Genomic DNA, 72089 nt, shown 5'->3' with positions numbered 1-72089 from the left:
CAGTTTAGACACGCTGACTCTGACGTGCCTGTAGGGCACACAGGTGGGGAGGTCCCAGGTGCAACCATGAAACTGGAGCCCAGGACAGACATCTGGATTGAAGATAGAGATTTGGGAGCTGTCAGCCTGCAGGTGATGGTTAAAGACCAGGAGGTGAAACTATCACCCGGGGAGAGAAGGAGGAGGGGAAACAACAACAACAAGGAGGATGGCAACCTGCAAGGGGTAAGCTGAGGAGGAGCCTGGAGAGAAAAGGAGGCATGAGAGAGAGAGGAAAAAGTGGCCAAGAGCATTAGACGAGCAAAGAGGGCCCAGCAGTGTGGAGAACTGTTGAGCCTGCCCAGGCCTTCCTTTAGTGGAGAAAACTGAGGCCCAGGGAAGCAGACAGAGGTGTTGGTGGCCGTGTGCTATTGGTGCCCATGGTCATGTAGACCAGTGGCTCTCAAATTATGATCCCTGGGCTTCTGGGTCTTCTGGGGCAGGGGAAGGGTTCCACAAGGTCAACACCATTTTCCTAGCAGTACTGAGTGTTTTACAGTAGTCAGTCTGTGGACACTTGCAGTGATGATATGAAAGCAACAGTGTTTGGTGAAACTTCTGGGGTCTTAACCCAAATCAACAAAGTAGCACCAAACTGCACCAGAGGTCATATTCTTTAGCCCCACATACTTGCAGTTTGACAAAAAGGCCAGCTTCATGTAAGAATGTCCATCATGGAGCAATAATTATTAATTTTATTAAAACATGTCCCTTGAGTTCATGTCTTGTTAATAGTCCAAGCATAAAGCACTTCTGCTGGATACCAGAGTACTGACAGCATTGACACGATTGTTTGCATTACAAGTTGAGCTACCTGCTTTTTTCACAGAACATCTTTTTTTTTTTTCTGAGACAGAATCTCTCTCTGTCACCTAGCTACAGTGCAGGGGTGTCATCATAGCTCACGGCAACCTCAAATTCCTGAGCTCAAGTGATCCTCCTGCCTCAGCCTCCTGAGTAGCTGGGACTACCTGCGTGGGCCACGATGCCTGGCTAATTTTTTCTATTTTTAGTAGAGATGGGGTCTTACTCTTGCTCAGGCTGGTCTCCAACTCCTGAGCTCACAAGGAATTCTCCCTCTTTGGACTCCCAGAGTGCTAGGATTACAGGCATGAGCCACCACGCCTGGCCAGAACATCATTTTTATTAGAAAGAATGACTGACAAATTATGATTATTCAGACTTGAATATTTGGCAGACATTTTCTCAAAAATGAATGAAGTGAACATTTCTCACTAAATCATTATTGTCAAAATGAATAATGAGTGATATTACAAAATCAGGCATGAATAAATCAGACCCATTCAAAATGTAAGCCAGACCAGTGGAAGTTAATATAGCAGAGTATGAGAAGTTCATTGACATGGGCACACACTCCATATTGCAACTAATTTTTCAAAAACTGCCATTTGTCCAATTTTGGTAAGATAGCAAAGAAAGCTATCAGTGATCTGAAAAATATATTAAAATACTAATATTTCCCACTAGAAATCTGTATGAGAACCTGGATTTCCTTCATCTACTTTAATCAAAACAACACACACAACAGACTGAACACAGACGCAGATGTGAGAATCAAGCTATCTTCTATTAAAGCCAGAAATTAAGGAGGTTTGCAAAACTACAAAACAGTACTACTCTCTCTCTAAATTGTTTTGTTTTAGAAAACACAGTTGTTTTTATTAAAAGTATGTTAACGTAATCAATTTGTTATTTTAAATCTTCAGTTTCCAATATTTACTATATTTCTAACATGACATATTTCTGAAATACTAAGTTCTAGGCCAGGTGCAGTGGCTCACACCTGTAATCCTAGCACTCTGGGAGGCCGAGGCGGGAGGATCGTTTGAGCTCAGAAGTTCAAGACCAGCCTGAGCAAGAGTGAGACCCCCATCTCTACTAAAAATAGAAAAATTAGCCGGGCATCGTGGTATGTGCCTGTAGTCCCAGCTACTCAGGAGGCTGAGGCAGGAGGATTGCTTCAGCCCAGGAGTTTGAGGTTGCAGTGAGCTATGATGACACCACTGCACTGTAGCCAAGTGACAGAGTGAGATTCTGTCCCAGAAAAAAGAAAGAAAGAAAGAAATGTAAAATTCACAAATACATGGAAATTAAACAACATGCTCCTGAACAGCCAATGGGCCAAAGAAGAAATTAAAAATAAGTTTAAAAATATCTTGACACAAACTAAAATGAACATACAACCTATCTGCTGGATGCAGCAGAAGCAGTTCTAAGAAGGAAGTTTAAAGCAATAAATGCCTACAACAAAAAAAGAGATCCCAAATAAACAATCTAACTTTACACCTCAAAGAACTAGAAAAAGAACAAGCTAAACACAAAGTTAGTAGAAGGGAGGAAATAATAAAGATCAGAATAGAAATAAAATGAAACAGAGACTGGAAAAACAATAGAAAAGAGCTGCTTTTTGAAAAGACAAATAAAATCAACAAACCTTTAACTAGACTAACCTAAGAAAAAGAGAGGATTCAAATAAGTAAAATCAGAAATGAAAGAGGAGACATTACAACTGATATCACAGAAATGCAAAGGCTCATAAGAGATTACTATGAACAATTACATGCCAGCAGATTGGATGACCTAGAAGAAATGGGTAAATTCCTAGGCAAAATGCAACCAACCAAGACTAAATTATGAAGAAATAGAAAATTAAAAGAGACCAGTAATGAGTAAGGACATTGAATTAGTAATAAAAAGTCTCCCATGAAAGAAAAGCTTAGGATTTGATGGCTTCACTGCTGAATTCTACCAAACATTAAAAGAATTAATACCAATTCTTCTCAAACTCCTCCAGAAAATTGAAGAGGGGAAACTTTCAAACTCATTCTATGAGCCCAGCATTACCCTGATACCAAAGCCAGACGCTACCATAAAAGAAAATTACAGACCAATAGGACTACATCAATATAGATGCAAAAATCTTCAATAAAATACTAGTAAATAAAAAATTCAACAACACATTAAAAGCATCATCCATTATGATCAGGTGGGATTTATCCCCAGTAGGCAAGGATTGTATCAAACTAAAAAACTTCTGCATAGCAAAGGAAACAAACAGAGTGAAGAGACAACCTATGTAGCCAGATATATTTGCAAACCATGCATCAGGTGAGGAGTTACTAACCAAAATATATAAGGAACTCAAACAACTCAATAGCAAGAAAACAAATAACCCAATTGAAAAATGATCAAAGGACCTGAATAGACATTTCGCAAAAGAAGACACACAAATGCACAACAGGTATCTGAAAAGTCACTCAGCTGTACTAATTGCCAGGGACATGCAATTCAAAACAACAATGAGACATCACTTCACACATGTTATAATGGTTATAATCAAAACGAAGAAAGATAACAAGTATTGGTCAGGTTGTGGAGAAAAGGGATTTCTTGCACACTATTGGTGGGATTACAAATTAGTACAGCAATTATGGAAATCAGTATGGAGGTTCCTCAAAAAATTAAAAATACAACTACCACGTGATCTAGCAATACCACTACAGGGTATATATCCAAAAGAAATGAAATCAGTATGTCAAAGAGCTATCTGCGTTGCCATGTTCATTGCAGCCAAGATATATAATCAGCCTAAGTGTCTATGAATGGATAAAGAAAATGTGGTATATACACACAATTGAATATTATTCATCCTTCAAAAAGAAGAGAATCTTGTCATTTGTGACAACATGGATGAACATGGAGGACATTATGTCAAGTAAAATAAGCCAGGTACAGAAAGACAAATAACACATGATCTCACTTCTATATAGAGTGTAAAAGAGTTGAACTCATAGAAATAATGAATAAAATTGTGGTTACCAGAGGCTGGGGATTGGGAGGATTGGGGAGATGTTGGTGTTGGTCAAAGGCCATAAAATTTATTAGGTGGAACAAGTTCAAGAGATCTATTGTACATCATAGTGACTACAGCTAATAACAACACATTGATAATATATTTGAAAATTGCTGACCGGGCGCGGTGGCTCACGCCTGTAATCCTAGCACTCTGGGAGGCTGAGGCGGGTGGATCGTTTGAGCTCAGGAGTTTGAGACCAGCCTGAGCAAGGGTGAGACCCTGTCTCTACTAAAAATAGAAAGAAATTGTATGGACAACTAAAAATATAGAGAGAAAAAATTAGCCAGGCATGGTGGTGCATGCCTGTAGTCCCGGCTACTTGGGAGGCTGAGGCAGGAAGACGGCTTGAGTCCAGGAGTTTGAGGTTGCTGTGAGCTAGGCTGACGCCACAGCACTCTAGCCTGGGCAACAGAGTGAGACTCTGTCTCAGAAAAACAAAAAAAAGAAAAGAAAATTGCTAAGAGAGTAGATTTTAAGTGTTCTCATCATTAAAAAATGATAACTAATGATGAGTGCGTTGTGCACAGTCTGGGGAATGATCACGCTTGAATGTTCTGACTCGGGCGGATGGGGGGGTGGGGGGAGGGGATGGGAGTATAACTACATGATGAGTGCGATGCGCACTGTCTGGGGAATGGACACGCTTGAAGCTCTGACTCGGGGGCGGGGGGGATGGGCAGTACATGGGCAATATATATAACCTGAACTTTTGTACCCCCATAATAAGCTGAAATAAAAAAAAAATGATAACTATTTTGAGGCAATGTATATGTTAAATAGCTTTATTTAACCATTGCACAATGTATACATATATCAAAACATCATCATCATATACCATAAATATATATAATTTTTATTTGTCAATTAAAATAATCTTTTAAAAATAGAAAAATAACAAATGTTGGCAAGGATGTGGAGAAACTAGACCCCTTGTGTAGTGTTAGTGGAAATGCAAAATGGTGCAGCTTCTGGAGAAAGCAATATGATGGTTCTTCAAATTATTAAAAATAGAATTACCATATGATCTGACTAATCCACTTCTGGTTATATACCCAATAGAATTGAAAGCAGAGCCTCAAAGAGGTATTTGTACAGCATCATCACAATAGCAAGCAAGGTACAAGCAACCCAGATGTCCGTCAAGCAATGAATGGATGGGCAAAATATGGTGTATACTTACAATGGAGTGTTGTTCAGTCAGGAGAAAGAAGGAAGTTCTGAAACATGCTACAACGTGAACATTGAAGACACTGTGCTGGGTGATGTAAACCACAAGGGGAGATGTGTTGTGTGACTCCACTTACATGGGTGCCTAATCAGATTCATGGAGACAGAGGGTACGGTGGTGGTGACCAGGGAACAAGGAAGGGGAGAATGGGGAGCTGTCATTTAATAGGTATAGAGTTTCAGTTTTCAAGATGAAAAGAGTTCTAGCGATGGATGGTGGTGATGGTTGCACAACACTGTAAATGCACTTAATACCACTAAACCATCTTAAAATGGTTAAGATGGCCAGGTGTGGTGACTCACTCCTATAATCCCAGCACTTTGTGAGGCTGAGGCAGGAAGATCACTTGAGGCCAGGAGTTCAAGACCAGCCTGCACAACATAGTGAGACCAGGTCTGTACAAGAAATAATTTTTAGAAATTAGCTGGGCATAGTGGTACACACCTGTAGTCCCAGCTACTCAGGAGGCCAAGGCGGGAAGATCACTTGAGCCCAGGAATTTGAGATTACAGAGAGCTATGATCGCGCCACTGCACTCCAGCCTGGGCAACAGAGGCTGCAATTTAAAATTTTTTTAATTAGATTACATAATGGAAACTTTATGCCACTGAAAAATGATTCACCATTTCCCTCTGCCCCCAGCCCCTGATGGCCACCATTCCATTCTTATATACATGGAATATGCCGCACACCACGCAGTGTATTTCCTGCTGTGACTGGCTTGTTTTCCTTGGCATGGTGTTCTCTAGGTTCATCCATGCAGATAGCAGGATTTCCTTCTTTTTAAAGGCCGTATAGTATTCCATTGTATGTGTACACCACATTTTCTTTATCCATTCTTCTGTATGCAAGATGTATAAATTCTAGAGATCTTCTGTACAACATAGTACCTATAGTTAACAACACAGTATGATGCACTTTAAAATACATTAATAGGATACATGTCATTTCAAGTGTTCTTACCAAGCACAGACACACACAAAAGAACAAAAGCAAATTTTTGGAGATAATGGATACGTTTAGTACCTTGGTTGTAGAGACAGTATCACAGGGATATGCATGTGTCCAAATTCATCAAGATGCATACATCAAATGTGTGCTATTTTTGGTATATCAATTATAACTCAATAGAGCTTAAAAAAGAAAAAAAGAAGGGAAAGGGTGTAAAAAGGTCCTGAGACCAAAACACTTTAGAAGTGCTGATGGGAAACATCCATCCTGTGTCCCAGTTTTTAGGCCCGGTTTCCAGCACACCTACCCCTTCCACTCGCTTCTCCACAGAATACAGAATTATAAAACCCTAAAAACAAAAGCAAAAACAAAATTTAGCTGAAGAAGAGATAAGACAGCAGCACAATGAGCTAAAGAAAAAAATAAGACCCTCTCTTTCCCTTCCAAATAATTTTCCCTTAAGGGCAGGGCCTGGTAAGTAGCCCTGCCAGGCCAGGCTGGGTTCGTCCCCAACCCTGCCCTGCTGCCACCTGAGGGAGAAGAAAGATGGGGGCGAGGTCCCGTGTAGGCGTTCAGGTGTCTTATCTTCTTCCCACTCAGTATCTGATGTGATACAAGGGCCAATGAGGTAAGGCAGGCGGGGCCATTTTTTATCAGTCATAATTTGCAGGGGAGGGAACAGGAGTCTGTGCCTTGCCTGATACCAGTAAATAAAAGACAGGGCCGGGAGCAGGACGACCTGACTCAGCCCAGGGCTCCTCCCTCCGGGCGCTCTGCGATGGACGGGTCTCCAAGTTGCCTCTCTTCCCTCCTCAAGCCTAGAGGTCTACCACTGCAAGATACAGTAGTGTAGTTGCTATTAAATAGTAGTCTTAGGTTTAGAAGCTATGTAGATTGCTTTTTTTAATCCTTTATTCTTTTGGATCGTTGGACTTTTTTTTTTTTTTTTTTTTTTGAGACAGTGTCTCACTGTGTTGCCCTGGCTAGAGTGCCACGGCGTCAGCCTAGCTCACAGCAACCTCAAACTCCTGGGCTCAAGTGATCCTACTGCCTCAGCTTCCCGAGTAGCTGGGACTACAGGCATGCGCCACCATGCCCGGCTAATTTTTTCTATATATCTTTAGTTGTCCAGCTAATTTCTTTCTATTTTTAGTAGAGACGGGGTCTCACTCTTGCTCAGGCTGGTCTCGAACTCCTGAGCTCAAACAATCCAGCCTCGGCCTCCCAGAGTGCTAGGATTACAGGCGTGAGCCACCGCGCCAGGCCATTGTTGGACTTCTTATAATAGTTTGTAAGAGGCCGGGCGTGGTGGCTCACGCCTGTAATCCTAGCACTCTGGGAGGCCGAGGCGGGTGGATCGCTCGAGGTCAGGAGTTCGAGACCAGCCTGAGCAAGAGCGAGACCCCGTCTCTACTAAAAATAGAAAGAAATTATATGGACAACTAAAAACATATATAGAAAAAATTAGCCAGGCATGGTGGCTCATGCCTGTAGTCCCAGCTACTCGGGAGACTGAGGCAGTAGGATCGCTTAAGCCCAGGAGTTTGAGGTTGCTGTGAGCTAGGCTGATGCCACGGCACTCACTCTAGCCCGGGCAACAGAGCGAGACTCTGACTCAAAAAAAAAAAAAAAAAAAATAGTTTGTAAGAGAAAGTGACCCTTTGTATTACCTTTCAATTGCAGAATGAGTTTTAAATAATTAAAAAGTAAAATTTAATGAAATCGAAGACAAACAATAGAGATGATAAAACAAAAGCTGGTTCTTAGAAAAAAAACAGATGACTAACAAAACTGATCATGAAAAAAGCCTGAAGCACTAAGTAGGTGATATTGGGATGGAAAAGGAAAGGTAAAATACAGTAGAGATTTGAAATACAGTAAGAATATGTAAATTTTTATGTTAATAATTTTTAAGCTTTTGGGGGGAAAATTAAAATTACCAAAATAGACTGAGGAGAAGGAGAAGTAATAGTTTTAGTAGTACTTACAGTAGCAGCAAAAGTAACATTCTTGGGTTTCCTCTTAAAATGCAAACCCATCACGGCAGTCAGTGCTAGTAAGTTGTTCCTCAGTTACAGTCTTCTGTGACAAAAGAGATGGGTCTTTGGAGCCTGGATCTGTCAGTCTGGTTTGGAAGGAAAGAGGATGTTCAGCGTGCAGCGCAGGGGCTGGTTGGTACTGGCCAGTGGAATCAGATTACCCCAGAGTTGGACCAGGCTGCCAAGATGTCTTCTACTTGCTCCCCCAAGAGGCAGAACCCTGTCAATCTGGCTTCAGCTCAGCCCACTGCCCCGCCCACAGGTCCCTCCTCATTAACCGCTTTCCTCCTTCCCTGCCCTTCTCTCTCCTTCTCCTCCTCAATCCTCTTCCTTTTCTTCCTTCTCTCTGCCTCCCCTTCCCTCCCCCATCTTCTGTGGAAAGATAAATCATAGCTCCAGGTGTAACTGGAGTCACTAGGTGCCATACCACCTCTCCCTGTATCCCGCCTTCTCCCCACTCCCACCTCCTGGTAATTCCAGCCGGAGGAGTCCTGAGGCCTAACCCTCCGCCTATCTTGGCCCATTCTGCAAACTCTTTCCTAAGTCTGATTTCAGGGACAGAGAAGGAGTCTGAGCCGGGAGGGGTGTGCAGTAAAGGGCGATAATTGTCTAGCTCTGAGTACAGGTGCTAGAGTTAATGAAAAAGATCTACCATTTGTACCTTGCACTCCCTGTGGCCCAAATTAATGTCCCACGTATATAAACACTACTATGTCTCAAATTTGTCAATGTAGTTGAATGAATAAAAAGTAAATATATTTAAATTTGTTATTCTTTCCATATCAGGTTGTAACACTTATATTACTTCAAGTAACAGACTCTATGAGTATCCCCACCACAGCATGCGTGTGTGCAGGTGTCGGGGGGGGGGGGGGGTCTGTCTTGAGTGGTGGAAATCCATTAAATTTTCTTTTTTTTTTTTTTTGAGACAGAGTCTCACTCTGTTGCCTGGGCTAGAGTGCCGTGGCATCAGCCTAGCTCACAGCAACCTCAAACTCCTGGGCTCAAGCAATCCTCCTGCCTCAGCCTCCCGAGTAGCTGGGACTACAGGCATGTGCCATCATGCCCGTCTAATTTTTTCTATATATTTTTAGTTGTCAAGCTAATTTCTTTCTTTCTTTTTTTTTTTGTAGAGACAGGGTCTCGCTCTTGCTCAGGCTGGTCTCAAACTCCTGAGCTCAAACAATCCACCCGCCTCGGCCTCCCAGAGTGCTAGGCCATTAAATATTTTAACGATAGGGTCATCTCCTTCAGGAAAAGGATGGAGTTGGGTACAGTGGCACAAGCCTGGATTCCCAGCTACTTGGGAGGCCGAGGTGGGAGAATCACTTGAAGCCAGGGATTTAAGGCCAGCCTGGGCAACACAGCAAGACCCCATCTTTAAAAAAAAACAAAACAAAAAAACAGAAAGAAAGAAAAGGATGAAGATGACCAGTATATTCAACATTGCTATAGTCAAGGATTTTTTGTTGTTTTTTTCAGACAGTCTCACTCTATTACCCAGGCTAGAGTGCAGTGGCATAATCATAGCTCACTGCAACCTCAAACTCCTGGGCTCAAGCAATCCTCCTGGCTCAGCCTCCCAAGTAGCTGGGACTACAAGTGCATGCCACCATACCTGGCTATTTTTTTTTTTTTTTTTTTTGGTAGAGATGTGGTTTCATTTTGTTGCTTAGGCTGGTCTCAAACTCTTGGCCTCAAGTGATCCTCCTGCCTCAGCCTCCCAAAGTGCTAGGATTACAGATATGAGCCACCATGTCAGGCCTTGTGGTCAAGTTTTGATGTCTCTTTATGCTCCTATCCTTGGGGTGGGAAGGAAGGAGCCCGCAACAGAAAGTTGGGCTTAGGTAGAAAGGGTTCCTTTGTGGACTGTGCCAATGGTTTACTCCTGGATTAACTCTAGCCCTTAGCACCCACTAAGACAGGTGATACTTCAGTGGACTCCCTACCAAAGCCTGGCAGGTGGGATAAGATTTGAGCAGCAGATACTCTCTGTGACCTCCAACTTCTGCTGACATGGAGTGGACACCTGTCCCAACTAGAAAAACTGATGTTGCAATGACTGTGACCACACCAGTGGCCAGGACACTTGACCAGGCATGTTCAAGTATATTAATGGATGTAATGGGTTGTCAGAATTAAAATCTGGACCATATCAGATGTTTGGTGGTCCTTACCAAAATAGATAGCCTCTGGGGAGAGTATGGATATGGGAATTCAGCATCAGAGAACTAAAGACCTACAAGGGTAAGAAAGAGGTACCACATCTTGGGCATTTCCCAGTTTTCTTCTAAGATATGGAACAAGACAAAGATGCTCACTTTCACCACTTTTATTCAACAAAGTACTGGAAGTCCTAGCCAGAGCAATTAGGCAGGAGAAAGAAACAAAGGGCATCTGAATTAGAAAGGAAGAAGTTAAATTATTTGTATTTGCAGATGACAGGATCCTATATTTAGAAAAACCTAAAGACTATACCAAAACACTACTAGAACTGATAAACCAATTCAGTAAAGTTGCAGGATACAAAATCAACATACAAAATTCAGTTGCATTTCTCTACACCAACAGTGAACAGTGTGAAAAAGAAATCAAAACAGTAATCCCACTTATAATAGCTACAAAAAATAAATAAATAAATAAAATACTTAGGAATAAATTTAACCAAAGACGTGAAAGACCTCTATAATGAAAACTGTAAAACACTGGTGAAAGAAATTGAAGAGGACACAAAAAATGGAAAGATATCACATGATCATGGATCGGAAGAATTAATATTGTTAAAATGTCCATACTACCCAAAGTGATCTACAGAGTCAATGCAATCCGTATTAAAATGCCAATGACATTCTTCACAGAAATTTTTTAAAAATGCTAAAACTTCTATGGCACCACAAAAGACCCCAAATAGCCAAAGGAATCCTGAGTAAAAAGAACAAAGCTGGAGGTATCACACTACTTGACTTTGAAATATATTGCAAAGCTATAGTCACCAAAACAGCATGGTATGAGCATAAAAATAGACACATAAACCAATGGAACAAAATAGGGAACCCAAAAATTGATCCACATATCTACAGCCCACTGATTTTTGACAAAAGTATCAAGAACGTACATTGGGGAAAGGACAGTCTCTTCAATAAATGATGCTGGGAAAACTAGATATCCACATGCAAAAAGACTGAAACCTTTATCTCTCACCATATACAAAAATCAAATCAAAATGGATTACAGACTTAAATGTAAGATGAAACTATTAAACTACTAGAGGAAAACATAGAGAAAATACCTTGGGACATTGGTCTCAGCAAAGATTTTTTTGGGTAAGACCTCAAAAGCACAGACAACAAAAGCAAAAATAGACATATGGGATTACATCAAGCTAAAAAGCTTCTGCACAGCAAAGGAAACAATCAACAACAGAGTGAAGAAGCAACCTACAGAATGGGAGAAAATATTTGCAAACTATCCATCTGACAAGGGATTAATAACCAGAATATATAAGGAAATCAAACAACTCAATAGCGAAAGACAAATAATCTAATTTTTAAAAGGGCAAATGATCTGAATAGATATTTCATGAAAGAAGACATACGATGACCAATAGGTATATAGGAAAAGGCTCAATATAACTAATCATCGGAGAAATGCAAATCAAAACCACAATAAGATATCATCTCACCCAAGATAAAGTGGTTATAAAAAAGACAAAAAAAAAATAAATGCCAGTAAGGATGCAGAGAAAGTGGAATGTTAGTATAATTTTGGTGGGAATGTAAACTAGTATAACCACTATGGAAAACAGTATGGAGGTACCTCAAAAAACTAAAAATATGATCCAGTAACCCCACTGTTGGGTATATATCCAAAAGAAAGGAATTCAGTATGTCAAATAGATACCCACACTCCCATTTATATTGCAGCACTAGTCACAACATCTGATATATGGACTCAACCTAAGTGTCCATCAACAGATGAATTGATAAAGAAAATGTAGTACGTATACACAATGCAATACTGACTCATAAAAAAAGAATGAAATTCTGTCATCTGTAGTAACATGGATAGAACTGGAGGACAGTATGTTAAGTGAAATAAACCAGACAAAGAAAGACAAATGTCACATGTTCTCACTCATATGTGGGAGCTAAAAAAGTTGATCTATCTCATGGAGGGAGAGAACAGAATGCTGGGAAGGGCTGGGGGAATGAAGAGAGGTTGATTAATGGGTACAAAAATACAGTTAGAAGGAATAAGTTCTAGTTCAATAGTATGTAAGGTGACTATTAGAAGAGAAGATTTGAAATGTTACTAACACAGAGAAATGTTAAGTGTTTGAGGTGATGGATATCCTAATTACCCTGATTTAATCATTACTCATCGCATGTATGTGTCAAAATATCACATGTACCCCATAAATATGTACAATTATAAATGAGAAAAATCCTACAAGGGTAAGAAAGAAGTGCCATATCATGGGCACTTCCCAGTCCAGAGTACTATGATTAAATATCTCTAAAGAGAAATCCAAATCAAAACCACAATGAGATATCACTTAACCCCAGTGAGAATGGCCAATAAAGTCCCAAAACAATAAATGCTGGCGTGGATTCGGAGAGACAGGAACACTCATACACTGCTGGTGGGACTGCAAACTAGTGCAACCCCTGTGGAAAGCAATATGGAGATACCTTAAACAGATACAAGTAGACCTACCATTTGATCCAACAATCCCATTATTGGACATCTACCCAAAAGAACAAAAGACATTCTATAATAAAGACATCTGCACTCGAATGTTTATAGCAGCACAATTCACAATTGCAAAGATGTGGACACAACCGAAGTGCCCATCAATATATGAGTGGATTAGTAAAATGTGGTATACGTATACCATGGAGTACTACTCAGCTGTAAGAAACAATGGTGATATAGCGCCTCATATTTTCCTGGATAGAGCTGGAACCCATTCTACTAAGTGAAGTATCCCACGAATGGAAAAATAAGCACCACATGTACTCACCATCAAATTGGTTTCACTGAAATGGAATAACATTAATCAGGTGTCGGGCAGATGTGGCGGTGGGGAGGGGATGGGTGTATATATACATAATGAGTGCGATGTGCACCATCTAGGGGATGAACAAGCTTGAAGCTCTGATTCGGCGGGGGAGGGGGGACAAGGGCTATACACATAACCTAAACTTTTGTACCACCATAATATGCTGCAATAAAAAAAAAGGAAAAAGAAAATAAAATAAATATCCCTAAAGAAGATCCCCAGATCCTCCCTCCTAGCTAGTGAAATGATGCCTAAAGCTCTCTTCCTTTTACTGCAATTCCAGTAGGTTGATCAGTGCTAAGTGAGGCTGGGCGGAGCTGGGACCAGTATTATTCTGAACTGTTGGCACTTTTTTCCACCCCAGTACAGATGAAGGCTCTGAGACTGGAGTGTGATGGGGTAGGTGTGAGAACTGACAGAAGTAATAATGAGGAGATAATTTTCTAATATTGCCTGCAACTGATTCTATTGACCACCTAGATTTTCAGGCACTCTCCCCCATTCCCACCAAAGCCACTTGGGTTCAGTCTTTGGACATTAGTGAGCTGCTTCTTCAAAGTACTCACCACTCTCTGCCATTTGAGACCTGGGAAGTAGGGTACCTTTTCCATGGGCTCTGTGCAGGCTCAGGGGCTATAAGTTATCTAAAGTGGTTAACTCAAAATCTCCCCCTATACGTGCCTCTGGAGGTGACTTGTAGAAAGCCTGGGGTTATGGTTTGAACGTGTCCACCAAAGTTTATATGTTGGAAACTTAATCCCTGATGCAACAGTGTTGAGAGGTGGGAGATTTAAGAGGTCATGAGGACTCTGCTCTCATGAATGGATTAATGCCAGCATCCTGGGGTTGGGTTCCTGATAAAAGGAGAGTTTGGCCCCCCCCTTCCTCTCTAGCATGCACACTCTCTTGTCCTTCTGCATTCCGCCATGGGATTACACAGCATGAAGGCCCTCACCAAATGCCAACCCCTTAGCCTTGAACTTCTCAGCTTCCAGAACCATGAAACAAGTAAGTCTATGTTCTTTATAATCATCCAGTCTTAGGTATTGTTACAGCAGCAAAAAATGGACTAGGAAACCTGATGTGTTTTGATGTGCTCCATCTGGCCCTTAGAAATCTTCCTTCCAAAAATATACCCCCCAAGACCCACCTGACACCTAAAATTTCACCATTAGAGAGTCCTTAAAGTTACTTAGTAAGTCTCTAGAAAAATATAAATATCCCGCAACTCAGAGTAAGGGCGTAGGAGATTGGGGCAGTGTCACACAAGAACAAACCAGTGGTAGCCCGGGAATTTCTCTATCAAGGACTGGGGGCAGGGTGGCGTGGGGGAAGCGGGAGGGTTAGGAGTATCTTTTTTTATTTTTATTTTTATTTTTAGAAACAAGGTCTTGCTCTGTTTTCCTGGATAGAGTGCAATGGCGTCGTCATCTTAGCTCACAGCAACCTCACACTCCTGGGCTCATGTGATCTTCCTGCCTCAGCGTCCTGAGTAGCTGGAACTACAGGCACACACTACCATGTCAGGCTAATTTTTCTTATTTTTGGTAGAGATGGGGTCTCACTCTTGCTGGTCTCAAAATCCTGACCTCAAATGATCCTCCCACCTCGGCCCCCAAGAGTGCTAGGATTACAAGTGTGAGCTACTGCGCCTGACCAGGAGTATCTAGCTTAAAGCTGTGTTTTCATAGTGAATACATGGGTTTTAATTACAATGAATATTTATTTGGGGTGGTTTTGGCCAGGGGACTGATAGAGATTGGGGATGCTAAAGATTCCACCCATTAGCCACCCCTTGACTCTACCACAGCAACAAGAAAAACAAGCTGAGCGCAAAGATCTTAGTAATCAAGACACAGGAGTCCTGGACTTGGGAGGACAGCAAATTCAACGCCCTCCCCTCTGAGCCATTTTGCTTGTCAGAAGCAGGTAAACACACCAAGGCTGAGCTAAGGAATATCCACAAGAGATCTTGTATCCTTGGAATTCTCAGCAGGGTCCCCTCCCTGGGGGAGGCTGAGGAAGCAGTGCAGGCCCTTGGGCCATGAATGGCAGAAGGGCACAGTAAATTGTGGGCTGTATTATCCAGTCACAAGAAGCAATTTCACTGCTTCTTGTCACATGATCTCTTTTCCTCCCTCCTCCTCTGGTCTCTCCCTCTCCTCCTTTCCCCTCCCCTTGCTCTGTTTTGATTTGGTTAAAATAGATGCAAACTCTGGTCTTTTCTATTTTTAATATCCAGCCATTACATAATCCAGACTGTAATTGCTGACTTGAAAAACTATTGGCAACAGTAGAAAATCCCCCGAGTTTTAAACAGGAAAAGGATTATTACTGCACAAAAGCTTTTGGCAGTTGTACTGACTGGTAAACCGTTGGTAATCGTCACTAGCCAGTGGCAGTCACATGGGTCCTGGGAAACACTCCCTTCACCTTAGGGAAAGCAGGCTGGGGGAAGGGATGAAATGCAACCTCAGCTGGGAGGAGGAGCCAGGGATGAGGTGGCGCACTGGGAGCTGGAGCAGGCCTTGGATAGGGAGGCTGATCCGGCCAAGAGTGCTAAAGGAGTGAGCTTCTGGTCACTCTCGGGGCCACCTTTTACTGCTTTTGTTTCTTGGCAGGGAGTGAAGTCTCCAGCAGCCCAAAGCTTTCCTTCATCAGCTTCGGGACTTTCCTACAGCCTCCAATACATTCCTGTGAAAGCCTGAGGGAGGGTGGACTACCCCAGTTAAATAGGTAATTTTATAAAGATACCGGAGCAACAGAAGGCTGCTTGTTAATAACAAAGATTGGACCTGCTACTCCGCAAGGTTTTCAAGATAATAGGCCAGAATCATACTATTTAATTCTTCAATAAAATTATCCAATAATAATTATCCAATAGTGGTTTGGTTCACAACCAAACAGAAATTAATTATCTCCCTGAGATAAAATTCTCTGTATGTGTGCTGACAGTGTGGGCGGTACAGGAGATATAGAGGAGAAGGGCCCCTCCTTTCCCTAATTTTGCCAATTCTGTCACAATCCTAACCCCAATAATCAAGGAGAATCAGTCCAATCTGAATAACCATAAGTGACAATTCATTCAATAAACATATGCTAAATGCTACAGTGGGCTAGGTGCTGGGATGTAACAGTGAGCAAAATCATTGCCCTCACAGCCCTGCCAGGTTAGTGAGGGAGACAGGCATTAATCAAAATATCACATAAACATATGACAACCACAACGAAGGGTTAGGAGGGGAAAGCACAGGGAACTTGGGCATTTACAGTAGCAGACTGAATGGGTTTGAGGGTCCCTAGAAGATTACTCTAGGACTTCAGGGACTCTTTTAATGCAGTATCCCTTCCTTCTCTGCCCCACCCCCTTCTTCCTTGCTTCTTGGAGTTAGTATTTACTGGGTTTTTTCTATGTGGGGCATAATGCTACGTTCTTTACATGTATGGTCTCATTTGGTTCTTATAACAATCTTATAATTCAGTACTTTAAGACAAAAAGATCTATTGAGAAAAGACTGAGCCACAACATACTTTGTAATGAGAACTATATACAATTTATGGCACTGATTAGTTAAGACTCTTCTGGCTTCAGTTGACAAAATTCCAAATCAAACTTTCAAAAGGAAAAAAAAAGAAAGAAGGTCTGGGCCCATGTAAATGCAATGTCCAGGCTACATTAGCTTAAGGCATGGTTAGATCCAGGTGCTCAAAAGATGTCATCTGGTCTCCATCTCTTTCATGTCGCAGCTTAGCTTTCATCTGTGCTGGCCTCCATCTCAGGCAGCATTCCCCTTGGCATGGCAGATGGCCCCAGCAGCATGAGGCTTACATTCTGCAGGCTTGGCAACCGAGCTGGAAAAGAAAGAAGAGTTTGCTTTCTTAATAGATTCAACAAAAATCCAAAGAGCCATGATTGGCCTGGATATGGAATCATGCCCATGCCAACTGCTGCTCTCTGACTGGCATAGTCACGTGTCCTCTAAGGCTGTGGTTCCCAACCCCCTGGATATGGACCAGTACTTGTCTGTGGCCTGTCAGAAACCGGGCTGCAGAGCTCCACCCCCCCAATCCACCCCAACTCCCCCACTCCCGGCCCACCCATGGAAAAACTATCTTCCATGAAACCAGTCCCTGGTGCCAAAAAGGTTGGGGACCGCTGCTTTAAGGGATGGACTTGCCCCACCAGAATGTGCACTGAGAATGGGGAAGGAGGTGGTCCCTCAAAGGAAAGTGAAAGTGCTTTTACCTAAGAAAGGAGAATGCGTGCTGGGCAGTCAAAGCCCACTGATCTCTACTGTCCTCAATGTTTGGAATTTCATTGGATTTTCTTCCATCAACCATATCCTCTTCCCTAAGGAATGGGCAAGAGTGCTTGTTCCATGTGGCACTGGCTAGATTCACCCTGGTCCTACTCCAGCAGCTCAGAGACTTTAGCTTTTTGCTTTCAGATACTTATTGGAGTCTTAATATTTGCCTAGTTCCTTGCTCAGAGCAGTCTTCAAGTCTCAAGACTTTGCCCAAGACTTTGCCCACCCCCCTCACCTCTAAATGATGTACCCTACTCAGCAATGGTGTGGCTGGGAAGGCTGCAGCTCTCTCTTTAACCAGCATCCTCAGGTTCTATGTAACTCACAGGAAGGAAGAATATGACGAAGTCCTGTGTTGCGAAGTTTTCCTTCCCTTTTGGAGTCTGAACTGAAAATGGCTTCCATTAGGCAGAGTGCTGACAGTTCATGTCATACTGGCGCATCCACAGAGCAGATCTTGGGGAACCACTGTTAAACACTGTATCAGTTACACAGTACTACAGCAATCAGATGTCATCTGCAACCACCCTGTCCTTGAGCTTGCCTGGATCTCCCACCCAAGTTTGTGGGAGGTCCAATGGCCTTCCCAGAATTTCTGCAAATTCCCAGCAGCTAATGCTCTTAATAGTCCCTCTGGCTCTGACTCCAGCTCTTGCTGGACTTTTGATCTCACTCACATCTCACCTCCTGAGGCTGTTCTCTTCCCTCTGCTCTAAGCTGTCCCAGATGTAGGACTCAGTTCCCTTTTTCCATGCTTTACTAAAAATAAAAAGCAAGGCTGGGCACAGTGGCTTGCTCCTGTAATCCCAGCACTCTGGGAGGCTGAGGCAGGAGGATTGCTTGAGGCCAGGAGTTTGAGGTTGCAGTGAGCTATGATGACACCACTGTACTCTAGCCTGGGTGACAGAGCAAGATTCTGTCAAAGAAAAGAGAGAAAGAGAAAGAAAGAAAGACAGACAGACAGACAGAAAGAAAGAAAACATATACAAACTCATAAAAGACTGTGTGTCCATCAGACTCTGCTGAAGGTATGAAGAGACAGAGGGTTTTCTAATGGCCACATTACTTGGCCCCTTCACCCTCTCCAAATGCTTCTCAAAGCCTAAGGATTCCCTTAGGAATCCTTCTAGTTGCTGGGAAGGGAAAGGTAGTGAGAGGTCCCTAAATTCTTCCCAGGGCCTAAAATTTGTAATACCAGATTAAACCAATAAAGAGAAAAGGAAGAGGAGGATGAGGAATAACTATTTTATAAGAGGAAGGCAAAAGTTAATATTTCATTTATTAATGTCATAATGTATGTTGTGGGATGGAGGGAGATCTTCCCTTCCCTCTGGAAACTAAATTCCCCTCATATTATTCACAGCAACTTAGCTCTCCATCACCCTTCCTCTGACCTTCAATGATCCATAGCTGGAGTCAGCCCCACTACGAACCATCCATTCCAGGTTCCACCTTTGACCAGCACTGAGGAATATGAAGAAGTTCTGAACTTTGACTCTCTCACAACCACCATTCTGTAGTGGTAAAGGGAGTGGAATGAATTCCCTGCCCCCTGCCCTGCCCCCTGTGAATATGAATTATGCCACCCCTCTTTAGAACTGCCACAGCCAGTTTTGGTTTTACATAAATTTCTCTTACACCACTCTATAAACTCTCCAGCCCAGAGAAAAGCCTATGTAACAAGTATGATATAATTCCCATGTATCCATTGGGAGTCTACTGACACTGGAAATGTGATTAAGGAAAGCACTGCTTTTGCCCCAAAGGCAATGCCTGTCTTTAATAAAAAGACACAGGGGTTGATGTCCCTGTGCCACCTTACAATGGAATTCCTGCTGTTTTCTGGCTAGAGTCTCAAACTCCAGTGAAACAGGCAAAACCAGAGCGAGGTTCAAGTAGCCCTTTCACCGAGGGCCGAGGGCCGTGCCTTCCTGGGCCACTCAGGTTTCCCTTCCCTTTCTAAGGGGATGGAACAAGAAAGGCCTCCCAAGCAAGGCCACAGCTCTGCATTAGAGGCAGGGGCAGAGTTGTTCTGCAAGGCTGTGAATACCAAAAACAAGAAAATCCTAGGAAAGAAGAATTCTGAGCTTTGAATTCCTTTGTTCATTACACCAAAAAGTACAACTGCAGGCACCAAGGCCCAGCAGCCACCCTTAGGAATCCTTTTAGTTGCTGGGAAGGGTAGGGAGAGGTCCCTAAATTCTTCCCAGGGCCTAAAATTTATAATACCAGATTAAACCAATAAAGAGAGAAAGAAGAGGAGGGTGGGGAATAAATATTTTATCTAGGAGGAAGGCAAAAGTTAGTATTTCATTCATTAATGTCATAATTATGAAAATACAGCCTTAAATTTTTTTTTAACCTAAAGGTACTCACTGATAAAATTTAAATAGGATATATGCATTCTAAATCAAATAATTAGAAATGCTTTTGAAAAAATAAATGGGAACATTCCATTCACACTGTTCTGCACTTGCTTTGTTCACTAACACAGAACCCTACTTCAGGCTGGGCACGGTGGCTCACACCTGTAATCCTAGCACTCTGGGATGCCGAGGCGGGAGGATTGCTTAGAGGTCAGGAGTTCGAGACCAGCCTGAGCAAGAGCGAGACCCTGTCTCTACTAAAAATAGAAAGAAATGATCTGGACAGCTAAAAATATATATAGAAAAAAATTAGCCGGGCATGGTGGCACATGCCTGTAGTCCCAGCTACTCGGGAGGCTGAGGCAGGAGGATTCCTCGAGCCCAGGAGTTTGAGGTTGCTGTGAGCTAGGCTGACGCCACGGCACTCTAGCCAGGGCAACAGAGCAAGACTCTGCCTCAAAGGAAAAAAAAAAAAAAGAACCCTACACTTCAATGTTTTATCAGCCACATAGTATTTCAGAGAACCTCTATTCATGGATACCCACTACTGCAATGAAACCCTTGTCTAGAGAACTCGGTGCTCAAAAATAAGCATTTCTTTAGATAAAATTCCAGTTGGCTCTCCTGTGACTTGCCTATTTATTTGTATTCTTTGCCCATTTTCTCTTGGGTTTGTTGTCTTTTTCTTATTGATTTGTGGAAACCCTCTATAGATTATAGATATTAATCCACTGTCTATTACATATATTGCAAAAACTTTCTCCCAGCCTATTGGCAGTTTTCTAACTGTTTACCATGAATTTTGCCAGATAGAAGTTTCTCATTTTTATGTGGCAAAACCCATTTTTTTTCCTACGAACTATTTAGGAAGTACTGAGATGGGAGCAGTGCATCTCAAGCTCTGAACCATACACCCTCTTCTGCTTAGGTTCCTGTGGGGAAATGGCTAGTTAAGCAATTATTTTCTGAACTGTTCACATCTGGTTTCATAGCCAGGGTGGTGGTAAAAATGGATCAAGTTAAGAAGGGGCAAAAAATAACTGTGAAGGTTTTGTTTGTTTGAGCTATTTGGAGGTTTCTTTTTTAAATGTTTTGGGTAATGGACTAAGAATGTTGAAGGACTCCTGAAGCACTGAAAAATCCAAAAACATCTTTATAACAGTGATCTGAATATTTCCAGACTCTTTCAAACTACATGGGCTTTAGGGCATTATTTGCTGTCACCATGAAGAGAATGACTGAACAAAACCCAGGAAAAGTAAATTTCAGATCCCACAGGAATAGAGAGGCTCAGAAGTCCATTGATTCTAGAATTTTAAGCAAGAAACCTTTTAAAAAGTTTCCATTCAACCTCTCACGGATGATAGCACTGGCCCAATATGATCCTGAATGGTTTAAAAAATCCTAGTGGCCAAATGGGATTTTACCTGCAAGAGGGCCACAGGCTTTTTCCCCAAGAGCTCTTGGCCCCTGTACCTGCGAATGAAGGTCCAGAACTTTGTGGAGGTAGTCTACTCTCCCTCCCACCACCCCACCTCCATTCAGACCCCACAACATTTAGGCAGGCAGTGCAGAGCAAGCCTGAAAGATGGTCCTGGCCATGGTCCCTCCAGCTGAAACCTGATAGGCCTTTAAGAACTTGCTTTCTGGACAATGAAAGCCCTGCCACAAAATCATTCTTCAGTACCCAGCAGTACTAGGAGGAGAAACAGACACTCTGCCTCCATGCTACTTCAAAGCTGTTACTCCTATAACCTTACAAAAAATAGTTCCTTTGCTGAGGGTCATGCCAAACAACTACATTCCCCCTCAATGCTGTCATCTGCTGACCTTCTGGTCATCAAGGACTTTGGCCTCTTGATCACAGTCGGCCTTTCCACCTCAAGTCAGACCCTTTGCCTAGTCATGGCCTCCTATATTTCTACCTCTCCTTATCTTGACTTCTATAGCTTCTGTTCTTCAACGTCATTGAGATAGCTAGCTCCTTCACAACCCCTCTCCCCATCATTCTGCCGCCTATCAGTCCTCTCCTGGATTCATTTCTTTCTCTAGCCAGCTAGAGGACAACCACTGTCCTACCAACACTCTGGACCCCCTTATTCCATGTCCATTTGCCCCACAAAACACAGCTCCTATTAATAAATGTCCTCCTCTGCTTTAACCGCCAAGTTGCTTTGTGCTACTAAAGCAACCATTAAGCCATGAAGGCTGCTTCTTCTAGAAATTCATCATCCCCAACATTGCTTGGTCTTCTGTACTGGTCAGCTACCCTCCTACACTACCCTCAGATCACTGCCATTGGTACAGGAGCTTTTTAAAACCATACCACTCTTCCCACTACCCCACTTGCTCCCAGCGGATGACCTCAACTTCTGCCCAGAGAAAACAAAGTCTAATAGAAGAAAACTACAACTTTTTGTCTCCCAACATCTTACCAAATCCCTCTGTCCCATTACGTCCCTTGCCCCTATCAAATGACATTTAAAAGAGCTCAGCAGAGCAAGGCACAGTAGCTCACACCTGTAGTTCCAGCAACTTGGGAGGCTGACATAGGAGGATTACTCGAGCCCAGGAGTTCTAAGCCAGCCTAGGCAACACAGCAAGACCTCATCTCTAAAAAAAATAAATTAATGAAAATTAAAATGTTCTCAGCAGAGTGTTGGCAAAAGGTAGGAAAGTAATAAATGGTGGTGGTGGTGGTAATGTTGTTAATCTCAGTGGTAGCCTCATACTTTGTTTAGTTCAAGTTTAATCTCTCCACCAGTACTCAGGATACAATTTCCCTTTCTCCTCAGGGGCCTTGCTCAACAATTTTTATTTCTCTTTTCTAGCTTCACCTTTTCCCTCTCAACTAGTTCTTCCCCCACAGCAAAGGGTCATGCTTAGGTCTCAGAAAGTAAATCAAGGCCGTACACAGTGGCTCATGCCTGTAATCCTAGACTTTGGGAGGCCGAGACGGGAGGATCACTTGAGGCCAGAAGTTCGAGACCAGCCTGAACACGAGCAAGACCCCCTCTCTACAAAAAAATAGAAAAACTAGCTGGGTGTGGTGGCACACCTGTAGTCCCAGCTGCTCAGAAGGCTGAGGCAGGAAGATCACAGAAGCCCAGGAGTTTGAGGTTGCAGTGAGCTATGACGCCCCTGCACTCCAGTCCAGGCAACAGAGTGAGACCCTATCTTAAAAAAATAAGTAAATAACTAACCCTCCCTACATCCATGTCCTCCTTTCACAAACTCTCCTCACTTCACAGACAAGTTTCTTGAAAGAGAGGCCTCCTTGATCGGGTCCACACCCTTGCTTCCCACTCCCTAGAACTACAGAATTATTGTCCAGTACAAGAGTGAACTGCTCTTACTTACAAAAGGTCTGCTCTCTGGAAAATTGCTTAGGGATTAGCAAAGAAATATAGTGAAAGGGCCGGGCGTGGTGGCTCACGCCTGTAATCCTAGCACTCTGGGAGGCCGAGGTGTGCGGATCGTTTGAGCTCAGGAGTTCGAGACCAGCCTGAGCAAGAGCGAGACCCCATCTCTACTAAAAATAGAAAGAAATTATATGGACAGCTAAAAATATATACAGAAAAAATTAGCTGGGCATGGTGGTGCATGCCTGTAGTCCCAGCTACTCGGGAGGCTAAGACAAGGAGGATCCCTTGAGCTCAGGAGTTTGAGGTTGCTGTGAGCTAGGCTGACGCCACGGCACTCACTCTAGCCTGGGCAACAGAGTGAGACTCTGTCTCAAAAAAAAAAAAAAAAAAAAAAGAAACATAGTGAAAGGAAATATAATCTACTGCTATTAATTCAGAGTTTTAATATAATGAGAATATTTAATAATATGAGTGAGAAAAAAATAATATGAATGAGATTGTATTTTCTTTTCTTTTCTGTTAACACTAGCTCTGACCAGAGTACAAACAGCAAGATTGTTTAACGTGTTCTTTAAAACAAATCTGTTTTCATAAAACTTACCTAATTCCCTAGATCCAAAAGCTGGAAACAAATTTCTCCTCCCTCTGAATTCCCACATCATTTGTCTGTATCTTTCATACCCTAAATACTTTATCTATAATTAAAATGATTTATATATTAAACATAAGTTCCTCAAAAGCAGGCTCAGTTTAAGTTATCACAGAACTCTCTACAGTTAATAAATATTTGATAAATGAATGGACTTTACAAGCACCCATTATAGAAAGGATAATTCTAATTATAAATCGGTCTAATTGACTCATTAAATCAGGTCCCTGAAAAACCTCCACTATTTTGCTAATTTAGTATTAGTTTTCCTTACATATGGAATCTAATAAAGTTGCATTCATTCATTCACACCCTATAATTTAGACTTTCATTCATTTAAATGTGCCTTGAAAAGTTTTAAATACTGAAACTCATGATACTGCATCATTTTGGGTTCATGTCAGTGAGGCAGGAATTACCCAGTCTGAAGGGCATGAGCAGGGCATTCCTAGGGAAGGAATGCATTTTTTCCCTTCCTCACCCAAAAAACACCCCAGGAAATGCTCCTCCAGGAGAGACTGAGACTTCTCACGCAGTGTCTGCTGCCCTCTACTTCAATTCCTTTCATGTAACCTGGTGCCAGCTCCTCACCACAGGCATGGCTTTGCCCCTTGCTAGACCTCCCTAGGTTTGCTCATTTCTGAAACAAAGAAGTTTGCTTAGAAAATCTCAAAATTTTTTTTCTGATGCTAATATTCTATGAATGAATGCATATTAATTACCATTTGAAAATAAGATTTTACTTTGAAAAGCAGGTTCAGTGCTTAAACCTGGTGGTAAAACCCTTTTGTGATATGAATATATTCCATTCCCCCCAGACACCCCCAATATAACTGTTAGATCACCTATATAAGATCAATAATTCTCCCAAGACAGGATGTGGAGGCTGCTGTCAGGAGCTCCAAACACTGACATTCCTGCCCCACAATCCCTCTGAAGAAGCTATTCTGGAATCCTTACCCAGACAGAATTATGGGCTTGGAGGAAGTATGCTAAAGGTAAAAAGGTGACCAGGAATACAAACCAGGAAACACAGGGCAGGGCCAGGTAACAGGCCCCAGTCCCTCTGGAGCCAGAACCAGCACCTCCCAGTTTGCATTACCCTCACAGAGCAGAGCTAAAAATCACCAATGGCAAACGGCCAGAGGGCAGGGCCAGGCTGGGTAAGCAAAAGCCAGAGATGTGCTAGAGAGGTTCCTGATTTAGAATCCAAGCAGTGAGGAGGAGAAAGAGAGGTGGAGAGCCTCCTACAGAGGATCTATAAAGTAGCTGCCCTCGTTGGGTGAGATCCAGGATGCCAGCAGGAAATCTCCTACCTCTGTGGGCCTTCTGAATTGCTCCAGACTCTCAGCAGCCTGATCCTTTAGGAGGAGAAATCACGTGACTGGGACCCAAGTGATACCAGCTTACCAATTTTGGAAATGCCTCTTTTCCATGGGATCATCAGCTCACAGAGCAGAAACTTCCCATGGTACCTTCATTTCTTCCCTCCCCACTATAAAATGTGGGCAGTAAGACTTGTCCCAAAACAACCCAGCAAAACTGTAGTGTGAGGCTGTGAGACCATTTCACACAGCTCAACACGCCTCAGGGAGAAAGATTCCATCAGTCCTTCACTCACTCATTCATTCATTCAACCATCATTTCCTGACTGCCCACTATGCATCAAGCACTGACATGCAAGGATACCTTGCCAGCATTCTTAGCAGACTCCAATCTAGTGATTGCAGGAGAATCTCTTTAAAGTTCATCCTGTTGATTCAGAACTTCTCAGGGGAGATTACTGTATTTTGTGTTTATGTTATCAGAACGGGCTAGTTACATAATTTAATTCCGAAAGTATTAACTGCCAGTTGGAAAAGTGAAGTGACTTAAGGGATTCTTGATTTTCTACTCATTAAACCAGCTCCTCTTAGGGGCTCTACCAGCTAGCAAATACACAAGTGTTAAGTACCATGGGATTCCAAAAATAAACAAAACCTAATGACTACACAAAACTTTTTTTTTTTCCATTTAACTAACTCAAAGCAGCCCTTTCCCCACTGGTCTAAGTCAATATGCTTTTACTGTATTGCTTTCAAAGAAATGAACCCAGAATTTAATAAACCACTAAGCTACCACTAACTCTGCCATAATCAGACTAGACGACCTTACTTCCAAAACACCTCACAGCTATTTATGGACAGGTTAGGACCATTTTTTCTTCTTCCCTTGAATTCAATGGAACATCCAACATTCTCTGGTTTAGGGGAATGTCAGGGCCTAACAAGGCCACAAGACAGGGCAGTGACAGTTGCAATACTAAGTAACATGGTGTCTCCCCTGTCCCTCTTCTTCTGCCCATCTCTTCACTGGTCCTAGCTCTAGGCTGCAGTTTTTTCTCCAGTCTGTCACTCCTTAGAAAATTCATCTCTAAAAGACAGCGAGTAGAGAAATGAGAAATGAACTTTGAGGCTGAATACTTGAGTCCTAATTCTACTTTCAAATTGAGCTTCTGCCGGGCGTGGTGGCTCACGCCTGTAATCCTAGCACTCTGGGAGGCCGAGGTGGGCGGATCGTTTGAGCTCAGGAGTTCGAGACCAGCCTGAGCAAGAGCGAGACCCCACCTCTACTAAAAATAGAAAGAAATTATATGGACAGCTAAAAATATATATAGAAAAAATTAGCTGGGCATGGTGGCACATGCCTGTAGTCCCAGCTACTCGGGAGGCTGAGACAGGAGGATCGCTTGAGCCCAGGAGTTTGAGGTTGCTGTGAGCTAGGCTGACGCCACGGCACTCACTCTAGCCTGGGCAACAGAGTGAGACTCTGTCTCAAAAAAAAAAAAAAAAAAATTGAGCTTCAGTGTCCACACAAAAGGAAAAAGTAATGATGCAAAGCCCACAGGATTGTGTTAGCTAAGTCACTGTATATAATATTTGTAAAGTGATTTTTAAATGTTGTTGTGGCTGCTGTTTATAATGATTACTGCTCACTCCTATCTCCCCCCAAGCTCTATTCTCAGGTTCTAATTGAGACCACTGCCACACGCTCCTCTCCAGCTTTTCTCAAGACCTCCAGCAGGAAAAGAAAACCCAAGATACCATCTCCCCACCCCTAAGCCTGTCTAGGGACCAAAATCTAGGGAGTCTCTGAGTGGAGACTATTGTCTCTACTTAATAAGTAATATTTTCTCTAAATGGGAACTCCACTCCAGCAAACAAATGCATCTCTCCCACCTAGAGGAGTGGCTCCCCTTTCAAGTTACCCCCATTTCTATCATGACGGGTAACCTTCCAATTTCACAGGGCAAACACCTTGGCATTATCAGTGACTTGTTACTCTTTCTACTCCTGTTCCTGCCTGACAGACTTGTCAGTCAGTGGTTTCTTCTACGAAATATCCTTAGATTGGTCCATTCTTATAATCTCACACTGCCCACCCTAGTTGATACCTCATTATTTCAGGTCTGTATTGCCACTACAACTTCCTAACTAGTTTCTCTAATCTCATTTTTATGCTTCATTCATTTCACACATCACAACATAAAACCTTCCCTGATCACTGCTTTTATCATCACTATCTGCTCAAGAGCCTACAATGCCTCTTCATTACCAAGCCCACCAAGGTAAAATAATTTTGTCTGGCTTCAGCCCACCCACCAACCTGAAGTCAGAATCTCTTTCCAATTTTTGTCTGGCTTCAGCCCACCCACCAACCTCAAGTCAGAATCTCTTTCCCTTTTTTCTAAATCTGAAAAAATAATTTCTGTTAAGACTGTGTCGTATGATTTTTAAAATTTATACACATAGCTATGGCTATCTTTATTTCAAATGAAAGAGGTTCATACACTATGTATTTGTTATGTATACACTGTAGCCATTTTTCATGTCAAAAATCATAGACTTTCGTTTATTAACATATGAACATATTATAATTTATTTGACCAATCCCCTATTGATGGCCATTTTGATTTTCTCAATTCTGTAGTAACATACTCCCATACATGTATCTCTGTATACTTGCCCTTGGAATAAATACCTAAAAGTGGAATGGCTGGTTTAAAAGTGTGTACACTTTAAATTCTGATACATACTGCCAAACTGAACTGCAGAGAGGTTGTACTAATTTATATTTCCAACAACAAAATACGAGTTCCTGTTTCCTCAGCAATAAATATTTTCATTTTACTATTTGTTGCTCTAACCATTAAAATATGAAATCTCATTTCTGTTTGTGTTTTCTGGATTGTAAGTGAAACAGCCTTTTTCTACATACTTTATGGTCACATTTGTATTTATTCTTCTATGACTTTGGCCCATTTTCTTTTTGTGGTATTTGCTTTTTCCTATTGATTTATAAAAGCTTTGTGCACCTTAGAGATATGTTCAAAATTCTTTTTAACCAGTTTGTCATCTACTTTTAATTTTGCTTATGGTGCTTGTTGCTTTTTTTGTTTTGTTTTGTTTTTGCTAATCCATCACACTTTTTCCTTTATAGTTTCTGACCTTGGTGCAATACTAAAACCAAAACTAATTATGCTCCAGTAAATTTATTACTTTAATTTGTATGTAAAAATCTTTACTCCATCTAGAATTAATTTTGCTATATGGTGACAGATTTTTTTCCTTAATGGTTCGCCAGTTGTCCTGTATCATTTGTCCTAACACTACCCTTTCCCACTGAAACCCAGATCTGTTTCTGGACTTGCTAATCTATTCTAAGCTCTGCTCCTTGACAAGAAGAATTCTTCTTTCCAGTTGGACTAGTTTTTCCATTGTCCACAACAGGTTTTATGAAATTTATTGCTTATATTCAAATTATTCTCCTTGCCTAGAATATCCTATTTTTCCTCCAGAGATCCTTCAATGCAAAGCCATTATGGAAGAAAGAAGTAAATGCTACTTAAAACAAGAAATGCCTGACTGGGGGCAGTGGGGGAAGGGCAATATACATAACCTAAACTTTTGTACCCCCATAATATGCTGAAATAAAAAGGAAAAAAAAAGAAATATATGAAACTTTCTATTCAGCTGAGCCCCTTGCTCGGCTTTGGACATACAAAAGTGAACCCAAAGTTGCGTTTAGGAGGAAGAGTTAGAAACAGTTCCAGTGCTTTGCAAAATAGAGAAGCATTTGGAGTTCTTAGTGGTAATATGGTAAAGAGGGTTTGCAGAGGAGAGAAAGATAAGATTATATGAATAATGATGAATCCCTACTGGAGAAATGGACAAAAGTACTTTAAGGAACAGGGATAGCATTAGAATTCAAACTGCTTACTTTGTGGCAATGTAAAATCCTCTCCATTATACCAAATCTTTTTAATAAGTCTGCTACACCAGTGATCCCAAACCGTTTTGACACCAGGGACCAACTTCATGGAAGACAATTTTTCCATGGGGGGTTGGGGGAGTGGCGGGCATGTCAGGGGCAGAGCTCAGGTGGTGATGCACAGCTCAGTTCCTAACAGGCCGCGGACCAGTACTGGGCCGCAGCCCAGGGGTTGGGGACCGCAGTGCTACACACATAAAGGATTTAGCATGGGTCAGTGTGGCTGGAAACAGGGACAATGTGCTTGAGACAGTAAGACTGTCCATAATCTGAACCAATTTAGTGGAAGGAAAAGCTCAAAATCAGAGTGACCATAAATACATGAGCTCCCAGGAATTTGAAGAAATCTGAAGGAAGGAATCAGACTTGCTCCAAGTTGCAGAATGATGCTTTGAGACAAAATTTTAAGGGAGAGGGCGACTCCAGCTAACTGATGGGTTATGCTAAGATGCTCAATCCTTGTAACTTAAAAGGAACCCAATTCCCTGATTTACAGAAAGAGTCAGCATGAGGGGTGCCAATTACGCTGTTTGCACAAGAAACAAGCTGAGGATCATATGCCGTACCCCTTCTCCACTCTGCATGCTCACAGAGAGATCTTTTGGCCCCTGTTCCACCCAAGGCCTTGGTTAACTCTCAACTCTCCATAAAGTTTTCTCCCAAGGTTTTAGCCCTCAGATGCTTCCTTTCCAGGGCTTCCATTTTACTTAGGGTCTGACCTGCAGTTTAATCTTTAATTGTTCTTGAATAAGGAAAGAAAGAACAACATCCTAAACATCTTACATTACATTCAGAGCCTATTCAATTCCCAATGGGGAAATAGAAGATAGTGATGCAAAAGCAAGTTCACAAGTGATCCTAGATGGTGACACTCCTAAGTCAAGGAACAAAGGAGAAGAAGGAGATTTTGAATGGGGGAAGAGGATGAGTTGATGAAGAGTATAATTTGGCTTGGGACATGTTGAGTTTAAGATGCTTAAGAGCCATCTAGGTTACAAAGCAAATAGTATTTGGCTATTGTAAGTCAGAAACTCAGAAGAGAGATAGTTCTAGGTGGGAGATAGATGTTTGAGAGTATTTGATAGGCCAGGCGTGGTGGCTCACACCAGTAATCCTAGCACTCTGGGAGGCTGAGGCGGGTGGATCGTTTGAGCTCAGGAGTTCGAGACCAGCCTGAGCAAGAGCGAGACTCCATCTCTACTAAAAATAGAAAGAAATTATATGGACAACTAAAAATATATATAGAAAAAATTAGCTGGGCATGGTGGCGCATGGCTGTAGTCCTAGCTACTCGGGAGGCTGAGGCAGGAGGATCGTTTGAGCCCAGGAGTCTGAGGTTGCTGTGAGCTAGGCTGACGCCACGGCACTCTAGCCTGGGCAACAGAGTGAGACTCTGTCTCAAAAAAAAAAAAAAAAAAGAGAGAGTATTTGATACATTAGTGGTAGCTGAAACCATAAGTGCAGATGGCATCACTCAGAGATAGTACATAGAGGGAGTGGAGAAGGGAGCCAAGGGCAGAATCTTAGGAAATGGGCTCACTTAGGGAGACTGTTAAGGAAAAATCTAGAAGAGGAAATCAAGTCTTCTGCACTTATAGGCCAATTGATACTTAGCAAATTCCTATAGACCAACAAAATAACCAAATAGCTCTAGTTAAGATCTCTGAATGCCCATTTCAAGCCCTCTTTCCACCTTCCTATAAGTGATCTTCACAGTTAAAACCAGGGTTTTTCAGAGGAAGTGGCAGAAATGGACAAGTGCCATAGGCTAAGGCCCCTAGGATGGGGTTTGTGGATGGAGAATGCTGCTTGCTGGCTGTTCAAAGAACACCATACCTAAGGGCAGGGTCAATGCTGAGTCTTTTCATCTAGTTTGTTTTAGATTAGCTCAGCCAACTACCTGAGTTGAGATGAGCCAACCAATGATCTCACTCATGACAATAAAGAGCCCATAAGGGTCTCAAAAGGACCTAGTAATTTTTTAATCAGAAGTCTTAGTCAGAGATTTTTATCTGCTTTAAGTTGTCTTTTCCTGGCTGTACTGGTTAGAAATGGCATACAGAGGAAGTGACTGACTGGCTTCCTCATTAGTTAGCAGCTATGCCAGCTGAACTCCTGGTACTTGGTCACCCACCACACCAGATTTAAATGGCTCTCCACCTGTAACACTGCCCTGCCCACAGAGCATGGGCTTATCTACATTCAAGGATTGAAAAAATTATTATAGGCTAGACTTCCCACAAGACACAGAAGATGGATTTAATAGGGAAAGTAGAAAATTTATGTCATACCCATTCCGTAAAAATAAATTCACCCCACTTGGCACTGATTCCCATGCGTAAAGTCAAACCTAGTAATGAACTAGCAATGAGACTTGAGACTGATGCTGATGTGAATAGTCCCCGAGTGGAAGGAAGAGTGTTCAGCAGTGCTCTATAGCAATCCTGACAGAGGTCAAACCTGGGGAACAGTGCCTCGGATAAACCCTCCTTCCTTCCATCCAGGAGCTAATGATGTCTATGGCCATGATGGCATCACCACTTTCACCATTTCTTGTTTCAGTCGGAGGAAAGGGGAAGAGGATTCAAAGTGGAAGAAAGAATGCAGAATCCTCCCCACTTTAGAGCTCCACTCCAGATCAGAGCCGGCCTTATGTGGAGACATAGTAGTGGAATATGTGGCATGATTCCAGCAGAGAGACTGGTAAATAGTAGGTGCTCGGTGGGTATTTTGCTGCATGAAGAGTACCACAAAGGAGTTCCTGCCCCCTCCCAAAATTTCTTTCATTGATTGTCACATTACCTTTGCCTGGATCTACTCCATTTGGTGCCCATTCCTTTGGGATAAAACCTCACACTTCCCAAAACTATGTTCCACAAAACACCACATTCCATGAGATTTTAATAAATATTCTTCCAGGAAAAAAATGATTCTCCAGTTAAATAAGTTTAGAAAATGTTATATTCTCTATTTTCCTTCTGGAGTTTTACAATGCATATTAAAAGCTCCTTTTGAGGTAGAGGCAGTTGGAGAGCTAGCATGAAATCCAGGACAAGGGCCCAACTAAGCTAAGAGCACTGTTCCAGAAGGCAGCAGGACAGACCAGCATGACATCTAATTAGCCCAAGGGGTACTAGGCAGAGATCAAGGTGGTCAACACAACAGAGATCTGTGCATGGGCAGGATTCTACTTACTGAAGCCTAGATGCAAGAAAAGGCTCTAGTATCAGAGAAGCAACCTGGCCAGGGAAAGGCTGGAAAGCAAAGGCCACAGCCTCTGGTGAAGGACTGACAGCAGGGCTGTGGTCCTGGATGAGGTTAGGGAGTCCAGGCAGCACAACTGAACAAAGCCTGGTACTCCTCCTAGGTAAAAGCCAAAATAAAGGTGAGATGGAGGGAAAGCAGAGAGAAGTAGGCAGAGAGCAGTCATTCAGGGTACAGAACACATGTCCAGGAGTCCCCTGCTGCCAGAGGCAATGGCTCCAAAATCCTGGTTATCAGTAGATTCAGCTTCATCACTACATCTTGCGTATGAGTTTGTAGGGACTAGGAGGAGAGGAAGGGGTATGGTATGTCCGAAAACCTCCATAGAGCTGTACTGATTTCATTAAGGTAGGAGGTTCAGACCCTGTCACACTTTGAGGAGTAGAGGATGAACACCGTTCCTAGGACAGTCCTCTAAAGAAATGTGCCAGAAGAAATGAGCTAGAACTCAAGAGGCCTGAGTGTATGGCCAGGCACAGTGGCTCAAGCCTGTAATCCTAGCGCTCCGGGAGGCCAAGGCAGGAGGATCACTTGAGATCAGAAGTTCAACACCAGCCTGAGCAAGAGTGAGTCCCTGTCTCTACTAAAAATAGAAAAAATTAGCTGGGTGTAGTGACACATGCCTGCAGTCCCAGCTGCTCAGGAGGCTGAGGCAGGAAGATCGCTAGAGCCCAGGAGTTTGAGGTTACAGTGAGCTAGGCTGATGCCACGGAACTCTAGCCTGGACAACAGAGGGAGAATCTGTCTAAACAAACAAACAAACAAAAAAGGCCTGAGTGAAGCCAAAAGTCTGGATCCAAAAGAAAATGCTCTGAACTTAGGGTAAGGACTGGACAGAGTAGATTAAGCCTGGGGTGAAGGGCATCCATGAATCCAACTGTGAGGAGCTGGGAAACGTAATGAGATTTGAGTTGCCTGTGTGAAAGACTCCTGGGGGAGGAAAAGCTGTGTGAATTCAAATCATAAAGGCAGTCTGAGAGCACTGGTGAATGAAAGGTGATGCCAAGTTAACTAGGAAGGTGTTCTTCTTGAAGGAACTCAGGCCAAAAACATTGTATGTCTGAATCACAGGGGCTATCCTGGCAGCTTCTGGATCAGCTATTTTGGCTCCACAAAGTTAGCAGACAAGGGGGAACTACACCTTTGCATGGACACCCCAAATGCTTTGTCACTGCTTTTGACATGGCTTATTTTGCTTTCCGGTAAAGCCCTCTCTCAGCATTGCTCATTGGGAAATTGAGGCCAGAAGGTGTCTGTGACCAGCAGCCACTGAGGAAATGCTCTGCCCCTGTCGTCACTGGCGGCCTCTTTTGCGCCATCATTTTGCATCATTTCTGGGAAGCTGAGCCTCCCCCTTTCTAAGATCTGTGACCATCTTGTCTAAGGACATCACAGCAAACCACAGACCCAAAGGTCCTGTGCTCCTGGTTATATTCTGGCCATCAGCTGCTCTCCAGACAACACTGTGCCTGCATCCCAACATGCTGGTGGGAAATCTGTCTACTCAGCACCCCCTCTTTTTGGGGTCAAGAGCCTCCATCCCCAGCACCCTCAGCTGCTTGTCTTTTCTCAGACAAAACTGTGAAGGAAATAAAGTGCTTCTTTAGAGACCCAGCTTCTCTTTTTAAGGCCTTTATCTCAAACTCCTTGGTATCTCCTTTCTGTCCCTACAACTAGGGCACAGTACCCTCTCCTCTCTATCCCTTCCTCAGTCGAGTTCTCAGAAATCAATCTCATAAACTCACTTCCACTTCCACTTATGTGACCAAGATGCTTCACGATCAACCCTTCCTAGAATCTCTTCATTTTTAATAGGGTCTCAAAGGTTTAAATCGAAGGACAGAAATTTCACTTGTGGAATCCCAAGCAATAGCAAACAGCCAGAGCAAGTCTTTGAGGGACAGGACACACTGCTGGTGCCTGTGAAATTATACCACTTGACAGACCAGCTTATTCCATCACCTGACACCTTCAAGTTGTCTCCTCCACTAGGCCAGGATCCCTGGATCTGTGCCAGCACCCACTGCCATCTGGTCTCCCTTGGAAAGGCAAAAGAGAGACACCTCTTGTTTACTCAGTAATAATTCACTATAATAGTCACACAACAGGTGCCACCAGTTCCAGTACATGCAGTGAGGACATACCACACCCTCACCTCTGCCCCATCACACTTACTTCTTGAGCCACATCAACAGATTTTAGGATAAGATAGAACCACTTAAGCAGTAAACCAATTACTAGTAGTGTTTTGACACTTGTGGCCTATACTGCAGTGAAGACCTAGAAGTAAAGAACAAAGGGTTTTTTTAATCCTCCCCTGCAGCCAATTGGTATCTTTCCCACATATGTTGTTGCAGCATCTTTATATATAGAATCTAGTATTCTATAAACAGAGTGCTCTCGCTAAACGTGTCACAACAAGCAAAACTGTAAGATAGAGAAAGATGGCATCTCCCCACTCTTCTTTCCCCCTCCCTCCCTCCTTTCCTAAATCTCACCAGAGACAGAAAAGCTCTGTGAAAACAGCATGGGCTTTGGCGTTAGACAGACCTGAGAAACAAATCCTAGCTCGGCCTTTTATTAGCTGTGTGACCTTGGGCAAGTTACATAACTTCTTTGACTTTCAGCTTGCCTATGTGCAAAAATGGAGATGACACCTTACTGGCTTGTATTATAATTAAATAAGAAAATATATGAAATGCATCTAATATATGGCTGGCTCTCAAGGGATGTCACTTTCTGTTCTTCCCCATCTAGATCATCATGCACCCGGTACCCTCAAGTTACCAAAGCCAAGGTATGTGTCCCGCACAAATCTTCCTTTCCTTTCCTAAACCCTAGCAAAGTTCCCATCCCCTATAAGAGATGATCTAATAGCATTGTCAAAAGGAGAGTAATCTGATCAAATGAATTCAAGTAAAATGTAAACAATATTGCTGTGTTCCTACATTAACTCCTGCATTTGAAAAAGGAGCCTGGAAATTCAAATGACAGGAAAGATGTTTAATAGTGAGGCTCTCCTACAGGATAAGGGACCAGAGCACCTGCCTCTTTCCCCGTGAGCACAGCCTCTATTACTCTCTGTGCTGAAGATGAGAAATCAATCAGAGCTGCAGAACATCAGCTCAGATTGCTGAATGTCACACCTCAAATCAACAACACGTCCAGAATAGAACTTGGGAGCCCTGGCCATCCCTTCTGTTCTAGTCAGCACATGCTACTTCCTTACGCAGGAAGTTATGGTGGTGCTTTTTTCCTAGGAGGTTTCCAACACTATTTTAAACTCTTTGGAATCAAGCAACAGGATTTGACTACGGTCATAGTCTTGGAACAGTCTATGGAAGGCCTGGGCCCCACTTCCAGCATCACATCTTTCTTCTCTGAACAGTCCCAACAAAGCCCAGATTAATATCCGCTGCAGAATGGTCCTGTGTCTTGACTGGTCTTTCAGTGATCCAGTAAGGAGGACAACAGAGAAATTTCCAGGTTTTCCATGTATAGGATCATAGAAGCAGATTATTATGGCTAAAATCAGCCTAGATGTAATCAACTGGCACAATTTGTTATGCTGAGCATAAATCACAATTCAGCATCGGAGTTCTCATTATTAGGTACTTTTTAAAACTGTGACGTTCTAGTTGACTTTCCTGGCAAGCCCCCAAAGAGCCAGGGGCACTGGCCCAGGCCGGGGTCTGAGGACCCAGACACCCCAGGGGTTTGGGGTGGAAAAGGCTGGCTGGCAGCTTCAGCAGGTGGAATAAAGAGGAACTGAAGGCAAAGTCTAGTGAACAGGAAGGACTGGTCCAGGCAGGATTACTCAACAGCATGTGCTTATGGAACTGGCAAAGCATGGACAACAATAACAACGATTTCAAATTACTTCGTATTTACCAAAGTAGTCACCATGGTAAAAATTAGAATTTTGCTGAATTTTCTTTATACTTTGCTGGATTTTCTTATACTTAATTTGCATTTAATACTGTTTTTAAAATACATACTGAGGGCTGAAAGTATGAGGGACATCATAATCTTCCTATTGCTTAGGACTGCTAAATTCCTAATCTGGCCCTTGGCTTCCAGAAGAAGCAAGGAAAACTAAGAGTCTGAAGCTTCAAGGTCAATATTCGTTTTTTCACTCAACAAACATTTCTTGAGGGGTAAGTGCCAGGATTTTGCTCAGTCCTAGGATATAGCAACAAACAAAACAGAAGTGGTTTCTATGTTCCTGGAGTTCACAGTCTAATGAGTGGCTGAGAAAAAGAGCAAGATCCATAGCCAAAGGTCTATATTGGAAAACAGGCAAGATTCCACAGCCAGCAATGGGATGCCAGCAGAAGGGCCCATGGGGAGGCAAGAGGCTATTCATGGAGATGAGCTGGTTCAGATAATGCCCTCAACCCCCCACTCCCTTTAGAAGAGAGAGAGCCACTGTGGTGGGTAGAGTTCATCAATAACATGATGACTAGTACCCTCATAGCCAGTGCTGCCATGAAGCTGCCCCTTCTCTGCTCACGGCCATGAACTCTAAGCTATGTACAAGAGGCTGAAGTTCCAAAGAAAAACACGAGACTTGAATTGTCTACTAACAGGAATTCTAGAAGGTACAGCAGACCAGAAATGGGAAGCATAAAAACAATTGCCAGAAGAAGCTGAGTGATCCTCCCCTTACCTTGTCACCACACTTCTCTGACACTGCATGGAAAGCAAAAATAAAGGAGTAGGAAAGGAAAAATAAAGGGGAGGGGTGTGGGGAGGAGAGCTGGAGAAGACACCTAGTGAAATGGTCAGGGTCTAGCCAAAGGCCTCCTGAGAGGAGTTTCTGCTTTGCAGCATGATGAGGGCAAGATGGGGGACAGGCTGTGGCCTTGTGTGGTAGAGAAAGGAGCCATTCTAGCAGTTCAGCTCCAGCACTGCCAAAAACTGTTGGCCGGGGTGAAGGTGATGGGCCAACAGCAGCACCAGCAGGAGCTATGGAGTGAGAGCACGGCCTGCACAGCAGCAGCCTACAGAGACCTCAAAGTATTTGACCTCTCTGGACCTCCTTTCTTTTATCTCAAAATGAAGATGATGATAAGAGTGTGTATTAGTTTCCTAGGGCTACCATAACAAATTACCACAAACTGGGCAGCTTAAAATAACAGAAATTTATTCTCTTAATAGTTCTGGAAGCTACAAGTCTAAAATCAAGGCATCATCAGGGCCATACTCCCACTGAAGGCTTTAGGGAAGAATCCTTCCTTGCCTCTTCTGGTTTCTGGCAATCCTTGGAGTGCCAGAGCCAATCCTTAGCTTGTGGAAGCCTAACTCCAATCTCTGCCTCCATATTCCCTCTGTGTCATGTTTCTCTCTTCTTTTTTAGAGACAGGGTATTGCTTCTGTCACCCAGGCTGGAGTGTAGTGGTGCAATCATAGCTCACAGCAACCTCGAACTCCTGGGCTCAAGCAATCCTCCTGCCTCAGCCTTCCGAGTGACTGGGACTACAGGTGTGTGCCACCACACCCAGTTGATTTTTTTTTTTTTTTGTAGAGACAATGTCTCCCTATGTTGCCCAGCCTGATTGTAAACTCCTGGCCTCAAGCAATCCTACTGCCTTGGCCTCCCAAAGTCCTGGGATTATACACATGAGCCACCGTACCCAGCCCTCTTTTTCCTCATGAATGTACCAGTCACTGGAGTAGGGCTAACCAGTAGAACTTATTCTTAACTTGATTACATCTGCAAAGACCCTATGTCTAGATAAGATCACATTCATTGGTTCTAGGGGGACATGAATTTTGGGGAATACTATTTGACCCAGTACTGAGCACCAACCTCATAAGGAGAAGTTTACATATGTAAGGTGCTTAGGACCATGCCTGGCACATAATGTGTGCTATGTGAAGATTAGCTACCCTTCATCATCACTGGCAGGTCAGCCAAGAAGCTGCACCAGAGAGACAGCAGTCTCACCACTTCAGGGTCAGATTGTGAGTTCTGATCCCCAACTGCTTTATATGGCATATTCATCCCATAGTTTAGCAACTAAATGATTTTTGGCTACATCTAAACATTAAATCCATTCTCTGAAATGGAGGATTTGCTATTTCTGAGGATGCTGATATTCAAAATAAGCCACTTTCAAATTAGGGAAGGGAAAGATAGATTAAAGGCTCCTGCTCTTGTTCCTCCTTCTTCAATAAATGGATTTGGGATAGCTATCCAACCGAAACGAAATAGAGCCAGATCCCAACCACTCTCAAACCTATTAAAATAAATTCCAGATGTATCAAAGACTTAAATGTAAAGACTGAATTAGGCCAGGCATGGTGGCTCATGCCTGTAATCCTAGCACTCTGGGAGGCCGAGGTGGGAGGATCGCTCAAGGTCAGGAATTCAAGACCAACCTGAGCAAGATCGAGACCCCGTCTCTACTAAAAATAGAAAGAAATTATATGGACAACTAAAAATATATATAGAAAAAATTAGCCAGGCATGGTGGCGCATGCCTGTAGTCCCAGCTACTCGGGAGGCTGAGGCAGAAGGATTGCTTGAGCCCAGGAATTTGAGGTTGCTGTGCGCTAGTCTGACGCCACGGCACTCTAGCCTGGGCAACAGAGTGAGATGCTGTCTCAAAAAAAACAAAAAAAAAGACTGAATTAAAAGATTTAAACACACACATACACAGGGTACTCAAAAAGAACAAGTCACTACTTTTGTAATTTTGAGGTGGGGAAGCATGCTTTTCCTAAACATTGGTCTAGTAGCAGAAGAAACTATAAGGGAAGATTTGAATACCTAAAAATGCAAAATGTGCAGACAGAAAAAAACTACATAAACAAAGTTGAAAGATAAATGACAAAATAGGGACAATTTTGCATTATATATGATAGTCAACATGTTAACTCTTATAATTTAATAAGAAGATATTATTGGAAGAATGTGCAAAGTTCATAAATAAGTGATTCAAATAAAAAATACAAATGTCCAAAATACATCTGAAAAAATGTTCGACCTTTAATATTCTAAGAAATGCAAACTATATCATATTTATTAATGTGTCTCAGTTACTATTCTAAACATTTTACTTGGATTAACTAATTTATTCCTGAAAATAACCCCATAAAATAGGTGATATCATTATCTCAACTTTACCAAAGATGAAACTGAAGGACAGAGAAGATAAATGACTTACCCAAGGTCACACAGACAATAAATGGCTGAGTCAGAATTCGGGCCCGAGCAAGCCAGCTCCAAAGTCACATTCTTACCCACCATGTTACTAGACCATGTCTGACCTGTCAGATGGGAAAGATGAAAAACACAACACCTAATGTTATTAAAAACATGGGGAAACAAGCAATCTCATGTGCTATTAGTAGATGTTTACATTCTTAAGGGCAGTTTGGCTCCATGAATTGACATTTTAAATACGCATACCCTTTAACTCAGCCGTTCTGTTTCTTGCAATTTATCCTAAGGATATAGTGGACAAGTATACAAAGATGTATATATCAGGATGTTTATCACAGAATGTTCGTAAGAGCCAAATAACTGCAAATTAAAAACACAATATGTATACCAAAGTCCAACAAATTCATTCACTAAATGAATATTTATTGAGCATCAACTGTGTACCAGGAACTGTTCTAAACACCAGGTATAGAGCAGTGGATAAAAAGGGAGAAAAAGGCCAGGCAGTGGCTCACGCCTATAATCTCAGAATTTTGGGAGGCCAAAGCAGGAGGATTGCTTGAGGCCAGGAATTCAAGACCAGCCTGGGCAACATAGCAAAATCTCATGTCTACAAAAAATAAGAAAAATTAGCTGGGCATGGTGGCAAACACCTATAGTCCTAGTTACTCGGGAGACTGAGGCAGGAAGATCACTTGAGCCTCGGGGTTCGAGGCTGAAGTGAGCTAGGATCTCTCTGCACTCCAACTTGTCTCAAGGGAAAAAAAAAAAATCCCTGTCTTCATGGAGCTTACATTCTAATGGAGTTAGGTAATAAGCAAATAAGCTTTAAAAAGTATACAATGTAGTACTAAATGCTACAGAGAAAAATATAGGACGGAAAGGAGATAGGGAAGAAAGGGAGATTGTTAGGATTTTAAGTAAGGGGGTCAGAGAAGGCCCCATTAATAACACATGAGATAACTGGACTAAATATCAGGGAATAAAATGCATTATAATATATTCACTCATTGAAATATAACTCAGCCATTTGTTCTGTTTATTGACATGAAAATGTCTCTAACACTCAATCAAATAAAGAACATAAAACAATATTAAGGAAAAAAATAACAGTTAAGATACGATTCCATTGATATAGAAAATTACACATATGCACACGCTTATACTCTATCTGGGAGAGAAGAACCATACATACAAAGATCAATAATAACAAGTAAGGGTCCAGGCTGAGTGCCAGCAGTGTGTTTGCTCTCCCACCAATTCACTCATCCTCCTTCCAACACCTACACTTTGTTTCAAAAAGAATTTAGGGCCAGCAAACCCATACACCCCCTCAAATTCTTTAACTTTCCCCGTCCTCCCTCACCTTTTCTCTCCTCTTCCCAGAACCCAGGCCAGAATCCAGGTGAAAAGGGGACATAAGAAGGATAGAGGAAAACCCTCACAGGACCTGGATAGGATTCCTCTTACTTCAGCTTGTGGGAAACAGGTCCTGGGGGGCACAACTTCTCCCTGCAGATTTGTAGGATAGGATGCAGAGCTACCTGACTCAGATTCCCTATTTCATCCCCTACTAAACCCAAGATGCCTTGCAGGGATAACTGGGAGCAAAACTGACTCATCACAGGGAGGTGACAGACCACAGTAGGCCAGAGCTCTATTCCTTGCACACAAGTGACTGCATCTTCCTATGAATAGAAATGACAGACCTAAACCCTTTTTGCCCCCTACCCTGTCCCCTCCTCCATGCCTATACCCATGAGTTAGCATAGCCAGGTTAACTCAGGCTCAAGCCCTGACACCCACTGCCTTGCCCAGCTACCCTAGAATAACAAATTTCCCCACTAAGATTCTCAAGGCTAGATCCCTACACCAAGAAAGCTGCCTAGGGTGACCAGAAAATGCTAGCTTGGAATACTTTCAGTCCGCAGTGAAATTATGAGTAACCTGGCAGACAGGGTTCAGATATATCTGCTCTTAGACATGTGGAAGCAGATTACACTTCTTGCCTGAGCATAAGACCACAAACAAGGAATTGGCAACTTCCCAAAGGTGAAATCCATGTTGCTGTCCCCTATATCTTTAGTCTACAGTAGGAAGCAGAGGCACATGAGTGGAGGCAGGAGACTTAGGGAAAGATTCAACTACTTCAAAATAGTTCTCACGTATTGCCACCTCTTGTACACCAACCATATGTCAGGCTCTGTATTAAGTACTTTCACATACTATCACCAAAAATGGCAAAATCGCTTTTATCAAACATTCCTACTATGTGCTATTGAATTTAAGAAGCCTAAGGCATATTCAGGTCCAGCTGCCCTGCTGACCATGAAATACCTAAGCTTGATATTAGGAAGAGGACAGAAATCCAAGATTCTCCTCAGGGCTGTGACATTGATGTCTCTCTACATACCATCAGGCCAGAGTCTTAAGGGCTCAATCCGGCTTCTGCTCTCTTATCTGGGCTTTCAACAAAGAACATAACACAACACACACATCCCAAGTCCCCAGCACACTTAATCTGTAAGTGGAAGAAATTCTCCACTGGTGAAGGGTACAAGATGAGGTAGAGAAAAACCGAAAGTGATTACTTCTTCAACAGAGGAGCCTATTTCTCTCTCTCCCTCCACCTCGCTCTTGTCTTTGCTTAATACGTACTTATTGAGCTACTATTACTGTGCTCATCACTGTAGGATATAATCGTAAGAGATTCCTCCTGCCTTCAAGAATTTACTACAGGGCCGGGCGCGGTGGCTCACGTCTGTAATCCTAGCACTCCAGGAGGCCGAGGTGGGAGGATCGCTCAAGGTCAGGAGTTCGAGACCAGCGTGAGCAAGAGCGAGACCCCATCTCTACTAAAAACAGAAAGAAATTATGTGGCCAACTAAAAATATATATAGAAAAAATTAGCCAGGCATGGTGGCACATGGCTGTAGTCCCAGCTACTCGGGTGTTGAGGCAGAAGGATTGCTTAAGCCCGGGAGTTTGAGGTTGCTGTGAGCTAGGCCGACACCATGGCACTCTGGCCCGGGCAACAGAGTGAGACTCTGTCTCAAAAAAAAAAAAGAATTTACTCCATTTGGGAAAACAAAACCAACAAACCAACACATAGGAAACATGTTATAAAAAGAGAGCTCTGAGATTTCCGGTCATGGAACAGGAAGACAAAGATGCTAGCAAAACAAATGGAAGAGTGGGTAAACTTAAGACAAATGATGGGGTATCCTGGCCTACACAGGTATCTTCAATTTTAAACACAACCAAATCTCCCCGTTTTTTGTTCCTCTCAGTGCAGAGATGTGTTTCATTCCAAGAAAAATCTCCAATACAAAAGTCTAAAAAATAAAGTTGGGGATCATTCACAAGATAAAAAAGAGTTTCCTCTTTGCTGTAAAGTTAATGAAGATATAATTTAACCACCCCTTAATCCCCACCCCTGCTGTCATATATGCACACACACAATGTTTACATCCAACTTTCCAGGATCATATTTACAGAGTGACACAAAGTATTTTAAAGAAAACATTTATAGGCCGGGCGCGGTGGCTCACGCCTGTAATCCTAGCACTCTGGGAGGCCGAGGTGGGCGGATCGTTTGAGCTCAGGAGTTCGAGACCAGCCTGAGCAAGAGCAAGACCCCATCTCTACTAAAAATAGAAAGAAATTATATGGACAGCTAAAAATATATATAGAAAAAATTAGCCGGGCATGGTGGTGCATGTCTGTAGTCCCAGCTACTCGGGAGGCTGAGACAGGAGGATCCCTTGAGCTCAGGAGTTTGAGGTTGCTGTGAGCTAGGCTGACGCCACGGCACTCACTCTAGCCTGGGCAACCGAGTGAGACTCTGTCTCCAAAAAAAAAAAAGAAAACATTTATAAAAAGCAATATATCAAGGGATAAATGGGTAAACAAATCATGGCACATAACATAAAATGGGATATTATCCTGCCTTAAAAAGGAAAGAAATCCTATCACATGCTACAACACGGATAAATTTTAAGAACATTATGTTAAGTAAAATAAGCCCATCACCAAAAGATACACTATATGACTCCACTTATATAAGGTATCTAAAGTAATCAAATTCACAGAAACAGAAAGTAGAATGGTGGTTACCAGAGGGAGGTTGAGGGGTGGGGGAAGGAGAATTGTGTAATGGGTATAAAGTTTCAGTTCTGCAAGATGAAAAAGTTTGAGAGATTTGTTGCACAAAAATGTGAATATACCTAAGAATACTAAACTGTAGACTTTTTTTTTTTTTTTTTTTTTGAGACAGAGTCTCACTCTGTTGCCCAGGCTAGAGTGAGTGCCGTGGCATCAGCCTAGCTCACAGCAACCTCAAACTCCTGAGCTCGAGCGATCCTCCTGTCTCAGCCTCCCGAGTAGCTGGGACTACAGGCATGCACCACCATGCCCGGCTAATTTTTTCTATATATATTTTTAGCTGTCCATATAATTTCTTTCTATTTTTAGTAGAGATGGGGTCTCGCTCTTGCTCAGGCTGGTCTCGAACTCCTGAGCTCAAACGATCCGCCCACCTCGGCCTCCCAGAGTGCTAGGATTACAGGCGTGAGCCACCGCGCCCGGCCTAAACTGTAGACTTAAAAAATGGTTAAAATGGGCCAGATACAGTGGCTCACACCTGTAATCCTAGTACTCTGTGAAGCCAAGGTAAGAGGACTGCTGGAACTCAGGAGTTCAAGACCAGCCTGAGCAAGAACAAGATCCTGTCTATACTAAAAATAGAAAAAAATTAGCTGGGCATTATGGCACTCGACTATAGTCCCAGCTACTCACGAGGCTGAGGCAGGAGGATCACTTGAGACCAGGAATTTGAGGTTACAGTGAGCTATGATGATGCCACTGCACTCTACCTAGGGCAGCAGAGCGAGACTCTGTCTCAAAAAAAAAAAAAAAATCTAAGATAGTAAATGTTGTATGTTTTTCACCACAATTTTTTTTAAAAAGGTTATGTCCACATGGGTTTTAAAAAAATCAGCAACACAGAAGGACATTAAAAAATAACAAACTTTCAGAGACAGTCTGGGCAAATAACAAGTATATAGAGTCGCCCTTCTTTTTTCATACAAATGCTAATACCAGCACACTAACCATAAACACTATTCTGCACCACTTTTTAGTTTCTCTTAATGATAGTTCTTGGAGATTGTGTGTGTGTATCTGCATCATTCTTTTTAATAGCTATGTAATATTGCAATATCCACTATAATTCCACAGTATCGACTACAATATCCACTATTACTCAAATAGTCCCTTATCAATATATAGCAAGATGTAAAGGCTTTGCATAGCAATTTTGCATTTTTTCCCTCAACAAAAATGTTTAGACTTCATTCTTTATATGTTCTCCAAGAAACTATGAATTGATATTTTCTTTAATTTGAATTTAATAATGTTTTACCTCAGCTGATTGCTACTAGGTTGTATGTTGGCTTTGTTAGTGTCACAAGGAGTCAAGAAGGGTGTCATCCAGGAAATATGTGAAATACACATCATCCCTATACACCATCATCACCCTTTACTCTATCATCCTTATTAATGGCTTATCAATAGTATTCATTTCACTGTGTTTTAACTCGGAGGAAATTTTTTAAAAAAACAATAGTTTTATTACCTAACTAATAAAAAAGCACCTTTCACCTCAGTTTCTCTGGGCCTGCTAATTTGGTTTTTTAGAGAGATCACAGTGAGGTAGAATGAGGGCTCCTCAGACACGTCAGTGTTCAAATATCGGTTCTGCCATTTCCAAGTTAATCAGTCTCTCAGAGCCTCGGTTCTTCACTGTGAAACAGAGGAAATACCATTTATCTCGGACACAGGTAAAATCACTACACAGTGTGAACGGCCCATTTGAGAGGAACAAAGTGTTGTCTCTGTTGAACCAGCACTGTCTGGGGAAGTCAAAGAAATGTTTAGAGAAGCAGTAAAGGACAAGAAGGAATCTGAGACGTTGACAAGAGAAACGGTGTTTCTAGCAGAGGCAAAAGCACATGCAAAAGCTATATAGAGCCACAATGCAGCAATACAGATACTTAACAAGAAGATAAAAATGTGGATTAGTCAAGAAGTAGTGACTGAGTGCCTCTACACACCAGGCACTGAAGATACAACCATGAACAAGAAAGTCCTCACCCTCATGGAGCTTAGAATCCACTAGGAGAGAAAGACAAACAGGTAAACGGCAGTAAGTGGTCTACTGGAAGCAAATGGGGTACTAACACAGTTTTTTTCATATAAAGCAGTGAGAAAAGCCCTCTAAGAGGAAGGAGATAATTGCTTAACTGACATTTAAAGGCAAGGGATAGTTAACAAGGTGAAGAGCTTGGTAAAGTATATTCCAGGCAGAGGCACTACAAAGGCCCTGAGGCCAGAGATAGCTGGAGAAGAGGTCATGGAACTATGAACAGATGAGGGTGCCTGCAGCAGGGAAGGAGGAGAGGGGCCTGGGATGAGAAATGAGAAACAGGCAAGGACCAGATATTGTAGGGCCCTGCAGGCCACAATTTGGGCCAAACTGTACAAGACTGCTTATTCCAACCTGAGACATTTGGGCTTGACTATGTATGTAATGGGAATGCAACATTAGATTTCAAGAGGAAAAAGATAAGAACAGGTTCTTTTACAGCAGGATAAGGGGAAGCAGTGTGCAAAATGGCCACAATAGGGAGTAAGGACAGCTTGGAGACCAGATGAGGAAGGCCTACACTCAGGTAGGGTCAATATACACAGAGATGAGAAGAACTCCAGAGACAGATCTGAAGAGTGGTTAGCAAGTTCTCTGGTCTATATTCTAGCCAGCTTTCTGAGTCCAATGCCAAAGCCCCCTGTAAACCCTAAAAGTACTCACCTTCCATGGGGGAGTCATAAAGCCTTCCCTCATCTGGGCTCTGCTCCCACTGTGGCAACAAGAAAATGCAGTACTAGTAGTACATAGAGACAGTTATCCACTGTCCCCACTGCATGATAGGCTACAGACCATCCATTCTAGGATGTTAGGCTCCAAGTAAAGAATTTACATCCCTTTCCATCCCTTTAAGGGTAGGGAGGTGGGAGAGTCCTTTAAGTCAAAGTTTCTCCAAATATCATCTGCAGATGATGACTAGTATCAGAATCACCTGGAAGGCTGAACAAATTGCAGATTCCTAGTCACCACCCCATACCTACTGAATCAGAAGACTAGGCATAGGGACCAGGAATCTGCATTTTAAACAAGTATCCAGCCTCCCACTCTTGTCCCCATGGGTAATTCTGATGCACTAAAGCTTCAGAACCAAAGCTCTAGGAACAGGGCTAATGGAGTTACACGTAACTTGAAGCTGGATGGCAATGTCATAATTAGAGGACTATGTAGAGCCAAAGAGTCAAGCTGGCCACTGAGTGCATAATCCAGAAAGAGAAGTCTGAGCTGGGCATGGTAGCATATACCTATAGTCCCAGCTACTCAGGAAGCTAAGGCAGAAGGATCATTTGAGTCCAGGAGTTAGAGGCTATCATATGCTATGATCATGCCTGTGAATAGCCACTGTGCTCCAGCCTAGGCAACATAGCCTCAAGCCTCAAAAAAACGAGAGAGAGAAAACTCTGAGTGGATTATGGAATTTGATGGTCTCAAAGTGGAAAACAGGAGGCAGGACATCAGAGCATGGGGTTTTGACAGCAGAGAGAACAAGCAAAAGATAAGGAGCACTCAGGGAAATCACTAACAATGGTCATAATCTCCAGCTCTTTTAGGTTGGTTTTCCCAGCAGAGCCCTAAGAGGGGAGTGCAGAAGTCTTGCCTCACACAGGCCAGATGACTAGGCCATAGACTGCCTGATCCATGCACACAATAATTCCACCTACCCTTCAAAAGAGAACACACTCCTCCTTGGTAAGTATTGCTTCTACCCTCATGATTCCCCATCAGCCTGCAGAAGAGCTCCAGGCTATATAGAAAAACACACAGAACACTAAGGGTTAATGACTAGCACTACTCATCAAGACACTCAACCCGGCACATCAGTGTCCCCAACCCTGCCATAAATTCAAGGACCAGCCATCCACATCTACACACTCCTACACACGCTCGGATCCTGCCATCCATGCACATCTAGCCAGTTTTCCACTATTTTAACTATGATTCGCTGATACAGTCCCACCCTGTAATCTGTGCTCTCATGTCCCTCCCCAAAATTTAGAGAGAAATTTCACAGATTCAGGTTGAGCAGAGTCCTAAACTCCTGAGGCCAGCTGCTACACCTGAGTCAGTGGGAGGAGGTATCCTGAAGGGGTGCTCACTCCCTTCACCCTACCTGAAGGAAGCTCCAGGACTGCTGCAAGCTTTTGTATAGGAAACTTGTCTCAAAGATAAGCAAGTATCCTAGCACTCTGGGAGGCCGAGGCGGGTGGATCACTCGAGGTCAGGAGTTCGAGACCAGCCTGAGCAAGAGCGAGACCCTGTCTCTACTAAAAATAGAAAGAAATTATCTGGCCAACTAAAAATACATATAGAAAAAATTAGCCGGGCATGGTGGTGCATGCCTGTAGTCCCAGCTACTCGGGAGGCTGAGACAGTAGGATTGCTTAAGCCTAGGAGTTTGAGGTTGCTGTGAGCTAGGCTGACGCCATGGCACTCACTCTAGCCTGGGCAACAGAGCAAGACTCTGTCTCAAAAAAAAAAAAAAAAAAAAAGATAAGCAAGTAGAACCTGATCTATTTGAAACAATGGAAGGTAGGCTCTTGGCAGCAGAAACTGAGGTGGGGGAGAAAGGTAAGGTAGAATTTCTGAGGATTGATTTTTAAAGTAAAGAGCATAAAAAACACAAAGTAATATGCAACCTCACTCAAACCCTTGTATGTAAACTACCTGATCCTTCCTAAAATCCAAAAGCTGGTTCCAAACTAAAGAGGTAAGAATGCTAAAAGATGATTTAAGTAATCCCCAAGATTATTTATGACCCTAATCCTGAACTGCTTGCCCTGTTCTTTCTTAACACTCCACCCACTATCTGAATTCTCTAGGTTTCTGACTTAATGATTCAGCTTCCTGTTTCAGCCTTGCCTCACCTTATTCCTCAGGCCTTTTGTTTCCTTCCTTAAGATTCTACTCAACTATCAGTTATTCTGCCTTCAGCTACCTGGACTAAACAATCTGCCTATCCAGATCCTCAACCTTTATCTTCAGTACACATGTCCCATTCATGGGCAAGTGCCCCATCAAGCTTACCCTGGTTTCATGACTATGACTCGGAGAGAGACACACGTTACATGGTTTACCTCAAGTATGTTAGGTGGTTCATCCCAGGCAAACCCTGGCATCACCAAAGATGATGAAATAAGGAGAAGGACAATGAGCCCAGGGCCAAATGTCTAGACCTCATCCTGACATCGTAAAGTATACCTTCCTAGCCCTCAGGTGCTGCTCCTGACACTGCATCCCCCTCTCCTACTACCCCACTTTCAAGGATCCTTCTAGCCACTGCTGGTCAGCTACAAGTAGGAATTCACGGTGAGTACAACACAGGCTTTTGCCCTACAAAAGGCTGGGCCCTTCACAGTCTAGTGAAGGACAGACAACTAATTATAATATATACAATAATTAATAGCAATGCATACAGAGTTGTAGGATCAAGAAGGCTGGTGAGGTGAAGCTACATGAAAGCTATAACTTGAAGGATGAACAGGAGCTACCCAGGCAGTGGCAGGGCTTTTGAGGAAGAGTGTTCTAGGCACAGGGTACAGTACATGCAAAGGCCCTGCAGCAGGAAAGTTTATCTAAAGAGTTGGGATGAGTTGGTGGATGGGGAGGTGAAGTACAGAGTGTACTGACACAGATGACGTCAGAGAGGCCAAGAAAGGCCTCATAAGATATATGAAACTGTTTTATTATTCACTTAATTATTTATTGAATTTCACAATTCCTAGGTGCTAAGAATACAATAGTGAATAAAACAGATAATATCTCTGTTCTCAGAAAATTTACATTCTAATTGGAAAAGACCATAAACAAATATGCAAATAAACCAGAAAAATATTAGAAATCGTTAAGTGCTATGCAAAGAATTAAAATGAGGTGATGTGATAGAAAGTATATGGGTGGCCACTTTAGAATTATTAGGTGGTCAGGAGAAGGCCTGTCTCAGGAGGCAACATTTAAAAGCAGGTATCTCAATTTTAAAAAGCCAGCCATCCAAAGACCAAGGAGAAGCCAGGCGCAGTGGCTCACACCTATAATCCCAGCACTTCGGGAAGCCAAGGTGAAAGGATCACTTGAGGCCAGGAGTTTGAGACCAGCCTGGGCAAAATAGCAAGACCCAGTCTCTAAAAAAACAAAACAAAAAAAAATTAGCCGAGAATGGTGGCACACGCTTGTAGCTACTCGGGAGGCTGAGACCAGGAGTTCAAGGCTGCAGTGAGCTATGATCATGCCACTGCACTCCAGCCTGGGTGACAAAGTGAGACCCTGTGTCTTAAAAAAAAAAAATTAAGGAGAAAAGCATTCTAGGTGGAGGTAACAACACATGCAAAAGCCAATGGAAATTTCACAGACGATTTTTAGGCAGGGGAATGACATCACAATCATCCTTACACTTTATAAAGAGCACTCTGGCTGCAGTGTTGAGAATGGAATGGAGACAGGGGAGGATAAAACCAAGACTGGAGGCAGAGATGGGAGCGGTCAATGATGCTGATAACAACTAACACTCATTCAGCAATTAGTAGATGCTGATCTATTATTCTAAGCATTTTACGTGTATTAATTCACTTAATCCTCACAAGTACTCTGTTTTATAAATTAGAAAACTAAGGCACAGGGTAGTGGCAATAAAGAAGGAAAGTGATTGGGTTCAAGAAGTATTGAGGAGGTAGAGAGGACAAGTCCTAGTGATTGACTGGTTGTCACATGTGGGAAGGGAAGAACAGGCTTGCTAGTCACTACTAGGTTTTGGACTTTAGCCACTGCATGGTATTTATAATGTGTATGATAGAACACTAGAGAAGGAGCAAGTGTCTGCAAGACATCCCAGCGGAGTTGTCCATGTGGGCAGTTGGATATTCTGGTCTGGAGAGAGATTTGGGCTAGAGATTTCGGAACCATCCATATGTAGATGGTAACTGAAGCTGTCAGAGATATCGAGATCACCCAGGAGATTACAAGGGAAAGAACAGGGAGGAAAAAAAAGGCCGAGAAACAGAATGTTAACATTAAAAACACAACAAGAATCATTTATAAAAACAAAAAACTGGAAAAATCTTAATGTCTGTTGATAGGAAAATAGCTAAATAAAATATAGCATATCTCTTCTATGAAATACTATACAGCATCCAAAAACAATGAGAAACGTCTTTATGTACTAACACGGGATATTGTCAAGGCACACATTGAATCAAAGAAGGAAATACCAGAATGATACATAAAATGTTATCATTTATGTAAATAAAAAATTAACACTTTAAATTTTGGGAGAGGTTCACACATATGTATGTAAACACACAGAAAAAAGTCTGGAAGATACATTCCAAACCATTAAATGGGGTAATAGGAGTAGTCAAATTATTGTTTATAGTGTTTTAATTTTTTTAAAAGATTATTTACTATATTCTCTGTAAATTAAATAATTTTTCAAAAAAGAATGGGCACAGAAGAAAACCTACAAAGGACATCTTTTGCTTCAGATACTTTTTTTTTTTTTTTCTGAGACAGAGTCTCACTCTGTTGCCCAGGCTAGAGTGAGTGCCGTGGCATCAGCCTAGCTCACAGCAACTTCAAACTCCTGAGCTCGAGCGATCCTCCTGTCTCAGCCTCTCGAGTAGCTGGGACTACAGACATGCACCACCATGCCCGGCTAATTTTTTCTATATATATTTTTAGCTGTCCATATAATTTCTTTCTATTTTTAGTAGAGATGGGGTCTCGCTCTTGCTCAGGCTGGTCTCGAACTCCTGAGCTCAAACGATCCGCTCACCTCGGCCTCCCAGAGTGCTAGGATTACAGGCGTGAGCCACCGCGCCCGGCCTGCTTCAAATACTAAATTCTCTGTCTCGCCTACTCTCCTTGATGTTCACATCTATCAGCTTCCCACCTGCCCATATCTGCAATGCTAACACCAAGCCCCCTAATTCCACATTCTGCCCTGAATCCTTGGTCCAAGCCCAGCTCTGCCCACCAATCCCCAAGCCTGGGCCACAGGAGGGGAGATCACACACGAGAAAGTCTTTAACACAAGGGAAATGGATGCAGATGCCTGCCTCAAGGACAGCAATCAGGTGGCCTTACTGGCCAACAGGTATATGAAGGTCTGAAAGCAGCTCTTGGAGTGCTGGGAAATGAGGCTGGAAGACATGCAAAGTCAGGGAGGAAGTGGTATGGGGTGAGTTGAAGAAAAAGCTAGTTCCACTTGTAAAGATTCCAAGTGAGGTGCCATAATCTAGTGGAAACGAGGTTTACAGCAAAGGGAAGAGGACTCTTCTGTGAAGAGTCTGGTTGGAGGAGAGAGGTGTTTCGGGGTATCTAGAAGAATTAGTTTCCAAAGCAGCAATTCCAAGAGGCACAGTATATAAAGGTGTAGAAGCTGGGGCAGCAGAAGGAAGCCAGAGGCTTGAACAGACAGGAGGACCTACAAATGAGGAGAGATAAGGATGAAATAAAGCCTTTCCTTCTTCAGCAAACCAAAGGCAGAGAGGTCATGGGCAGCTCTCTGGTGACTGTGCTCTTAACTTTCAACTTTCTGTAGATGAAACACAACGTATTTGGGCGTGTTTTCCTGGTTACCTCAAAAAAAAAATGACACTCTCCAGGCCTTACCCAACAGCTGATTCACCATTAATTAGTGCATATCAGAGCCTGCTGAGCCTCACACCTCACGCAGTCACATACCACACGGCTCTGGAAAAAAAAACAATACGGTGTGAGCTGTCAAAGTCCTCTCAGTATCTGACCTCGCCCTCTGGGGTAGGTTTCATTTCAAAACCGAAAGGGACTGAAGGGCTGGGGAAATCCAAAGATCAACAGAGCCAGGAACAGGTGGTTCCCAGCAGAAAAGTGTCCCAGGCTGGAACTCAAAACAGAAACCAGACCACTGATAAGACATGGTTTATGGTGTCTGTCTCCAAGCCTTCAAATGCCATTTATATATTTTCCAATATTTACAGCAGGGCATGACCACACTTATCCAACTCCTGACACTAAAAACCTAATTCTCCAAGTGCTTAAGCAACTTCCTGGTTGTATTAAGTTTTAGAGCTTTGGGGTAGCTCCAATAACTAGGACATCAGGAGACTTGTGAAGTCTTCAGTCCTTCACATGGGCCACATCTTAATCGTGATGCATTTTATCACATCTTCCTTCATTTCCCCATGAACCCTTGGCGAAATTCCTGTCTCACTAAAAATTTCTAAGTTGTTCATAATGGCCCTCTCACTGGAGCAATATTCAACACAATAAATGTCTAGTTCATCAAAGGAGTCAGGTTATTTGCTTCAGGTTCATTTGTAACTAGCTATACGACCTTGGGCAAGTCACTTCACCTTTCTGACTTAGTTTCAGTTTCCTAATCTTGGAAACAGAAGGAAGGGAAGCAATAAAACTTCCTTGACCTGAGAAAAGACTTAAGTTTTCTTTCTTTTATATAAATTTTTTTCTGTGAACTTTATTGAGAAGTATGAGGAAAGACTTAAGTTTTTAAGTATAAAAGGCTCGTCAAGTGCCAAACAGGGTTATTTTTAAAAGACACACACCTTAGCATACCACAGTGAAATTCTAAGCATAAACACAAAATTCACAAACTTTCAGAAAGAGAGAACAGGTTAGGCCAGGCACAGTGGCTCACACCTGTAATCCTAGCACTCTGGGAGGCCAAGGCAGGAAAATCTCTTGAGCTCAGGAGTTCGAGACCAGCCTGAAAAACAGCAAGATCCCATCGCTACTAAAAAATAGAAAAAAATTAGACGGGCATGGTGGTATGCACCTGTAGTCCCAACTACTTGGGAGGCTGAGGCAGGAAGGATTGTTTGAGCCCAGGAGTTTGAGGTTGTTGTGAGCTAGGCTGACACCATAGCACTCACCTGGGCAACAGAGTAAGACTCTGTTTCAAAAAAAAAAAAAAAAGAGAGAGGTTGGTCCGAGTGCAGCGGTGTTTACAACTAATTGATCACAACCAGTTACAGATTCCTTTGTTCCTTCTCCACTCCCACTGCTCCACTTGACCAGCCTTAAAAAAAAATTAAAAAAAAAAAAAAGTATAAAAAAAAAAAAGAGAGAGCGAAAGAGAAAGAACAGGTTATTACTTACAAAGAAAAAAAAATCCTATTGGCATTGGACTTCTCATCTGTATCACCAGAAATTCAAAACAATAGAAAGCTGCTACACACTTTGTAGAGCTAAGGACTGGTATTCAAGAATCCTAAACTCAACCAAGACATCATTCAAACATGAAGATTAAGAGAAATTGGACATGTACAGCCAAAGGCAGTGGCTCACACCTGTAATCCCAGGACTCTGGGAGGCCAAGGTGGAAGGATTGCTTGAGGCCACGAGTGTGAGATCAGGCTGGGCAACACAGTGAGAACCCCCATCTCTACAAAATATTTAAAAATTAGACAAGCATGTTGGCCCACCCCTGTAGTCCCAGCTACTCAGGAGGCTGAAGCAGGAGGATCACTTGAATCCAGAAGTTTAAGGCTGCAGTGAGCTATGATTTTGTCATTGCACTTCAACCTAGGTGACAGAATGAGACCCTGTCTCAAAAAAATAAAAAAGAAAGAAATTGAACACATAAAGACTTTGAAAGTACCACCCATGCTCCCATCCTATGAAAATCACTCAAAGAAATGTCCTGGCTAGTTAATATTTAAAATTAGAACAAAGCCAGGAAAGACAAAGTATACAAGAAACATTTACCTCCCCACAAAAAACCTTTCAATGAGGTTGGACTGGATGACTTCTGACAGCGTTTCTAAGTACAAACAGAAACTGTCCTGCACACAGCAGTGCCTGGCAGTCTGGGTTTGTGAGTTGTTCACCACCTAGTGGCCTGATGAAGTAAATGCAGTTTGTCAAGTGCCCGGATAAACTTCCAGCCATTTTGTGAGCTCTGATGGAGTGTGTAGACCTCCTAAAGATTTTAAGGGTAAGAGACTACAAACTCTCCAGACTCATATGCAATTATAAAGACTTAGCCCACCATCATTCACTCTCCAATGATGTGGGGAAGTCCATTCACTTTGTGCCTAAACAATCACAAGTGAAGCACAGATTTGTTAGCCTGTATTTGCAAAACAGTGCAAGGTAGAGGTTGCTTTTGCACAGACTTATCTGAATTGACAGCAAGTGTAGATGCTATGAAAGACAGGAAATATGCCTTATAAAGAGGAAGACTGTCTTCAAAGGTTCGTAAGGCTGGCATGTGGAATATGGATTATACTTACGTAGTGTGGTTCTACGGACTGACCTAAAATTAGTAAGTCTCAATTAGATTTCAATTTAAAACAAGAAGTAATTTTCTACCAATGAGAGCTACTCAACAATATAATAACGTCCTCAAGAAGTGATGAGCTCCTTCATCAATGGAGGTATTCAAAGATAACTTGTATGATCATCTGTCAAGGGGACAATAGAAAGCATTCCTGTAATTGGATGGCAGACTGGAGATAAGGAGATTGTATTAAATCACCTCAAAGGCTCTTGCCAGCTCTAAGAGTCTATTATTTTAAATAACACAAGAGTAAAAAACAAACAAAAAAAATTAAAAAATAACTAGGGTCCTCCTTCTGCTTATTTTTTTAAAGATCCAACTAGGCAGTTAAAACTCGTGGCTAAAAGTATAGGTTTGATACTACTTTCTACTTGAGTAAATGTGGACAAATTATGTAACTATTTGCCTCAGTTTCATTATCTGTAAATATAGAATGATTCTAGTACCTATTTCATGAGATTACTATGAATATTAAATAATATGATACTTTGTTAAGCACTTAAAACAATGTGTGATGCATGAAAGTATTCAAACATAGCAGCTTGGCCATGCACAGTGGCTCACACCTGTAATTCTAGCACTCTGGGAGGCCAAGGCAGGAGAATTTCTTGAGCTCAGGAGTTTGAGACCAGCCTGAACAAGAGCAAGACCCTGTCTCTACTAAAAACAGAAAAATGAGCCAGGCATTGTGGTGTGCACCTACAGTCCCAGCTACTCTGGAGGCTGAGGCAGGAGGATCCCTTAAGCCCAAGAGTTTTGAGGTTGCAGTGAGTTATGAGGACACCACTGCACTCTACCCAGCGCAACCAAATGAGACTCTATCTCAAAAAAAAAAAAAATTGAAGCTCACTCCCCATCTTCGTATGAAAAAATAAAAATAAAAAAATAAGGTCGGGCACAGTGGCTCACACCTGTAATCCTAGGTCAGGACTCAAGGTCAGGAGTTCGAGACCAGCCTGAGCAAGAGCGAGACCCCATCTCTACTAAAAACATAGAGGCCGGGCGCGGTGGCTCATGCCTGTAATCCTAGCACTCTGGGAGGCCGAGGTGGGCGGATCGTTTGAGCTCAGGAGTTCGAGACCAGCCTGAGCAAGAGCGAGACCCCATCTCTACTAAAAATAGAAAGAAATTATATGGACAGCTAAAAATACATATAGAAAAAATTAGCCGGGCATGGTGGTGCATGCCTGTAGTCCCAGCTACTCGGGAGGCTGAGACAGGAGGATCACTTGAGCTCAGGAGTTTGAGGTTGCTGTGAACTAGGCTAACGCCACGGCACTCACTCTAGCCTGGGCAACAGAGTGAGACTCTGTCTCAAAAAAAAAAAAAAAAAAACATAGAAAGAAATTAACTTGACACCTAAAAATATATACACAAAAAATTAGCTGGGCATGGTGGCGCATGCCTGTGGTTCCAGCTACTCGGGAGGCTGAGGCAGTAGGATTGCTTGAGCCCAAGAGGTTGAGATTGCTGTGAGCTAGGCTGACGCCATGGCACTCTGGCCTGCGCAACAGAGTGAGACTCTGTCTCAAAACAAAAAATAAAACTAGTAGCTTGAAAAGGAAAGAGAAAGGAAAAGAGGGGAGCAGGAAATGAAACCTAAATGTACTGCTTATTTTAGTTATCTGTACCAAGCCTCAATCACAGCATTCCTGGCTGCTGTTGGCCAGTGGCTGAGTTCCCTTAGAAACTAGCCTCAAACAAGAGCCTAGATCTACCTACTTCAAGGAGGCAGCTCATCCCTTCCCCTAGAATCTGGCATCTTCCCTGCACAAGACAGACTCCCGAAGACCTCACAAATACCACTGCCCCAAACTCTAGGAGCTGAGCAGGAGTGTTACTCTTTTTACTTACCAGAACATCAGCATTCAAAGGGACCTCAGAAACCACCTAGAGCAACCCTTTTGTTTAATGAATGAGGACAATAAGGCTAAGAAAAGTGAAGTCCTAAATATGGCAAGCTGGTGACTGGGTCAAGACAAGATCATAGGCCTTCTTAGTCCTAGTCCAGTGGTCAAAATCTTTCCATTTTCCAGATGAGAAAAACAGAACTGGCCCTACTACCTCTTAAATCATACAGTCCATACTACCTACTTTACACAGGTAAGAGAAGACTACAGCAGTAGGGTGCAGAGGTTAAGAGCATGGACTCTGGAGGCAGATCTATTCAAATCCCAACTCTACCACTTATTAACTGTATGATTTTAAGCAAGTTTCCTAACCTCTCTTTGACTCTCTAAAATAGGGATAAGAGTGACTACTTATAAAGGTTATTTTAAGGATTAAATGAGATAATCCATGTGAAGTACACAGCATGTAGAAAGTCTTCAGTGTGTATACTGCTTTGCTTCTCACCATTACCAGTCATATTAAGAAGAGAGACGAGCATAATAACAAGAAAGACAAGACAAGCTCCTACTTCAGGTCCAAAGAGCACTGAGACACGTTTTTTTAGCTCCATTTCCTGGCCCAGGGAGCACCCAATCCCTCAGGAGAACATTAACTAACCTATCACTCATTTCTTTGGATCTAGGGAAGAATCAACTCAGAGAATAATCAAAGCACACTATGGTGATAAGATGCTTAAGATCACAGTGAAGCTTAGACAGGTCAAAACCCAAGCCTGACCTTTACACCTACACTCAACTCAAGTTCGACAACATGCAGTTTTTGTCTCTGCCTCTCAACCTACTAAAGGGATGCAGTTTATTAATTAAGAGCAAAAGCTCTGGAGTTTAACTGCCTGGGTGCAAACTGGTTCCATCATTTATATGCTGTGTGACTTAGGTGAATTACTTTACCTCTCTCTGAGCCTTTGTTTCTTCATCTATTAAACGAGGATAACAACTATTTTAATTATGATAACAGCTGACATTTGGTAAGCACTTTCTACGTGCCAAGCACTATGCTAAATAAACACTTTACATGGCTTATGTCGTTTAACTACCACAACATCCTTAGGAAGCAAGTACTATCATTAAGCTCATTTTACAGATACAGATGTTCCTCAACTTACAATGATGTGACATACTGATAAATCCGTTGTAAGTTAAAAAAACTTTAAATCAAAAATTCATTTACTGGCCGGGTGAGGTGGCCAACGCCTGTAATCCTAGCACTCTGGGAAGCAAAGGTGGGAGGATCACTTGAGATCAGGAGTTTGAGACCAGCCTGAGCAAGAGTAAGACCCTATCTCTAACAAAAATAGAAAAAAATCAGCCAGGGGTGGTGGCGAGTGCCTGTAGTCCCAGCTACTCAGGAGGCTGAGACAGGAGGATTGCTTGAGCCCAGGAGTCTGAGATTGCAGTGAGCTATGATCATGCCACTGCACTCTGGCCCAGGAAACAGAGTGAGACCCTAACTCAAAAAAAAAATGCATTTACTATACCTATTAAACATCATAGCTGAGCCTAGCCTACCTTAAACATGCTCAGAACACTAACTTTAGGCTGTAGTTGGGCAAAATCATCTAATATAAAGCCTTTATAATAAAGTATCGAATATCTCATATAATTTATTACATACAGTAAACTGTAGAATACAGTATCAGCTATTTATCCTCATGATCACACTGCCCAGCATCATGAGAGAGTATCATACCACATGTCACTCGCCCAACAAAAGAACAAAATTCAGAATCTGAAGCATTGTTTCTAATTAATGCATATTGCTTTTGTGCCATTGTAGAGTCAAAAACTTGTAAGTCGAATCATTTTAAGTCAGAGACCATCTGCACACATGAGGAAAATGAGGCAGTTTTCTTCTTCAAGGCCACACAGTTACTGGCAAAGCTGAGATGTCAGTGCAGGAGGTCTGATCCCTAAGTCTACGCTGCTTACTCCTACACTGCTCTGCTTCTCACAGTGCCGATGGCTACGGCTGTTAAAAGATGATGATCCACAAGAAGTGCTTAGCACAGTGCCTGGCTTATCAAAATTAGCTGTTATCATCATCATCAATCCCTTTAAGCCTTTCCCAAAGATTACAACCTCCTAAATTTCAATTTCTTCTTAAGGGAAAGGGTTGTTTTCTTACCTCGCTACCAGCTCACTGAGTAGCATGGGGTAGGGTTCTAGTATTTCATTTTCCTCATGTAATATAGGGAATAAGTACCTGGGTGGAAAGACAGGGAAATATTTATTAGAAGCCTGTTTCTCTATAAAAACAATATACTGAAGTCTTTGTTTTTAAAAAATAAAATCTTTAATACTCTCATTAGAAAAAAATACTCACAAAAATTTGTTTCTCAAAATAAAGCAGAGATACATAGCATTTACTAAAAAAAAGAAACTGTCAGTCCTCTACTTCCCGTCCCCATTCCACTCTCCTGTCTTCAAAACTGCTGTATTAGTCATTCAATCCTCACAAGAAGATCATGTCATTTGAAAGGTACAGAAACTGAAGTTCAGAGAGGTTCAAGATCACATAGCTGGCCGGGCGAGGTGGCTCACGCCTGTAATCCTAGCACTCTGGGAGGCCGAGGCAGGTGGATTGTTTGAGCTCAGGAGTTCGAGACCAGCCTGAGCAAAAGCAAGACCCCTCATCTCTACTAAAAATAGAAAGAAATTATCTGGCCAACCAAAAATATATAGAAAAAATTAGCCGGGCATGGTGGCACATGCCTGTAGTCCCAGCTACTCGGGAGGCTGAGGCAGTAGGATCGCTTAAGCCCAGGAGTCTGAGGTTGCTGTGAGCTAGGCTGATGCCACGGCACTCACTCTAGCCCGGGCAACAAAGAGAGACTCTGTCTCAAAAAAAAAAAAAAAAAAAAAAAGATCACATAGCTAATAAGTGGGTTACCAGAAAAGAACTTTGACAGAGGAAGGTAAAGTTGGTAAACTCTTTCACTCACTTATCCTGGGGGGAGGTGTCTTTGTTAGAAGTACCTAACGGGCACCTAAAAAGAACCAAGACTGATAACGAGATTTTCACGAAACTTTTGAAAAGGCCATAACTGCTCTAACAAGGGAAGACCAAACAGGAACTGTGAACTAAAAAGCCAGTAATGCAGTGAGCTATCATCAATCCTGCCCTCCCAGAAAAAGTGCAAATTATTGATAAGCCTGACAAATCAGGACTTCATCTCTGATGACAGCTACACTCCCGCACACCAGTCCTCACCTCCCCAATTCCAGAATGATGTAACACTTTATCCTGCCGGAGAACAAAGTACTGTTCAGGTCAAAATAAGCATTTTATAAACTCTTAGCAATTTGATGGCAGGAACAAGGCCTTATTCATGTACATCTGCCCCTGCTTATGTGGTACACAACCCTCTATTTATTCAATATATTTTTGTTTAAAAATTGAGTAAATTTATTCATTCAACTCCTATGTTCCAGGCACTGTTCTAGGATGCGAGAATATAGCAAAGAGTAAAACGCAGTCCTAAGCATCATGAAATTTACATTCTAATGGAGAGTGGCACCCAAAAAACTATGACAGAGAGTCCCTAGAACAGCTCCTGGCACATAGTAGCTTAGCACTCAATAAGTACTTGTTAAATAATCAATAAATGAATGAATAAATAAATACTATGTCAAATACCAGTAAGTGCTATGGAGAAAAATAAAGCAGGGAAGGCGGACAGGTAAAGCAGAGGGCAGAGAGATAGCTTTTACTTTAAACAGGATGGTCAAGGAATACTTCATTGACTAGGTGACAGTTACGCAGACACCTGAGGGAGGTTAAGGGAAAAGGCCATACTGATATCTGGAAGAACGATGTTCCAGGCCAAAAAAACAACTACAAAGGCCCCAAGGCCTGGCATGCTGGAGCAAGTGCAAGGAGACCAGTGTGGCTAGAGCACAAGGGGAAGTGGTAGGAGATGAAGTCAGAGCAGCCAGGAGAGGGTGGTGCTGCCTTATAGACCATAGTGAGGATGCTAGTTGTTAATCTCAGTGGGATTTTAATCTGGCACCCAGTAGACAGTTTTCAGCAGAGCAGTGGCATGATCTGATATACACACTTAAAAAGATTATTGTGGCCACCGTTAAAATTAGACTTGAGGGAGCCAAGAGCAAAAGGAGAAAGACCATTTAGAAGGCTAATATTCCTACGGCAGCAGAGCAGGTAGTAGGAAGTGTTCAAATACTGGATGTATTTTAAGAAGGAGCAGACAGGACCTGCGAGTGGATTAAATGAGGAGAGTAAAAGAACCGAATCAAGGGAGACTCCACTATATACTCTATACAACTAAACCGGACATGGAAAGGAACTTCCAGAGATGGAGGTTTGAGAGAAAAAGTTCTAGAGTTATATTTTTTAAATAAAATTCAAGAAGCTGGCTGGGTACAGTGGCTCATTCCTATAATCCCAGCACTTTGGCAGGCTGAGGCAGGAGGATCACTTCAGGCCAGGAGTTCAAGATCATCCTAGGCAACACTGCGAGACCTCGTCTCTACAAAAAATTAAAAAATTAGATAGGCATGGTGGTACGTGCCTATAGTCCCAGCTACTCGGGAAAGCTGAGGCAGGAGGATCTCTTGAGCCCAGGAGCTCGAAGTCACAGTAAGCTCTGACTGCACTACCACACTTCAGCCTGGGCAACAGAGCAAGACCCTGTCTCTAAAATTTAAAAAAAAGAAAAAAGGAAGCCATTAGACACCCAAGTGGAAGTAGCCAGTAGACAGTTGGATATGAGAGTCCTGAGTTCATGGCCAGGCGCAGTGGCTCGTATCTATAATTCCAGCACTTTGGATGGCTGAGGTACAAGGATCATTTGAGACCAGGAGTTTGAGACCAGCCTGGGCAACACGGCCAGAATCTGTCTCTACAAAAAATTAAAAAAAAAAAAAAAAAAAAAATCAGACTGGGTGCAGTGGCTCACAGCTGTAATCCTAGCACTCTGGGAGACTGAGGCAGGAGAATTGCTTGAGCTCAAGAGTTCGAGACCAGCCTGAAAGACAGCAAGACCCCACCTCTACTAAAAATATAAAAAATTAGCCAGGCATGGTGGCGCATGCCTATAGTCCCAGCTATTTGGGAGGCTGAGGCAGGAGGATCGCTTGAGCCCAGGAATTTAAGGTTGCTGTGAGCTAGGCTGACACCACAGCATTCTAGCCCGGGCAACAGAGCAAGACTTGTCTCAAAATAAAAAAAAAATTAAAATAAAATAAAATAAAAAATCAGCCAAGCATGGTGGTGCATGCCTGTAGTCCCAGCTACTTGGGAGACTGAGGCAAGAGGATCACTTAAGCCCAAGAGTTCGAGGCTGCAATGAGCTATATTCACACCAGTGCACTTCAGCCTGGGCAACAGAGCAAAACTGTCTCAAAAAAAAAAAAAAAAAAAAAAAGTCTTGGGTTCAAGGGAAGACATTCAAACCAGTAATATAAACTTGAGAATTGCCAGGGTATATATGGTATTTAAAGTCTTGAAAGAGAGCACCTAGGAAATGAGTATAGACAGAGAAGAGATCCAAGGACTGCTCCAAGTACTCTTTCATTGGAGGCTGAGGAGACGGGAATCAGGGGAAAAAAAAAAAAAGTTGAGAAGGAGGGACTAGTGACATAACAGAACCAAGGGAGTGGCATCCTGGAAGCCAACAGAAGCTAGTGTGCAAGGAGAGAGCATCAAATGCTACTGAGAGGTCAAGAATGAAGACAGGTGAGAAATGACCAGTGAATCTATATGCTATTTTCTTTTTCTTTTTTTTTTTTTTTTTTGTTGAGACAGAGTCTCACTCTGTTGCCCAGGCTGAAGCCTGGGGTCAGCCTACCTCACAGCAACCTCAAACTCCTGGGCTCAAGCAATCCTCCTGCCTCAGCCTCCCCAGTAGCTGGGACTACAGGCATGCACCACCATGCCTGGCTAATGTTTTCTATATATATTTTTAGTCGTCCATATAATTTCTATTTTTTTTTAGTAGAGACAGGGTCTCACTTTTGCTCAGGCTGGTCTTGAACTCCTGAGCTCAAACCATCCACCCGCCTTGGCCTCCCAGAGTGCTAGGATTACAAGCATGAGCCACCATGCCCAGCCCTATATGCTATTTTCTAAGCCTATTCTTTCCTATTCCACACATATCATTTTTTTTCTCTTTTAATCCAGATAAAATCCCAGTATTGTCCAATGAACACACATAAGGTTTCTGTTTAATGCAGCTCTATCCATGTCTCAAAAATACAAAAAATAAAAATCAATGCTCTTAATCTGGACCCAAATTTTACACAGCGAATAATGCTGAACAAATGCTTTGCCAGGTTGAAGTAACTGTCTCTCTGAAACAAAGTCCCTGACTAGGTTTTGCTTGTGCTCAATAGGTGGGATCATAGAAATGAGTTATTTAAATGTATTTCTTTTGTTTTGCCATTAAGTAGCAATCATTCTTTTTTATTTCAATAGATTTAACAACATAAGTGGTTTTTAGTTACATGGACAAACTGTAGAGTGGTGAAGTCTGGGCTTTTAGTGTACCCATCACCCAAATAGTGTACAGTGTATCCAACAGGTAATTTTTAGCAATCATTCTTGAACTCCTTTCCCTCCTCCCTAATTCAAACATCCTAACCAGCTTAACAAAGACCCTAAATTTCCACACACACCCCTCCTCAAAAACAAAGCAGAACACAATTAGATTCAAAAGCTGGATGAGAATGGGCACAATGGCTCACACCTGTAATCCCAGCACTTTGGGAGGCCGTGGATCACTTGAGGCCAGGAGTTCAAAAGCAGCCTGGACAACATAGCAAGACCTTATCTCTACAAAATAAGAAAAATTAGCCAAGTATGGCGACACACACCTGTAGTACCAGCTACTCACTCAGGAGGCTGAAGTGGGAGGATTACCTGAGCCCAGGAGTTTGAGGCTGCAGTGAGCTGTGACCGTGCTACTGCACTCTAGCCTGGTGACAGTGTGAGACCCCATCTCTATTTAAAAAAAAAAAAAAAGCTGGATGAGAAAAGGGTATTTCCCTTCTTTCTTTTATCGGACAGAGGTTTACCATAATAATCATTTGCTAATTCAAAGGTTGGGCTTAATTTTCTTCTTAGAATCTCTAGACAGGAAGCGCATTTTCTGATGACTTCATCTTAAAAGAGAATAACTGCTATAAAACAAGGCCTTTAACGTTCTGTGCTCCAGCAAGCATAGTCAAATTTCAATAATCCACACTCGTGAAGCAGAATAATAATCACCAAAAATTGGATAACGCAAACATCCTTTGTATATTCCTGAAATGGCTACGACCTCTGAATGGACTATGCTCTCTCTGCCTTTGGGCCTTTGCTCCCTTCGCGTGGAACACTTTTCCCTGCTCTCTACCTTGCACTCTGCTAATTTGGGACTCAGACTGGATGTCAATTTATCTAGACAGCCTTCCTGGACCCCCTCTAAGGCTGAATCTAGGGCCCCACCTCTGTGCTCTCCTAGCACCTTCTATTAACTCATATCCTACTGTTTAACACACTGTACTGTGTCACTTGTTTGTCTCCCTCTCCAGACTAGTAAACATCTTGAGGGCAAGGACAGGATCTCATTTTTGTATCCTCAGTGTCTGGGACATACAATTGCAATCAATAATCATTTGTTGAATGAGTAAGGGAATAAAATGAATTTGACCTCAAATATCTTCTGTGATTTTTGTAGCACATCTTACTTGATAAACCAACTGAATGAGGCTAATATTAAAAGTACTGGCATATGATCACATCCTCACCTGATAACAGAAACAAAGAAATTTCCTCCACAAAATATTGAAAACAGAGGATAAAAAAGGGAAGCGCACGCTCCCCAAGATCAGCTCAGGAGGAGTTATCACACCAGCCGCTCTTCCTCGGTACAGCACAGCAGCCATGCTTTTCACACCACAGGAGGGGCTACTGGACCTCTGGATTGTTCTCTTCATCTCCGTTCCACTGATCCTGTATTTTCCTCTTCTCTCTAGCCTATTCTCTTATTTATTTCCTCTTTCTGCCCTTCTTTCCCTTCCTTGCTTTCTATACTTTGTATTTGCATTCTGTTCTCATTCTTTCCGTTAACTTTTCTCTGTACTCCCTTCCTCACAGCTTATTTCAGGCAGAGGTACCATGGGGAATCCATGGGAATGGCTTTGCCCAATTGGGAGAACTTAAGCCAAGGATGTTGCTGTATCTCCTAGTCACTTCTGCAAACTACACCAACCTATTTCTTACGTTTTTCAGGTAACCGAGACGTGATCTCGTAACAGCAGTGTAGGGTCACCAGCACTTGAAGTCAAATTGTTACTATCTACAAAGCGGGTAAGTCACTTCTAGGCTGTAGTAACCTACAAAGTAATAGGGGCAAAGCCCTCTCAACTTACTATTATTTTAAATAAAAGAGAAACAGAAAGATAAATCTAAAGGAGGAAAGAAAAAGAAACCATGTTTTTGAAAAATGCTGCATATTGGCAGAGCAAATTTAAATAGCTGTAATATACTTGATGAACAAAGCAGATCAGAGAAAAATCTGGTCCTTGTCCACAGGGAACTTAAGAGAGTCTTGTTGAGGAAAACCCTTCCAAAACCCATAAATGTAAACCTGAGAACAAGAGAGGAGAGATTCAATTTACTGAAAGAGTCAGGAGCCTAAGATAAATGTATTGGATGTTTTAGGACAGAAAAATAAAGACTGGCTGGAAAGCTTTTTGAGTTTATGGTAAAGTTATCTTACACATCAAAGTCCATCCCACAAGCATCAGAAGCCAAGAAAAGGAAAAATCCACAAGCAGGAGTCAAGAGGCCCAGCACAGGCCCTAACAAGCTTTGCAACCTTGGGTAAGTCACTTTGCTCCTCTGATCCAAAGATGGCTCTTCTGTAAAATGAGCAAAATAATAACCTTACTGGCAAAGTTGTCTGTCACGATTAAACAAGTAATGTGAAATCACTTTGAAAGGTTTTACGTAACATACCAACTTAATGTAAGGGGAAGCAAAAATCATTCCTCTGAATAGAGCATAAATCCTGTGGTTCAATTTCCAAAGTCTAAGCCTGACTCACCTTCTCTGCCTTATTAAACCCCTTAATCAACCTGTGGTCACTGAGTGGAAGGAGAAGAGTCATGTGTGAGGCTCCAGGGGTGGGGCGGTGACTATTCAGTCAGTTGTTTCACATCTCAATGGCTTCATCTATAAAATGGGTTGTATGGAATTCATTCAGGTATCCACAAGATAACACAAGTCTGAGGAAGGAGTAGAAAATTTACCAAAACTGAGGAAAATATTTACATAAACCTCCTCCTCAGGGATAAATAACTCTTTCCCTCAGGAATAAGTAACGAAGATCATCAACTATCATCACTCCTTGGACAGAATTAGAAGTGGCCTTAGAGATCATTTAATCTCTGGTTTTACAGATAGGAAAACTGAGACCCAGAGAGATATATTGGGTTGCAGAAGTCTCCCAGCTAGTCAGTGGCAGAGCTGGGACTAGGGCCCACAGCCTCAGAGTCCAAAGTCCAGTGACCTCTTTGCCAGATCACAGCATCACCCAAGGTAACCTGGGGCCTATATAACCCATCAACACAAAGACACGTTGCAATTTAATCAACAGTCAAATGTGGACTACTGAAGGGAAGGGCTGTAGGACTCCAGAAGGAGGGAAGCTGAGGGCTGGGGGAGCTGGAAAAGGGAAGGCTTCACTGAGGAGATGCACTGAGTCCTAGAAGTACTCAGATGGGAGGAAATTAAGGAAATATTTCAGACAGAAAAGAGTTAAATTAAACAGTCTTGGGAAGAACAACTTAATGGATAAAATTTTCTTTAAAGAAGATAAGTAAGTTACAGATTTAGAGGATGAGACTGTTTTAAATCAGGACACTCCTTGATTATATGCAATTTAGTCCTTTTGTTGTCACATGAGTTTTTTACACTTACTAATATTTGTAATTCCCTAATCTATTCTGTCTCCCTACAAGACAAGGCCCTCTGTAGACTCTACATCCCTCTTAGCGATTAAGTATGCAGTCTCTGGATTCACATTGCCTAAATTCAAATCCTTACTTTACCACTTAATAGCTATGTGAACTCGGACAAATTCCTTCACCAATCTGTACTTCTGTAAAATTGAAATCGTCACTCATTTCAGGAGGTTTTGTAAGGATTAAATGTGTTTAAGTGGTCAAAACCTACATATGGGTTTTTAATCACTTTAGTTATAATGCGCCCTTTTTTACTGCATAAAGAAGAGAATAGAAATTATCCAAGTACATTGCATGTAGTAATGGTAAGTACCATTCTGCAAAACATTTTTTTCTGTTATGCACGTGTGTGTATGTATGTCTTAGTCATGATGTAAAATCTATTTCTTACAGTGGTTTGCTTTTAAAATATGACAGCCACTGAATGAATACACAGAATAAGGTTTAAAACAATGTCTACCACATAGTAAGCACTTAGTGCTATTTATTGTCACAGTTACTCTTACATATCTATCTACTAAAATTGTTTGTAGGTTATATAAAATAATGTGAAAGCACTTCGGAAAATTTGACATCTGATATTAAGGTAATAAGGTGAAGGCAAAAAGCCCTTCTTCTCATGGCTGACACCCAGACACTCGGTGCCCTGTCCAGGCACATGCTTGTTGCTTGACCCACTAGCTATGCATTACATTGAACTGAAGAGTCCGCAGACTATGATTTATCTAACAGTCATGCTCTGTCAATCTTTGCAGAGAAATGGAGGCTTGGCACTAGACTAAAATAATTTATTTTTACCTGGTTAGGGCGGGGAAGACGGAAGTCAAACCTATGGGCAGATGAGGGAAGCAAGTGAGTCATACAGAGAGTTGTTTGCTCCTCAAGAGCCAGGTAGATTCAAACATGCCACAGACAAGGCCAGAATGGCAGATACCTGAGCCTTTGGGCTCAGTCTGAATCACTTCCCCCTCCCTAACCTCACCCAGACATCTCATAAAATAGCATTCGAGCCCATTACAGGTGTCCCTCACATTAAGAAAAGCTGGGAGCCCTCAGATGCAAATAGGGGCAGATTACACAACAAAAAGTTACCTGAGGAGTTCTTTCAATGACAAGTTCACCTAAACTTTTAAAATATCATTAAAATTCTAAAATCCTGACTTACAAAAAAAATGTGGAAGACATGCTCACCAGTAAGGAAATCAGAAGGTCTGGACTCCATCCCCCGACACTGTGTGACCTTGAATTAGTCACTTCATCTCTCTAGGTTTAAATGTCTTCCTCTGTTAAAAAAAAAAAAAAAGAGAGAGAGAGAGAGAGAGAAGAGAGAGAGCATGCAATAACACCCACCTCAGAGGATCATGGTAAAAATTAAAGGCAGTATGCAGTAAAATTCCTACCACAGAATCTGGCACTGACAAATGCACAATAAACGCCTGTCCTTTCTAAACTAAAAGTGAACACCTATTGTGGTAGACTGAGATTCCCCAGCCAGCTGGCCTGTGAAAAAATCATAAGCATCCTAGTCTCTTCGTGGAGGTTGTTCTGCTTTTATGGAAGCCTTACAAAATATCTTGGTCTCTCAAGCACAATAGCCTAGACTAGGAAATCTAGGAAAGCAGTCACTTCCCATCTCATTCAAATGCTTTGGTACTGTGGAGGCTCAAATTATTTCTTGGTACTGCCCCCCTCCATTATCCATTATTAAACTTAAAAAGAACAAGAAAATCAATATCATGCCTACATTTTACACGATCCCTTTTCAAATTAAAGCCAAGGTATCGCGTTAAAATTCTCCCGCTGAGCTTCGGACCAGCAGGGGGATTTTGAAGGAGTGGTCACAATGCTCGCAGCGCAGCAAAGGCCCCGGGGAGTAAAGGGGGTGCATTCTAGCGCTTTCGGGCCCACCCCAATTTCTCGTTGGCGACGAATCCAGGCCACGTGTCGCCATTTTGTGTTCAGAAAACATGGCGGCCGCCCCCGCGGAGAAAGAAGAGGGGGAGGCGGAGGAACGCCACGTTGGCCTCTTTTCCCGAGAGATCCTAAAGCACGTTGCACACACGGCCTTTCCTGGTCTGGCTTGGCCCTAGGAGGAAGGGGAAGGGGCAGAAATCACAACTCGTAGATCAGTGACTCGAGCGACATTTCCTCAGCGGGAGGAATTCAGCAGGAAAGGCCTCCCAAGATGGCGGGCCCCATCAGGGCCGCCCCGGAGAGCGCAGGGCGCGGCGGCCGCGCTGAGGGGAAGGGGCGGAAAAGCAGCAGTGGGGGCGTTGACCGCGCGAGAAAAACCGCAGGCGCTCCCCAGATCCCCGGTCGGCACCCCCCGAATAAATGAGGCCTCCACAGAAATACACTATTGTTTCAAATGCCTGACAAGGATGCCACGGTTGAAACGACACAAGGACAGGAGGTGGGGTTTCGGTGGCTTTAACAGACAGAAACTTGCAAAATGCAAACAAAGCATTATGTAAATGGCCGCCATTCTTTTTATGGCCGTGCTTCTAGCACTTCCCAGAAAACAGCCGAGCCGCGATTCGGGCGGCGAAAGGGAGTGGGTTTCAGTCTTTTTGCTCACCGGCCACCACCAAGGGGCCGGGGCATGGGTGGGGGCTGGCGCGGGGCGCCGGGGCGCCGGGGACGAAAAGGCCCCACGTGCCCGCCCGCGCGCGCCCTCGCCAGTCAGGCCTCGCCTCGCCGCCCTTCCCCCCCGGAAGACGGCACCTGCCCCTCCCGTCCCCCCACACCCTCGCGCACGCGCTCTGGTCACCTCACGCGCACGTTTTAAACCCGCGGCGTCCCGGCTACCGCCTGCAGTTACCGCCGGGGCTGCCCGTGTCGCTCCGCGGATAAACCCTATTGGTAAAGCGCAAATATAATGTGTGTCCCCTATACACAACACTAATATTTTCAGTCATCCGCCAGTGATGTCAGAGTTAATAAAATGCATGTTTATTTTAAAACACTGCCGGACTCTCAGATTCCCTTTATCATTGCTTAGTTTTCACTACTGCGGTGTTAAAAGGGTTTTTTTTTATGTGCCGTGTAGGGGTTGGCGCAATCTTGTGACCTAAAAAAGACGGGTCCTCATTTTTTTCAAGGGGTCCTGCGCAGAAAGCACTTCCGGGGTCAGAGGGTACGCGGGGTTGAAAGCGGGCTTCCCGCCCCGCCCAGACCGCCGAGGCTGCCGCCGGAGTCGCCACCGCCGCGCCCTCGCCCACCCGCCCGCCCGCCGCTCCCGGCCCCGCTCGCCCCCTCCGCCGCCGCCGCCCGCCCCTGCGACTACGCCGCGGCCTCCCGCCCGCGCCCGCTCGCTCCCGCGGCCCTCGCTCGCCTCGCGCCGGCAGTTTTGGGCCTACACTTCCCCTCCCCCGCCAGCCGCCAAAGACTTGACCACGTAACGAGCCCAACTCCCCCGAACGCCGCCCGCCGCTCGCCATGGATGCCGGTGTGACTGAAAGCGGACTAAATGTGACTCTCACCATTCGGCTTCTTATGCACGGAAAGGAAGTAGGAAGCATCATTGGGAAGAAAGGGGAGTCGGTTAAGAGGATCCGCGAGGAGAGTGGCGCGCGGATCAACATCTCGGAGGGGAATTGTCCGGAGAGAATCATCACTCTGACCGGCCCCACCAATGCCATCTTTAAGGCTTTCGCTATGATCATCGACAAGCTGGAGGAAGATATCAACAGCTCCATGACCAACAGCACGGCGGCCAGCAGGCCCCCGGTCACCCTGAGGCTGGTGGTGCCGGCCACCCAGTGCGGCTCCCTGATTGGGAAAGGCGGGTGTAAGATCAAAGAGATCCGCGAGAGTACGGGGGCCCAGGTCCAGGTGGCGGGGGATATGCTGCCCAACTCCACCGAGCGGGCCATCACCATCGCTGGCGTGCCGCAGTCTGTCACCGAGTGTGTCAAGCAGATCTGCCTGGTCATGCTGGAGACGCTCTCCCAGTCTCCGCAAGGGAGAGTCATGACCATTCCGTACCAGCCCATGCCGGCCAGCTCTCCAGTCATCTGCGCGGGCGGCCAAGATCGCTGCAGCGACGCTGCGGGCTACCCTCACGCCACCCATGACCTGGAGGGACCACCTCTAGATGCCTACTCGATTCAAGGACAACACACCATTTCTCCGCTCGATCTGGCCAAGCTGAACCAGGTGGCAAGACAACAGTCTCACTTTGCCATGATGCACGGCGGGACCGGATTCGCCGGAATTGACTCCAGCTCTCCAGAGGTGAAAGGCTATTGGGCAAGTTTGGATGCATCTACTCAAACCACCCATGAACTCACCATTCCAAATAACTTAATTGGCTGCATAATCGGGCGCCAAGGCGCCAACATTAATGAGATCCGCCAGATGTCCGGGGCCCAGATCAAAATTGCCAATCCAGTGGAAGGCTCTTCTGGTAGGCAGGTTACTATCACTGGCTCTGCTGCCAGTATTAGTCTGGCCCAATATCTAATCAATGCCAGGCTTTCCTCTGAGAAGGGCATGGGGTGCAGCTAGAACAGTGTAGGTTCCCTCATAACCCCTTTCTGCTGTTTTCCCATGATCCAACTGTGTAATTTCTGGTCAGTGATTCCAGGTTTTAAATAATTTGTAAGTGTTCAGTTTCTACACAACTTTATCATCCGCTAAGAATTTAAAAATCACATTCTCTGTTCAGCTGTTAATGCTGGGATCCATATTTAGTTTTATAAGCTTTTCCCTGTTTTTAGTTTTGTTTGGGTTTTTTGGCTCATGAGTTTTATTTCTGTTTGTCGATAAGAAATGTAAGAGTGGAATGTTAATAAATTTCAGTTTAGTTCTGTAATGTCAAGAATTTAAGAATTAAAAAATGGATTGGTTAAAAAATGCTTCATATTTGAAAAAGCTGGGAATTACTATCTTAAACTCTTTGTTGGTGCTTTTTTTTTCCTCCCCTTTTAGCCTTAGGTGATTGGAGGGAGGAGGGAGAAGGGTGGGCCCATCTTGGTATTCTCTGAAGACCTTCTCACCTTATCGGTAAGATCCCATTCCCGCTGTGCCTCAACAAAGGAACGCGGCAGGTCGGGCCTGCTTTGGGGCGTCTGCAGAGACGGAGGGGTTGGGAGGGGTTGTGCCGGG

The 72089-nt window shown here is 42.9% G+C and overlaps 1 protein-coding gene and 1 long non-coding RNA gene across 4 annotated transcripts; one reads left to right on the top strand and one right to left on the bottom strand.

Annotated features, from left to right (window-relative positions):
* Positions 1 to 16325: 16325 nt before the first annotated feature.
* Positions 16326 to 69499, bottom strand: LOC138400233 (uncharacterized). Its single transcript, XR_011236224.1, has 6 exons — positions 68172 to 69499; positions 63892 to 63972; positions 59137 to 59214; positions 52434 to 52514; positions 39630 to 39732; positions 16326 to 17891 (listed from the first exon to the last, which is right to left on the bottom strand). It is a non-coding gene; the product is annotated as an uncharacterized lncRNA (long non-coding RNA).
* A 14-nt stretch (positions 69500 to 69513) lies between these two features.
* Positions 69514 to 71876, top strand: PCBP1 (poly(rC) binding protein 1). Of its 3 annotated transcripts, XM_069495204.1 has the most exons (3): positions 69514 to 69527; positions 70418 to 70922; positions 71079 to 71851. In XM_069495204.1, the coding sequence occupies exons 2-3, from the start codon at positions 70419 to 70421 to the stop codon at positions 71487 to 71489; spliced, it is 915 nt and encodes a 304-aa protein (XP_069351305.1). In that variant the 5' UTR covers positions 69514 to 69527; position 70418; the 3' UTR covers positions 71490 to 71851. The 3 variants fall into 3 exon arrangements, with proteins under 3 accessions (XP_069351305.1, XP_069351304.1, XP_069351303.1); XM_069495203.1 differs by having other exon boundaries at positions 70418 to 71848; XM_069495202.1 differs by lacking the exon at positions 69514 to 69527 and having other exon boundaries at positions 70153 to 71876.
* Positions 71877 to 72089: the final 213 nt, after the last annotated feature.

Source organism: Eulemur rufifrons, chromosome 19 (assembly GCF_041146395.1).
Source record: "Eulemur rufifrons isolate Redbay chromosome 19, OSU_ERuf_1, whole genome shotgun sequence".
NCBI classification, from domain to species: Eukaryota; Metazoa; Chordata; class Mammalia; order Primates; family Lemuridae; genus Eulemur; species Eulemur rufifrons.
The sequence above is the reverse complement of the archived record's forward strand: the minus strand, read 5'-3'. Positions and strand labels throughout refer to the sequence as shown.

What these genes read in the sequence shown, in the direction of transcription:
- PCBP1 (XM_069495202.1), top strand. Translation starts at nt 70,419, where the DNA reads ATGGATGCCGGTGTGACTGAAAGCGGACTAAATGTGACTCTCACCATT.